The 72089-nt window shown below is 45.2% G+C and overlaps 1 long non-coding RNA gene across 1 annotated transcript; it reads left to right on the top strand.

Moving 5' to 3' along the window:
* The first annotated feature begins 20723 nt into the window (after positions 1-20723).
* On the top strand, positions 20724-39641 carry LOC141160992 (uncharacterized). The gene is made up of 3 exons (XR_012250607.1): positions 20724-20846; positions 20995-21151; positions 39120-39641. It is a non-coding gene; the product is annotated as an uncharacterized lncRNA (long non-coding RNA).
* Positions 39642-72089: the final 32448 nt, after the last annotated feature.

The raw sequence follows: 72089 nt of genomic DNA, 5'->3' as shown, positions 1-72089 counted from the left end.
TTTTGGTGAAATGGACACCTTGCTTTCTTCAAAGACTACACCCGGTTACGGACATGCCGTGACCACCTTTATGTGTTTCTTCTTATTGTACTATTATTGTTGTTATATCTTGTTATGTTTTTTCTAAAATATGTTTAGTCCCGGAGTACTAAATTTCACTAGGGGGGAATGTGGCACCCCAGGGGTCTGGTTTTCCACAGTAATGTAATGTTATGTCTGAGAGCAGGTGGGAGGTCCTTTGGTCAGGGATCCTGTGCATGCCACACCTCCTGCCCAGTCTTGGGAGGGGAAGAACTTCCCCTGTATAAACCCTGGGCTGAGGCAGGGTTAGTCAGTCAAGGAGAGTAGAGACAAGAAACAGCAGAAGCAATACTACTACGAGTCAGGGGCTGGCAGCTGCAGAGCTCGCCCTGACTGAGAAGCTTTCTTACCGGACTCGGCGTCCGAGGCTGTGGGGACTAACTCTTACCCAGCAGCAGAAGCCGACCGGCAGGGGATTTCAGGTCCTCAGGCCCAGAAACCCGAAGGCACGGTCACACGCGTAGGACCAGCACCGCCATCGTGGAGCGGAAGCCATTAGAAGGCCCCGAGTCACCGGCCATACGGGTGAGCACCACACGGTACACTCAGGGACGTGGGCTACTTATATCCGCTTCTAGCAAGGTAGCCAGAAGAGTACAGTCAGTTTGGGAGGCCTACAACTCCGCCTGGCCAGGGGAGATCCCATCTGCTCAAGGACTGACCAGGCCCCGTTCACTAGCAAGTACTCCGGGAGGGTCTATCGTTGTTACCAGTAAAGACCCTGAATTACACCGCACCGTCTCTGAGTGGTTCCTGCTACCCCCATCATCCACATCTGCTGCCCTGAGGCCATACCCCTCCCGTTGGGGGTTATACCATCTATGCTGCACCATCCATCCACCGGCCTCAGCGGACTGTCCTGCAGCGGCAGCTCCATAGCTGCATTCAACGGGTGGCGTAGTCGTCCTACATCTACCGCTGTTACATCGCCGCTCAGTTTGACTCCCTGGGCACGGACCGGGTCACCGCCACGAGACTACAACCCTCAAGAGATCCGGCTCCGGGTAAGCTCCCGCGTGCGCGACGCAGGCCCAGGGGCGCGTCACAAGTATATGAGGGGACAGTACAAAGACCTTTCTACTGATCTTTTTACTCTGAGGCCTGAGACGGGGACAAGGGGGCATCTTCTACGTCTGGAGGAATGAAGGTTTAATCATAATCACAGACGGGGATTCTTTACTGTAAGAGCAGTGAGACTATGGAGCTCTCTGCCGCATGATGTTGTAATGAGTGATTCACTGTTAAAATTTAAGAAGGGCATGGATGCCTTTCTTGAAAAGTATAAAATTACAGGTTATAAATACTAGATTCCTTGATAGGGCGTTGATCCAGGGAACTAGTCTGATTGTCGTATGGAGTCGGGAAGAAATTTTTTTCCCCAATGTGGAGCTTAGTGTTTGCCACATGGTTTTTTTTTGCCTTCCTCTGGATCAACAAGTTAGGCTATGGGTTGAACAAGATGGACTTAGTCTTCCTTCAACCCTAAAAAAAACTATGTAAAACTATGTTACTATGTTTTCAGTGGGGTTCTGGTTCAAGTTTGGGTGAAGTTCTGGTATCAGAAACTAATTTTGGAATTAAGTTTGGGTAAAGTACCAGACCCCAAACTTCCACAGCTCCGCTCATCCCTAATCTTAACACTATATCTGAACTCTTGCACAAAAAAGTATCAGAAAATAGCTCCATATGGTAAGATTTCTGAGGTCTTAACTTTCCCTCTATCCTTCAAGGATTCTTTGATCTCCATTGAAGCTGTAATAATATTATGCTGTAAAGGTAATTGCCCTGTAATGACAAAGTTATAAGTAGTAATTGTCCAGATAAGAAGATTAACTTCTATCTGATAGGGTGTTAGTAATACGTAAACTAGGACGTTGAGCTTTAATTTGGGCGAGTGATACTTTTACCATAACCTTTAAATCATTATCCAATCACTTAACAATGGAGTGTTTAATGACCTTATCTATTATCCCTACAAAGGTTTTACGTTGCTAAGAAGTCAAGGTTAGCCAAACGTGGCTGCATTCAAGAAAAATTCCACTTTCCTGTATATCTAGAAGTAGATAGTTTTTGGGTCATGGATGTATTTGCACTGTTGATGGTGCAGATAGTCCCGTTAGATCATGTACCTTTGCAGGAAGCCGAAACGTATTGAGGCTAATTTGAGTTAGATAATGGCTTCCTTCGTCTTTTATTTACAGTTCAAGCTCTTACATGAGGTCAGATAGCTGCAAATCTAGACTGCAAGGTGTAAAGGGAATTTATCATTTTCATGGTGGAACATATGAGAGTGATCACTCTGGGCTTTACTGCACAGTGTTATGTCTACATCTAGGACGGTCCCTAAGGGGTTGACGCATGAAACATATGTTTTATTTTTCGTGTTTCAAGTGAATAGGAGATAATGCGCAGTACCTGTCAGCGACCACTAAAAAATATATGGCGCTGCTGTGTTCGGCCTCTTTCATTGTGTTGAACTATGGGGGTGCTGGTCGCCCAACTATATCATATTGTTGACCTTTCCTATGGATAAATCAACAAATATTTAGTTTTTGACAAGCAATTTAAGTAAAGATAACTTCACTTCCAATGGGCCAATTTTCTGGCTGAAATTGGAAAATACTTTTCTGATATGGCCAAGGTTGAATTTTTTTGTATTTAGTCTGGATTGATTATTTTCACAGCCATTTATCCTTTGAATAATGGAATTGATTGGCAGCTGGCATCCTCTTGTTCTGCATTGTTGGCTTATGTTCCGTTCTGATCCCGACTGGTTGTTGACTATGTTTTTTCCTCAACTGACTAGTCTAGGCCCATCAATAAGACTGAGACATTTATTACTGGAAATAGCTCACTCTACTGACTTACAACCAATAAACATTTGAGTCTTAAGCCCCCGTCTCACATAGCGATATCGCTAGCGATATCGCTGCTGAGTCACGGTTTTGGTGACTCACCAGCGACCTCACCAGCGATGTCGCTGTGTGTGACACTTTGCAACGATCAGGCCCCAGCTGTGAGGTCATTGATCGTTGCAAAGTGTCCTGGACCATTTTTTGGTCGTTGGCCTCCCGCTGGCCGGCACACATCGCTGTGTGTGACCAGCGGGACCAACGATCTGGCTGGTAACTATGGTAAACATTGGGTTACTAGGGGCACGCGCGCACTTAGTAACCCGCTGTTTACCATGGATACCACTCTGCTACGGTGCACGGAGGCTCCCGCGCACCGTAGCAGAGTGGTATCCGTGGTAAACAGCGGGTTACTAGGGGCACACGCGCACTTAGTAACCCGATGTTTACCATAGTTACCAGCCTGCTCCTGCTTGCAGCAGGCTGGTAACGGGAGCAGGACATCGTGGAACGATTCTTTCCACGATATCGCTGCTCCCCTGATCGCTGGTGAGCCTGCCTGTTTGACAGCTCACCAGCGATGTATTAGCGATGCAGCAACGATCCCTGACAGGTCGTATCGTTGTCGGGATCGCTGCTGCATCGCTTAGTGTGACGGGGCCCTTAGGGGCAACAGAGTACCCAGAACAAGCCAAAGTTGTAAAAAGGCAGCCTATTTGATGAAGTGTGCAATCAGGCTTAATCCATTCTTATCTTTATGGTAACTGAGAAATTATAACCAAGACCTCTACTAACCTACCTAAGCTTGACATTTCCATCTCAGTGAGTTGTGTTACCACAACTACCAGGCAGCTCATGGATGTTATTGTTCCACTCAGATCTGTCCCTTTAATTTACTTGCACTTACCATTTCTACCTCAAAAACATCTCCAGATCCTGCCTTTTGTTGATTCCCTTAATTCTCATTTTGAATACTGTAAATCCCTCCTGATTGGTCATCTTCTTTCCAAACTCTCCTGTGCCAATTTATTCTGAAGGCAGCAGCCAGGCTCATCTCTCTGTTCCACCACTACATCAATTGTTCTACACTGTTCCAGTAACTACACTAGTTACCCATCCACTATATAAAACAAGTTAATCTTAGCACTCTATCCTCTTCCCTCATTTCTGTCTATCACCTACTAATGCTTTATATTCTGTTGATAATCTACTTCTTCTATAATCCAAACCTTCAGCTCCCATTTCCAAAATTGTGGCACCAATTCTTTTCTTAATTTGATTTCCATCTCCTTATCACATTAGTGCTCAGAACTAGTGATGATCGAGTGTGCCTCATTAACCTTTTCGGCAAGCATGCTCTGGTGCTCGCCGAGTATTTTGGCGTGCTCGGCATTTCATTAACCCCTTTCCAGCCCAAGGCGTACTAATACGTATCTGTGCCCTGGGCCTTATGGTCCTGATACGTATTGGTATGCCCTGTCGATTTCGCCCGCACACAAGCGGTGCAGGCGAGATCGCCGCCGAGTGTCAGCTGATTGTCACAGTGAAAGTCCCATAGGAGGACAATGTGAAAAAGTAATAAAAATGGCAGAAAGTGAAAAAAAAAATATATATATATATATATATATATATATATATATAAATAATCTTATGGAAAAAAAAATTAACCAATAAAAGTACACATATTTGGTATCGCTGCTTCCGGAACAACCTGACCTATAAAACTGTCCCTCTAGTTAACCCCTTTAGTGAACAAGGTAAAAAAAAAACGAAAAAACTAAACATAAAACGATGTTTTATCATCATGCTGCCAAACAAAAAATGGAATAAAACGCGATCAAAAAGTCAAATGTAAATTCAAATGGTACCGCTGAAAACATCATCTTGTCCCGCAAAAAACAAGCTGCCATACAGCTCCAACGGCCAAAAAATAAAAAAGTTATAGCTCTCAGAATAAAGCGATGCAAAAACAATAATTTTTTCTAGAAAATAGTTTTTATTGTGTAAAAGCGCCAAAATATAAAAAAAATATATAAATGTAGTACCGATGTAAACTTACTGACCCAAAGAATAAAGCTACCTAATCAATTTTACCACACGCAGAACGGCATAAAAAAAAAGCCCCCAAAAAACAATTCCGGAATTGTTGGTTTTTGTTTATTCTGCCTTCTAAAAATCAGAATAGAAAAAAAATGTCACGTGACCGAAAATGGTACCAATAGAAACATCAACTTTTCCTGCAAAAAACAAGCTGTCACATGACTCTGTGGGCCAAAATATGGAAAAATTATAGCTCTTAAAATATGGCCATGTAAAAACTAGTCTTTGTAAAAAAATGCGTCTTTTAGTGTGTGACAGCTGTCAATCATAAAAGCCCGATATGAATCTGGCATCGCTGTAATTGCACCGACCCGAAAAATAAAGACGTCTAATCACTTATACCGCACGAGGAACGGCATAAAAAATAAACTTTAGGGTTAGGGTTGTGCTAGGGTTAGGGTTGGGGTTGGGCTAGGGTTAGGGTTGGGCTAGGGTTAGGGTTGTGCCAGGGTTAGGCTAGGGTTAGGCTAAGGTTAGGGTTATGCTAGGGTTAGAGTTGGGCAAGGGTTGGGCTAGGGTTAGGGTTGGGCTTGGGATTTTTTCAGAAGTAAAGAAAAAAAAATGACGACGATAACTAATATTGAGCGCAAGTGCTCGCTACTTGAGTTTGCATCGGGTGCTTGGGTATGCACCGAGTATAGCGGGTGCTCGAATGACATGCTCGAGTCTCCGGCCCAAATATTTTGCAGCTGTTATACAGCCAAAAAAACCTTGCAGGGATTGCCTGCCATGCACGAGCGATCCCCGCATGTTTTTTTTGGGTGTCTAATAACCATGAAACATGCGGGGCAGGGACTCGAGCATGTCACTTGAGCACCCGCGATACTTGGTGCATACCCGAGCACCTGATGCAAACTCAAATAGTGAGCACTTGCACTCAAGACTAATGACAACTTATTCAATATGATGACTTAATGTTATCAAATTCTGTGTCGTACCTCTGGGTTCAAAATGTTCACTATACCCCTTGATAAAATCCTTGAGGGGTATAGTTTCCAAAATGGAGTCACTGGGGGGAGGGAGGGTGGTTTCCACTATTTAGGCACATCAGGGACTCCCCAAATGCAACATGGCGTCCGCTAATTATTCAAGCAAATTTTACATTCAAAAAGTTAAATAGCGCTCCTTTCGAACCCTGCCGTGCGCCCAAACAGTGGTTTTCCCCCACATATGGGGTATCAGCTTACTCAGGAGAAATTGCACAACAAATTGCATGGTGCAATTTCTCCTGTTACCCTTATGAAAAAGCAAAATTGGGGGCTGAAAAAACATTTTGTTGAAAAAATGTGAAAATTATATTTTTACGGTTCAATGTGTTAGGAGGGCGGTTGCAAACAACTTTAATTTAATGGAACGCAACCGACCCCGAGGTCCGCAATGCAGCCTGGAGGACTGCTGCCGAACACTTTCCGGGTGGAAAGGAAAGCGACAACTTAAATATTAAACCCTTCCGTGTTTCTCCACACAGGAACGGGTGTTACGGGTCCGGGTGGTGGAACCTCTGTGCGAGGTGCAAGGAGGGACCCAGAGGGGCGTGACTAAGTATCCACCCGAACCGACCCTAGTCGTATGGCAGCTAACGACACCGTGACCAGGGAGGATCTGGGCTGAGGGACCAGGTGATACTCTGGGGACGACCTTGCAAGAGAGCAGGTGGCTCCCATGGGTCAGAGGGCTGGGACTGACCGGTATGGTGGATGGACACGGCAAGCAGACGGAAGTCTCTGGTAGCTGACAGGAGGTCACAGTTCGAGAAAGCAGGGCAAGTAGCAGTCTTTAGGTTTACCAGGAAGGTGGTCACAGCAAGTGACGGCAGGGTCTCCAGGCAGGCTGGCAGAAAGCAAGCAGGTGCTCCCAGGTGAGCGGGCTGACGGACACAGCAGGTAACAGGCAGGTAACTGGTGGACGCTCCCAGGTGAGCAGGCAGACAGACGAGACAGGTAACTGGCAGGTAACTGGTGGACGCTCCCAGGTGAGCGGTCTGACAGACGAGACAGGTAACAGGCAGGTAACTGGTGGACGCTCCCAGGTGAGCGGTCTGACAGACGGGGCAGGCGGATGTTCCCAGGTGAGCGGGCAGATAGCCAAGGCAGGTAACAGATGGATAACAGGCTGGCAGGCAGGACATGAAGTCAGGCTAGCTGCGGAACCTGAGGGCTGAAGCACAGGTAAGACACAGTGCAAACAACTTTGCTCGGGCACCTCCATTTTGGAGGAGGTGCCTTAAATGTGGGAAGTCCTCTGGCCATTGGCCGGGGACTCTTTAGGAAGACGCGCGCTGTCCCTTTAAGGGGGGGGGAGTGCACGCGCCCTAAGCACTCTGCTGGAGGAGGAATGCGCACCGGCCACAGCAGGGAACCGAGCGCAGGGAGAAGCCGCGCCAGGAGCTGGGGGGCGGGAGAGACTGTGTCCCTGTCTGATATGGGGCAGGGACGCCGCTGCGCTGACAGAGACAGGAACGCTGGAGGGGCCCACGCGAGGGGCGCAGAGGTGAGAGGGACGGTGTCCCTGCCTAGCAGAAGGCAGGGACGCCGATGCTACAACGGGTATAGCGGTACGCTCTATCTCCATTAGCTGCACGAGAGATAGGCAGAGGAAAACTATCTGTAGTCGTGTTACAGCACAGGGACTACAGTGGCGGCGCTAGGATGCGTGTGTGACTACGCCAACGGGTACACGTGCCCCCAGCCGGCGTGCTACCGGACTGAAGGGTTCAACTCCACGTGACGGATAGGCATTAGCCGTGCACAGGACGTCTGCAGGCTGCTCGGGGTGATAGGCGACCCCTTTGGCTGAGCCAGGCTGCTAGACGAAGCTACCTGCCTCTATGGAGCTAACCTGCCTCTTTGGAGCAAACCTGCCTAAGCGACCTGTGCTAATGAGCCGAGCGATCTCTGGCATCGGCAGGTCACGGAGTGAACAGCTAGGGAGCACGTGGAACAGAGTTGTCCACACAACGGCATCACTTGCTCAAATGATCAGAGCGCACTACCATGTTTGTGGGCGGGCCTTTTAAAGACTAAGCCCTGCCCACCGACGTGCCATTGGTGACGTTAACCGTGGACCAATCAGGCGGTGCCAGGTCACCGGATCAGGTGGGTGCCAACCCACCAATCATGATCCGCCAGGTCACGGACATGCTCAGTGCGGCAAATCTTGGACTTAGATTCCACAAGCCCTGTCTCCCTCTGCACCCCAGGCTTAACATTGCTAGGCACAACTACCTGGGAGATAAACAGTGCTCGCGGACAAGTTAGGTGTTGAGGCTGATGGTGATGCTGAGTAGCAACAGCCCTGGCTGGACTGAAATGGGAGACTACAAAAGGTCCTGGACCCATTTCAAATCCAGCACCAGACCAACACCTAACACAATGTTATAAACTTCTGTGAAGCACCTGGGAGTTCAGGGTGCTCACCACACATCTAGATAAGTTCCCTAAGGGGTCTAGTTTCCAAAATGGTGTCACTTGTGGGTGGTTTCCACTGTTTAGGCACATCAGGGGCTCCGCAAACGCAACATGGTGTCCGCTAATTATTCAAGCAAATTTTACATTCAAAAAGTCAAACAGCACTCCTTCCCTTCCGAACCCTGCCGTGCGCCCAAACAGTGATTTTCCCCAACATATGGGGTATAGGCTTTCTCAGGAGAAATTGCACAACAAAATTGCATGGTGCAATTTTTCCTGTTACCCTTGTGAAAATGCAAAATTGGGGGCTGAAGAACATTTTTGTTGGAAAAATGTGAAAATTTTATTTTTACGGATCAATGTTATAAACTTCTGTGAAGCACCTGGGGGTTCAAGGTGCTCACCACACATCTAGATAAGTTCCATGGGGGGTCTAGTTTCCAAAATGATGTCACTTGTGGGGGGTTTCCACTGTTTAGGCACATCAGGGGCTTGTCAAACGCAACATGGTGTCCACTAATTATTCAAGCAAATTTTACATTCAAAAAGTCAAATGGCGCTCCTTCCCTTCCAAGCCCTGCCGTGCGCCCCAAACAGTGTTTTTTCCTCACATATGGGTATCTGCGTGCTCAGAGAAAATTGCACAACCAATTTTGGGGTCCATTTTTTCCTGTTACCCCTGTGAAAACAAAAAAATTTGGGTCTAAAGTAACATTTTTGTGAAAAAAGTTAATTGTTCATTTTTTTTCTTCCACATTACAAAAATTCCTGTGAAGAACCTGAAGGGTTAATAAACTTCTTGAATGTGGTTTTGAGAACCTTGAGGGATGCAGTTTTTAGAATGGTGTCACCTTTGGGTATTTTCTGTCATAAAGGCCCCTCAAAGTCACATCAAATATGATGTTGTCTCTAAAAAAATGGTTTTGTAAATTTTGTTGTAAAAATGAGAAATCGCTGGTCAACTTTTAACCCTTATAGCTCCCTACTAAAAAAAAAATTTTGGTTCCAAAATTGTGCTGATGTAAAGTAGACATGTGGGAAATGTTATTTATTAACTATTTTGTGTAACATATCTCTCTGATTTAAGGGCATAAAAATGTAAATTTTGAAAATTGTGAAATTTTCTACATTTTTGCCAAATTTCCGATTTTTTCACAAATAAACACAAGTGATATCGAAGAAATTTTACCACAATCATGAAGTACAATATGTCATGAAAAAACAGTCTCAGAATCAGCGGGATCCATTTGAAGCGTTCCAGAGTAATTACCTCATAAAGTGACAGTGGTCAGAATTGTAAAAATTGGCCTGGTCATTAACTTGCAAACCACCCTCGGGGGTAAAGGGGTTAATTATCTTCGCGCCTGCAAGTGTCACGGCTGTTAGACAGCTGTGACACATGCAGAGTTAGCCTGGCGAACAGCCGTGACACTTACAGGCGCGGCGACAATGAATGAAATGCCGAGCACTCCAAAATACTCGGCGAGCGCGAGGTAATGAGGCATAATCGATCATCACTACTCAGAACCTAATCCTTTAATTGAACACTATCCCTCATACTTGTTGCACCCAGATGCTCTTGTGAGCAGGTCCTTCACTTCTCTTTTTCGAACTGTTAATCACTTTTTAATATAAAATACCTAATTTTGTTTGTACATGTACCGTCTAAATTTAACGTGCTGTGGAATATGTTGGAACTCTACAAATAAAGATATTATTATACCGTTTACTGAACTTTAAAAAGATCAACCTTTCCAGATCTGTAGAAGAATTGAATTGACTACCAAACCTGTCCGAAAAGAAATCCACTGGTATCCTTGGATTATACAGGCTCGTGAGTGGTTAACACAGACTCCTCCTGCTTAGTTTTAGAAAGCCCCACGTTACTATATGTTTTCTTTCTTTTAACAAGATTGAAGGAGCCAAGGCAAGTTCATCTCTCATTGAGCGCCTCCTGCCAGTTCTTCCTCGGTGGACTAGTTCCTTCTTGTTGCAAGCGGAGGTTTTGTTTTCTGCTGTTCTACCTGAACATTCCCCTTATAATTTTGTCTTGATTCTTTTATTCTCTTTGATGGCTAGCTCAAACTTTACTCAAAGTGTTGGAAAATATGTAAGATCCTTGTTTGACCCTCTACAGCTGCGGAAAACTCTTTTATAGTAGGGATTTTTTTTTTCAATATACTCTATTGATAAAGCCGGGTTTGTTTAAAATTCTCTGCTCATCCATCAAGATTTTAATCTGCGTTCTGAGCGGCATTCCATCGACGACTGCTACGTGAGCTTCATCTATGTTAAGCCACGAGGCAATATGATACATAAACTTATAAGTGTTTTCTCTGTGGCTATTGTGCCGCTGTCATTCGACTTTATTAACTCATAGTAAAGGTAGGGATTTGTATAAGGCAGTTGCCAACTATTTGACAAGATCTTATTAGTTAGACGCCGCCTGCAGATGTTAATCCAGATTATCATACAGCCCAAGTAAAAAGCCTTCTTCATCGCAATTGGGAGTTTTCATCAAGAATGATTTTCAGTCTATGGTTATAAGCAAGCATGTTACCGCTCACTGACAGCAAAAAAAAATGTGGGGTGAACCGAGACACAATGGAGAGGACTCATCAAACAGTTTGAGCTGGAAATCTGGAAAAAAATTGAAATGTTGCAACATTTTTCCACATCTCAAAGTTGTGCAAAAATTTGGCGACTTTCTCCATTCTTCATGCCGTCCTACACGGCCAAGCGTAGTTTGACATATTCATCATCATGGCATAAATTATGATAAAATTGTATTCGAACCAATGTTGGAACACATGTCTTCTTATTTATAGATGAGACTGTTTAGATTTGAGAGTCCTCAGTGGTTGATACCTTCTAATGGCTAACTGAAAAGATGGTAACAAATTGCAAGCTTTCGAGACTACTCAGGTCTCTTCATCAGGCATAGTATGAAGAGACCTGAGTAGTCTCGAAAGTTTGCAATTTGTTACCATCTTTTCAGTTAGCCATTAGAAGGTATCAACCACTGAGGACTCTCAAATCTAAATATTTTTCTATCTACTGACTAACACGGTACAAGAATATATATTTTCCCTAGATGAGACTGAAGACGGGCTCTTTGACTGTCAACCAGCACTTCTTCCCTTTCATTTTAGCAATCAATGGGGGTCTTAGCACACAGATCCCCACTGATAAAGACTTCTGACATGTCGAAAAGTTTTCTGAAAGTTCAGTTACTCTTTAAGCGTCTTCAAGACTATAGCCAGAATCATGAATGTATTCATTGTGGTATTAAACTCCAAAAGCAGGAAAATCTGAATCTGATCCCTTATCACTTGGCAGCCACATCTTGTGCTGCAGCAAGTAAGTGAGTTTACTTAAACAGAAAAACATTTAATAGTCCTAGTGATAGAATCACATGATATCATTTCAATTTGCACAGGTGGTGATTTGGATCCGGCTTGGAGTGTGATAATGTTCTGTTGGCTTTCTTGGCTCGCTTGCAATCTTCGCATTAACATTTTGGCTTCTTATCGATAAAAGCTCGGTTAATCTATTCGAAATGATTAATTTAAGATTTTTCTTTATCTGTCATGTTAATATTTATTTAGACTTTCTCAAAGGTGGGCCGAAACTCAAATTTTGCAATGCAATCAATATTATCATTAACTTTTCATAGTGCTATATTTTTTAGTATATTCATAGACATAAATGAGATCTACAGAGGCGTTTTACAAGAACAGAAGAAGGCAGGAAATAGCATTATAGTCTGATATTTTGTTTAAAATCTTATTTTTGACTTTCCTGCTGGCGGTCCCCTACCATTGCGCTAATCCTGAAATTTTTCATTGGCAAAACTCAGGCAATGCAATGCACAGTTCTAAATCCTGATTTTTTAATGACTTTTCCAAGAGTCACAAACTCTGCGAAACAAATGCAGAATATGAGAAAAAAACTTTCTAAGAAGAGAAGGAAATAGGTAAAGCAACAAACAAAACAGGGGAAACGTAGAAGGAAAAAATATTTGGTTGGCTATAAAGAGAGACATCAAGTAAAAGAGTTAAGAGGAATCAGTCAGCAGGTTTTTGTCATGATGTAGGGGCAGAGACCCTGATTACAGATGTGTCACTTACTAGGCTGTATTTTGCTGTTTCAATACAATCAGTGTTTTATCAGCTGGAGATTATCACTAGAGGACTAGTCGTCTCGTGTCTCCTGATCCAACCACATCCTCACCACTGATTGGCAGATTTCTGTCAATACCTAATGTACACAGAAAGCAGCCAATCAGTGGTGTGGGCGGGGTTATATACGGCTCAACATTCCGAGCTCTGCTAGATCTGCAGCTGAGAAAACTGTAAATTCTATCAAAACTGCTGAAACCAGTAAATTAAGTGACACATCAGTGGAATCAACGTCTCTGTCCATACATTATGCTGTTGTCAGATGGGATAGCAAAAACTTTTCAAATTATAGACAGAGTGTCTATAGACCTACATCAAGAGAGGTTGTGAACTCTGGAGGAAACAGAAAAGAAAATAATTAATGGCGTAGAAAGAAGAGAGTCGGCACCCAAGGATTGAAAACAAATGTGTCCCTATTTTGGTGGCAAGTTCTCAGTCCCTTTACTTGTCAACAAAAGCAGTTCCTAAAAAAAATAGAGTTCCTGTGCAGGTTCTTGCCAGCCTGTAGCAAAGAGAATAGAATCAACCAGGGCTTTACCTCCTTCTTTTAAAAAGTCCCATATACCACTTGCTGACATGTTCAGAAAATTGCACTGTGCCAGCTCAATAGGAACAGAAGAAAATTGTTTCAGTTCTGAAGACAAATTCAAGGCAAATAAAGAAAATCAAGCCGATTTCTGAAATAACATAAAATGGAAAAATGAAGGAGACTTTGGAAAACTATGATGAAAATGAAGAAATTATTAGGCTCAGAAAGAAAGAGGTAGAATTGTATATTAGGGTCAAGAGTGTTATTAGCTGAGGAATGAAATAAATGAAGGAAAATGGTTTCATAGAGTTGACAGTAATTAGGTCATTGGCACTGTTGCTGTCTCTGTAGTGTACAGGGCGGAAATAAGATTGAAAGGAGCCCAGAATTTACTGGTAGGAAGGAAAGGTGTAAGGTTACTGAATTTCCAATGTTCAAACCATTTAGAGATGTGGGACAGTGAGGACACAATGGTCCATGGAACTAGTTAAAGGCTGTGCAAGGAGGTAGAGGAAGGGAAAGATGGCCTTCAACATGAGAAGGGGAACGAAAGACTGTAATTATGAGAACAAATTTAACAGATGATTAAGGTTACTAAATTTCCAATGTTCAAACTATTTAGAGATGTGGGACAGTGAGGACGGTGAGGACACAATGGTCCATGGAACTGAAGGATGTGCAAGGAGGTAGAGGAAGGGAAAGATGGCCTTCAATATGAGAAGGGGAACGAAATACTGTAATTATGAGAACAAATTTAACAGATGATTAAGGTTACTAAATTTCCAATGTTCAAACTATTTAGAGATGTGGGACAGTGAGGACGGTGAGGACACAATGGTCCATGGAACTGAAGGATGTGCAAGGAGGTAGAGGAAGGGAAAGATGGCCTTCAATATGAGAAGGGGAACGAAATACTGTAATTATGAGAAAGCATTTTACAGATGATTAAGGTTACTGAATTTCCAATGTTCAAACAATTTAGAGATGTGGGACAGTAATGACAGTGAGGACACATTGGTTCATGGAACTAAAGGATGTGCAAGGAGGTAGAGGAAGGGAAAGATGGCCTTCAATATGAGAAGGGGAACAAAAGACTGTAATTATGAAAAAAAAGTTAACAGATAATTACGGTTTCTGAATTTCTAATGTTCAAACCATTTAGAGATGTGGAACAGTGAGGACAGTGAGGACACAATGGTCCATGGAACTAGTTAAGGGCTGTGCAAGGAGGAAGAGCAAGGGGAAGATGGCCTTCAAAATGAGAAGGGGAACGAAAGACTGTAATTATGAGAAAAAATTTAACAGATGATTTGCAAAACAAACAAACAAAAAAAAACACCCTAACTTCATGCAATAATTTAACTGCATTTAGTCTTGTAATATAAGTGATCCATACAAAATAGTTGTCCCAATACACAATAGCACCCATTTATAATACAGACGACAATTCTGTCCAAGACGTTTTGCAGAAAAATTAAGTGGATAGGCTATAAGATGTTGATTTTAACGATTCACTTTTAATGGGATTTTCTAATAGGATGAAGTTATCACCTATCCATTGGATAGGTGACAACTTCTAAATAGGTGGAAGTTCAACTGCTGGGATCCCACCAATCGCCTTAAATGGATCAGCTGTTCAGCATGTGTACAGTCTCTCCATACTAAGGCTTGGGTCACACCAGCATATATCCTCTCATCCGAGAGAATCAGGACGATTATGAAAATCACACTCTGATCAAGCTCTGATCAGAGTTTGATTATAGTGTGATACAATTCTCTCTCGGATGAGGAGAAGATGGAGAAAAAAATTTCTTCATCTTCTCCATTCTGTCAGTCCGTGAAAATCGGACTGCACTCTGATGTCTGATGCTTTCCACGGACTCATTGACTTGCATGGCCAAGTACGATCTGATAATCAGATCCAAGTGTGGCAAACTGCGATTTTTTCCTTGGACTGCCTGAATCCGAGGAAAATAATGGACAAATGCACGGCCCCATCGACTAAAATTGCTTGGAGTGCGATCTGATGTTTTGGTCGGATCACACTCAGACCAAAAAGTGGTGTTGGGTGGAGTGCCGGAGTCCTTACCCTTGCTCTCGCTCTCTAGGGCACTAACTGCAATAAACTTCTACCTACGCGAATACTGCTTTAAATACCTACCTGCTATACTAGTTGCTTGTGAACAGTGTTAGACTGTGGTGCCAAGGGCCCACCATTAACCAACTCCAGGGCCCCACTTTTCAACTACATGCAAATTTTCCTCAATCACAAATTTACATAACGGCGATCTGGGCAGATAGCTAAATGAATAAGATGTTGCCTTTGTCTGCACATAGTGGTTCAAGTGTATAGTGCCAAGTACTGTTCATATAAGAAGGGGGTGGCCCACTGGAGGATTCTCCTGTTCTCCTGTGGGCCAGTCCAAGCCTGCATTTGTGCTACGCTACTTTTGTTGTCATAGATATATAGATAGATAGATAAAAAATACATAAAATTTACATATTTCGGATTTGTAAAACTAAAGTTTTGAAAAAGGTATAATAAAAACTTTGAAAAGTTAAAAGGAAGCGACATTTTGTCAAGTGATCTAATTGTTTTTAATTTCTATCCGATACTGAAAGTCCCTCATTTCTAAATAATGAGTCTAATGTTTAGGATCTCAGCCTGAACTTTTCTGACTTTGGAAAAAATGTGACTTAACATAAAAGTCTTTTGATGAGTATTTCTGCAGCCATAGGAGTTTTTGATACAATGATGAAAAGGCCATTCAGAACGTAGACTTGAACTGAATACAGCATGACACCAACAGAAAGCTGAAGAACTTGGCAGCGTAAAGAAACTATTAGCCTTTCTAGTGACCAAGGTCAGTGTGAACAAGTTGTTAGAGAAATAGCACTGTAAATAATAAAAAAAGTGAAATGTGTTAGAACCGGGCTTGTAAAACCAGCAGACCTTGACCTTGTCTAGTCTTCCATTTTGTCCTTCACTCTTCACAATTCAAGTACCACACTAAATCTTTTCTTAGAGCAAGACGTTCCGAGAATGAGATCCATCATTCTACAACTGTAATGAGTCTGTGATTTTGGTCCTTCCATCATCAATGTAAAAATGACTGCATGAAGTTAGTGCAAACTAAAGCCAATAATCTGTGCCTACTAAAAAGTTAGTTTGTATACCATCGTGTAGAAAATAAATTATCCTTTAAATCTAGCAGATGATTATTTAAAATTTATTTTTAGATGGAATATATAATTCAACAATATAAATATCATAAATTTGAATACCGTATAATTCAATGCTATGTAAGTGTATCATATAATAATAATAATAATAATAATAATAATCTATAATATAATCGGGGATGTGTGTCTCTGACTGAAGCCTTTATAGACTGCGCATGCGTGACGCGCAGTCTGGCCCCAGACAGAAGCAGGCATCCAGCCGTTACAGGTAAGAGGAGTGTATGGCGCCGGAGATCGCAGTATGCGTAGACACTGAACACATACCGCGATCTCTGGTGCCATACTAACCTGACCGGGAGGAGTGTTGCCGCGGCGCCTCTCTTCGCCAGAGACCGGGGCAGGAGTGAAGGTGTCGGATCGGCGCATGCGCATAGCGCTATCCAGCGACATTTTACTGAAGACACATTTGCAGTGTGTCTTCAGCAAAATGGCGCCGGACAGCGCGGTGCTCCGGCGCTGCACTCCTCCCCCGGCCTCCGGCTGAACAGGACGCAGCAGCGCTGGAGCACAGAGAAGAAAGGTGAGCATAAGTGTTTATTTTTTTGTATGTGTGCAGCGTGAAAGGGATGAGGGGGCCACACATACCAGGATTGTGGGGTGAGGGGACCACACATACCAGGATTGGTGGGTGAGGGGACCATGCATACCAGGATTGGGGGGTGAGGGGACCATGCATACCAGGATTGGGGGGTGAGGGGACCATGCATACCAGGATTGGGGGGTGAGGGGTGCCATACATACCAGGATTGGGGAGTGAGGGCTACCACACATACCAGGATTGGGGGGTGAGGGGTACCATAAATACCAGGATTGGGGTGTGAGGGGTACCATACCAGGATTGGGGGGTGATGGGTACTATACATACCAGGATTGGGGGGTGAGGGGTACCACAAATACCAGGATGGGAGGTGAGGGGACCATGCATACCAAGATTGGGGTGTGAGGGGTACCACACATACCTGGATTGGGGGTTGAGGGGACCATGCATACCAGGATGAGGGGTGCCACGCATACCAGGAATGGGGATGAGGGGTGCCATGCATTCCAGGATTTGGGATGAGGGGTGCCATGCATACCAGGATTGGTGATGAGGGGTGCCATGCATACCAGGATAGGATGGTGGAGACAGGATGGGGGCAGCGCAAATACCAGGAGGGGTGCAGCACATACTAGCAGGAGAGACCATATACCAATAAAAATGCTCGCCACCCGGGCGTAGAATGGGTTCAATAGCTAGTAAATAATAATAATAATAATAATAATAATATAATGCATGTCAATGCAATACTATAATATAATGCATTTAATTACTAGCTCTTCTGTCATGGGGCATGGTAAATCTGGATTATAATATTGCCTATATTTAGATTTTAAAGGATAACTCTGGGAATTGAAAAAATTATGAATTAATGGAAATTTCAATATAAATAAACTCCTAAACACCTGTCAATAGCAAATCATAATAATTTTGTCTATGAAAGTAATCACTATAGAATTAAAATGACCACCGTCTTCTTACACGGACAAAAAACTATCCTAGAATATTGCAATAGGTGCCTGTGCAATACAAAGCTCTGCCATCATATTGTGTAGAAAGGTGCTCACAGTAGATATTCTGATGTAATACTGGAGATACCAGGGGTGCTGAGGTAAGAAGAGGCTGCTCACACTGCTGTCCACCCTATCTATATGATCTAATACAGGATATATGAGGGATTCTGAGGTAAGAAGAGACTGTTCACACTGCTGTTCACACTGTCTACCTGATCTAATACTGGAGATACCAAAGGCACTGAGGTAAGAATAGGCTGCTCACACTGCTGTCTACCCTGTCTATCTGATGTAATACTGGAGATACCAGAGGTGCTGAGGTTAATAGAGACTGCTCAAACTGCTGTGCACCCTGTCTATCTGATCTAATACTGGAGATACCAGAGGTGCTGAGGTAAGAAGAGAATGCTCACACTACTGTCTACCCTGTATATCTGATCTAATACTGGAGATACCAGAGGTGCTGAGGTAAGAAGAGGCTGCTCACACTGCTCTCCACCCTGTCTATATGATCTAATACTGGAGATAAGAGGGGTGCTAAGATAAGAAGAGGCTGCTCACACTGCTGCCTACCATGTATATCCGATCTTACATTTTAGATAGCAGGAGTGCTGAGAAAAGAAGAAGCTGCTCACACTGCTTTCCACTCTGTATATCTAATCTAATATTGGAGATACGAGAAGTGCTGAGGTAAGAAGAGGCCACTTACACCGCTGTCCACCCAGTCTATCTGATCTAATACTAGATCAGATAGACAGGGGTGCTAAAGTAAGAATAGGCTGCTCGCACTCCTGTGCACCCTGTCTATCTGATCTAGTACTTGAAATACCAGGGATGCTGAGTGAAGAAAAGGCTACTCACACTGCTGTCCACCCTGTCTATATGATCTAATACAGGATATATGAGGGATTCTGAGGTAAGAAGAGGCTGCTCACACAGCTGTGCATCCTGTCTATCTGACCTAATAATAGAGATAACAGGTTTGCTGAGGTAAGAAGAGGCTGCTCACACTTCTGTCCACCCTTTATATCTGATCTAATAATGGAGTTTTGCATTAAGAAGAGATTAATTATACTGCTGTCACCCTGTCTATCTGATTTAATACTGGATATAGCAGGGGTGCACCTTTCTCTCCCTAAAATGCAGTCTCACATCTAAAATCAGGCAAAGAAACTGCAGCATTATTCCAGATCGTATAACATGGAGTCCAGACTTTAAATTAACATACAGTTTACATATTATCAGCAGCATATCCCTTGATTTCATAGAGTGATATGCTGCTGACCAAGATGATTTTAGGCCCCACTTAAAGAGAATCTGTCACCAAGTTTTTGCCACTGAATCAGAGAGCAGCATGATGTAGAGACAGAGACACTGATTCCAGCGATGTGCCACTTAATGGGCTGTTTGCGGTCATTTTGATAAAATCTCTGGTTTAATCAGCCGGAGATTATCACTAGAGGACTAGTAAGCCTGCTGCCATGCAGTCCTCCATATTGATGAGCTCTGTATAACCCCGCCTCCACCACTGATTGGCAGATTTCTGCCTATGCACAGAGTACACAGGAAACTTAAAATAAATGGTGTGGCGGGGTTATACAGAGCTCAGCATTCAGAGAACTCCTAGATTTGCAACAGATATATCTGTGATTTTATCAAAACTGCAGCAAGCAGCCCAGTAACACATAATTGGAATCAGGGTTTCTACCCCTACATCTTGCTGCTTTCAGATGGGGTAGCAAAAACCTTGGTACAGATTCCATAAAATTATTCAATTAGTTAACGAATGGGACTTTTGCTTGTTCCTTGGCTAATCAGTGGCATGTTATCAAGGGCCTAATATCAGGAAAGAGTATTGGTATGAATACTTGTTTGACTGATTATTGGCCTTATGTCGCACACAGAAATGTAGAAGTAGAGATATTGCATCTTCCACTTCTTCCATTTTTACCATGCAGTATTTACTTTTTTATTCTAGACAGATTCTTAGAGGCTTGAGACAGTCGTTGAAAATTAAGGAATGTCTGAAGGTAGTCAGAGGAGGATCAGACATGTTGAAATCCATATGCCCATTCCTTTCCTCTTCATAATGGAAAACTCAATAGGGTTCAATACATAGTAGATTGCTGAGATTTTACAATACACCAATATTAAAGTGTATGAGCAGCTTAACACTCTTGAACAATTGGACAACTTGGCATAAGTTTCACTTATTTTCATGCATTGTGAACATCCATTGATTCTCATGTTGCATTTTTATGGACAAACACTGCGTTGCTCATCTTCACGCCACAAAACTCAGCCCTTTAAATGAATGCGTAAAAGTTCATTTTAGGCAATCTCTCGCATGACAGTTGCACTGACATCGCTCGTGGGCTGTAGGAAGGAATTCCTCACTGGTGCAGCTGTCTATATGAATTTTCTAGCACTAATTTACTTTGCTGGGGAAATTACAATTATTAAAACCCAGAAGGTCATGCTGTAGTTGGGGTTGGAAGCCATTCAAATATGCTTCAGGTTTGAAACTATTTTGTGTTTTATCCAAGTTGTGAGTTCATAACAATGGAATGGTTAATTTCACACTCTAGATAACATTTCTCCGGAAAGCAGTAAGGCATGTTGATAGAGAAAATATTAAAGGTCAAAAAAAAAAACGGAGAAAACGTTGCGAGTCATTAATCCAGATCATCTGAAATACAGCGCGGACTGTGAGATAATAATCACATTTGGACGTGCTTATCTTATCCCTGTGTAATCCATTTTATGCACTTTGTGTCTAGGATTATATCGGCAATTTACGAAGAATGATCTGAAATTGGAGTTGCGGCGATTAGCTACAGATGTATGTGCAGAGATGTATTAATTCGAGGTGAAACGCGTCATGCATTTACATTTGTAATAGGTAAGCATGAGTAAAAAAGGCGTCTTTTGCTCGAAATGTCACCATAGCTGTTTCCCTGGAGGATATACAGTAAATTGTATTGCATTTTTTTTGCAAATCTGATTATATGCTGGTATTTAGTAAAATTGCAGTGCATTGTCTTCTTAAGGCCACCAAAAGATAGTTTTCTCTACCGACTTCCCTACACACAAGAATGCTTGGCTCTGGTACTGAAATTCCAACAGCTGGATCCTACTTTCCCCGGACAGATGAAGAGTGAGGAGCCACCAAACACATTACACTGTCCGCCAATCTCTCCGATATTGGTGAGTTGGAACGTCTTTAGTGTAATGGTTATGAGAGCCTTAAGGTTCAAGACTAGTTTTGAGCGAGAGTGCTCGCCTAGTATTTTTGGCGTGCTCAGCATCTAGGTTTGATCAGCCATGGCTGCATGTGTCGCGCCTGTTAGACAGCTGTGAAACATGCAGGGATTGCCTAATAAACAGGCAATCTCTGCATGTGTCACAGCTGTCTAACAGCCACCACACATGCAGCCGCAGTGGATTAAATCTAGATACCAAGCACGCCGCAAATACTCGGCAAGCACCCGAGTGTGCTTGTTTAAAACATTAAGCAAGCACGCTCGCTCAACACTATCAAAAAATTGTCAATTTTCCATTTAACATTCAATCGGGGATTGTTAAGATGAGAAAACAAATTTTCTGCAATATTAGCACATTTTTATAGAATTTATCAGAGTTCCCAGCTAAGGACTCCCAAATATTACCTGGAATGGAGGGAGGCTGCAAACATTGTCTATCACTCCAGAGGATGTAATGTATATGTCTGCTCCACAAACAGGCTGATGTAATACTTAAAAAGGTTGTCCAGGCTTGTGGTTCAAGTCTGCAGTCTCTATAAGTGACTGTAGACTTGTGAATCTTCTCAGAGTGCACAGTGTGTGCTGTTAGGATTCTCCAGTACCAGCGCCAGGAGAGGGCAGTCATGTGATTGTTAGTACGTAATTTCCATACTTCCAGTGACATTCTGACTAGACGTGTGTGGCTTCACTCAATTGACTTGTATTAAGTGAGGCCGCACACGTCTAGTTGGCATGTGACCGAATGCATGCAAATCACACACTTGTGATGATGTGCCCACCTGCAGCAGGCGCTGGCACTAGAGAATCCTTGCAGTGTGCACACTGCACACACTGAGGATTCACAAGTCTACAGTCACTTAGAGTGACTGCAGACTTGAGCCCTAATGCTGGACAACCACTTTATTTCCTATGTGGTGGAGCTAGAGAGATATTGCACAAATCCTACGAGGTTCACTCATGGATTACTACTCATTGCACAAGGACACCCTGTCATCAGCATATAGTCAAGATTCATCAACGGTTACCCAACAAAAATTACAAATTTGGGGGTGACCATTTTAGTAAACCACATTAGTTAGAGCAGAGCGGTACGGTGGAGCATTGGGGTGCTGCACAAAGAACATTGGACAAATGGGAAGCACAACACATTAGTCAATCCCTACCCAATAAGAGGCCCCTGACCTTAATCCCCCGGACCCAGATCCATCTCCGCTGAGCCTCTTTTGCTATATAAACTGTGCATTATAGTTTTGTCCCAGTATAAAGTTTCAATAAAAGACCCTGGGAATGTGGAATGGTGGTGGGATCTGTGCTATTTGCCTGTTACATTAAACTCCTTCACAGGAGAGTAGCCATGACAGGTGTCTTTTCTTCTCTGATATCTAGAAGCACATATCCTTTAGCCTTGGCCTGACAGAACCTGTCAGATTCCCTGTACCAGTTCTTGTTGATGGTCACTAAAGAGTCCATGGGGATTAGAGTGTGATTACATTGAGATCTGCCCTGTCAAGAACACTGTGATTTTCCCATTGTCCGAGTTGCCTGGCAACTACAGAGTTTAGTTCTCTTCACTCTACTTTAGCAGATGTTATCATGTCGGTGTTATTTTCAGGCCCTCTCTATGTACTCTAATGCCTGCGCTCATGAATTAAAGTGCGCCAATGATCCCATACTGTGAATGGGTAAATTGCATTTGGATGATATGTCGACTCAGAAATCCACTCCACCTCCAACACTGCCTTTTCGAGCATATTTAAAGAAAAATCTGTCACCAGGTTTTTTCTACCCCACCTGATAGCAGCATAACATAGGGGTAAAGACCCTGATTCCAGGGATGTATCACTTACTGGGCTGCATGCTGCAGTTTTGATACAATCACAGTTTTCTCTGCTGCAGATCTATCACTTCTCTGAATGCTGAGCTCTGTATAACCCCGCCCACACTACTGATTGGCCGCTTTCTGTGTACACTGTGCATAATCAGAAGGCAGCCAATCAGTGGTGGCCGCAGAGTTATACACAGCTGAATATGAAGGACTACATGGCAGTAGGTTTACTAGTCCTCTAGTGATCATCTACTGCTGATAAAACAGTGATTTTCATCAAAGCTACAGCAAGTGGCCTAGTAAGTGAAATATTGCTGGAATCATGGTCTCTACCTCTACAATATGCTGCTCTCAGATTGATTAGATAGGAAAAATCTGGAGACAGATCCCTTTAATATGTTATATGCTACCTCTAAGGGCATATATTGCCACTGACTACAACAAAGGCTATGAAAGACTGTGTAGTTTCAGGGAGCTCCCCCTTGTGGTGGCTGCAGGGAGATAGAATGTTATTATTTAATGTACTTCTAGTATTGCCACCCTAGTCTTTTGGCCTGTTGTGCATCTTCACTTCCAGCTTTGGGCCACATAAGAAGCCCTAAACTACATTTTCTTATGATTGGTGGAGCAGCAGTTAGTCTGTTAGTTTCTTAGGAGACCCTACTGGATCACAAGCATGCACAGTTGACCAAACCTACTTACTATAAATCCATAAAGAACATTATGTGCCCAATTTGTTAAGACTGGTCTTAGTCTTAATGGAGGGGTGTGGTGGAATAAGAAATGCCTGATTCATCTTACAACTGCAACTGGCCTGTGCCTCCCCAGAAATCTTACTCTAGCCACAGACTGGAGTAAAATTTCTAGCACATGGTATGCCTTGTTACACTCATGTCCCAACCTGCTCCGCCCTCTTTAGCGAAGCTGGCCGGGACTGGAGTGGAAACACCATAAGAGGCTAAATTTTTGCGCAACTTCGAGTTGCCCAAAAAGTTTGCAACTTTACAAAGTGTTTTACACTAATGATACATCGTCCCAAAAATGCTTTGCCAACAAATGTTTACCAAGATATCAACAAGCTGAACTGTGCTTATTGTAGAAGGAACATGTTATAGAAGGTTTTATATATTTATTAATCAGTAAAAGCGTAACTAAACTTTTTTTTTTTTTTTAGTTTTCTTCCAGACATTGCAAAGTTATTAATTTATGTAACATACTTTATTACCTGATTTTGCTTACTTTTCTTCCAAACATTGTGCTACAGTGCCGTTTCAATGTCGACTCCATGTTGCTTTAGAAGCTGCTTTCAACTGCTGCTCAGACAAGAATCAATACACTATTTTCAAACAGTCCTCTGTCTGATTAGGGTGTGCAGAACTGAGAGGCTCAAACAATGAAAGCACTGTATACAGACTGTCTGGATAAAGTGCATCAATTTTTGCTAAGCAGCAGTTGAAAGGAGCTCCTAAAGGTGAATGCAATGGCCATGTGAAACAGCACTGCAGCATGGCATTTGAAAGAGAAAAAAGGAAAATAAGGTTATGGAGTATATTACAAAAATTCTTAACTTTTCAATGCCAGGAGGAGAATGAAGTTAAAAAAAAATCAGAGTTAGACTTTGCCTATTAATACAAGGTGTGTGACCTTTATTTAGGGGGTCTGTTATAGGTTCCTTGTATATAAAAGTGTACATAGGGAGTATGGCCTTTGTTTATTTTAGGTGGTCTGGTATTGCGTCTATATTTATTAAGGTGGTCTTTATTAAGGGGGTCTAGTCCTGAATAGTCATTAGTTTAGAGCAGCGTTTCCCAAACTCCAGCCCTCACTGCCCCCTACATGTCCTATTTTCAGGATTTCCATAGTGTTGCACAGGTGAAAGAATTCCTGATGCCTTGATGATACTTCCATCACCTGTTCAATACTAAGGAAATCTTGAAAACATGACCTGTTGGGGGGGGGGGGGGCCATGAGGGCTGGAGTTTGGGAAACAGTGGTTTAGAGAATTGTTTAGGGAGTTTGGTCTGATCTCTGTTTATGTTTAGGGAGTTGGAGGTGTCATTTGTATATTTGTATTAATTTTGGGACGTGTTTTCCTCTTTCTGCTTTCTCTTTTCAAATCTTTCTGATATATTCTGAAAAGTTAGCATGTATGCTCCCATTGGCTGTAATTATTGGGTGTGGCCTGTACTCATGGGCAGGGCTTATATACGATAAAAATGTTTTATGGCACCTCTAAAACCCTCCTGAAATGACTGTTAAAAAAAAAGTAGCTTCTGAGGCTCCATGCAAAATCTCTGCCAGGGCCCCCTTTAATATTTGCCATTTATAACATGCGGTAGAGGTCCCTTTAATGCACCAGGCCCCAGGTGCGACTACTACCTCTATAGCTACACTTATGTATATCATTATTAAATACCGATGAATGGAATAACCTGAAACCTTTAAAACATACACAAAAGTTTTTGAATCAGTGGAATTTTCTAGCTTATCACGTGAAGTTCCTCATTATTTTTCAGTCCATTGCGGGATTATCAGGCTTTCTGAATTATCACATTCCGGATTATTGTCCTTTGGTTTAGCAGACAACGATTTTAATTCAACATCAGGGGGAAACTTTTACAATTTTTTTTTTTTAAAAAAAGCTAGTAAATTTTGGAATTTGAAAGTAAAAGAACGAAGTGTGAAAAATGAACCGAGTGAAACAACACGCCGACAGCTCTTTGTTCAGCAATTTCCCCCAGTTACGGTTCTCTTTTAATATTTTCCATTTCTGTGTGGGTAGAGATAAAAATCTTTTGGCATGTGCCGAAATTTCTGTAAGTGAAAATTGATAGAAAAACTGCTTTTGTGCTCGAGCCTTTGAAAAATTCAATTTCCTATATGCATGTGACTACATCAAGATTTAGACAATAAATTAGGTGCTCTGGAGCCTTAATGATCCCGGCAATAAGTGAAGAAAGGAAAATATATGAAGGAACTAGTCCACGCTTCACAGACCCATCCATCATCTTGTCTCAAGACCTCACTGTCTTCTATCTGCAGAACTGGCTCCTGTTCAGAATAAAATCACACAAGCTTCAAAGAGGAGATGAAAAACAGAACCAAGGAGCGTACACAACTTTTGTTAAACTGCATTCACCTCCGAGAAACATGCCTCAAAGAAGGAGCCTAAGCCAGTAAGTGACTGTTTAGCATGGATCTGTCAAAGCCTTCTGAAGAATTGTGCAGCTGCGGCGCTTCATGCTTTCATGATATAATTTAGGAGGCAAGGACTTACGCACACAGGAGCAGAGAAAAATATGACTGATCTTGGAAAATGGCCCTAAGACCCCTAAAGTCTATTAACTCTGTGGGGTTTCTACTCACTTGGGTGCGTTGGGAGTCTGGCTTGTGGCAGACTTCACTCAGGACATGCAGTACGTCTTGTAGCAGTCACACATATATGCTGGGAACGCTGCCCGCATTCTCCACCAATTGTGGGGTTTCTACTCACTTGGGTGCATCGGAAGGCAGCTCATAATATACTATTAACTTTATATTTAGTTCCCATCGCACCTTGATGTTCTAAAGGAGGTTGACAGAAGTTGATGGGGCTTATCGGGTGGGCCAGTTTACATCATGTTTTCTCCTTTGTTAGAAGAGTACCACAAATACAAGCTCATCACATAAGACTGATTTTGGCATCAAGCATTTTGAAAAGTCTCAAAGGTTGTGCGAAAATGTTGCGATTTTTTGTCATTTTTACACCAGTTTTGGCAAGCTCCATCAAAATGGGCGGAATTGGAGCAGGACGGGGCAATATGAGTAATATTTGTGGCAAGGCACATGATGAAGGAATCAGGCATCTCTCACTCCAACGCACCCGCTAATCAAGACTGGTGTAAACAATACCAGTTTTGATGAATCAGCACCATAGTGTTCTACTGCTAGGATGCCTAGTGATCTGCTTTAATCTGTGTGGGAACCTGGCAGTGAGTGTTCACATTCCCTGCAGCACCCCAACAGGACAAATGAAGCATTGCACAATTCTTGTTGATACTGGTAGGTCATCTATGTAATGCACACATATACCATGTCCTCCACATGAGCCACACTGGATGAAGAACTCCCTTTATTAACTCAGAACTTAGCGTCATGGCTTAAACTTCTAACGGAAGGCATGACCCTATAATGAATCCGATTCAAATAGTCAAATTAACTTTAAAGGGTTCCAGTAAAGTTTGTTACATTTTGGATGGGAAACTGTAGATGAGGCTCTGTGTAGTAATGTGAACAGAGTCCAAACCAGACAACTTTTTTAAAGAGATATTCAGATGGTTTAATTGTATGGCTGTATATTGCTAAGATATGTCAAAACATTCTAATTGGTGGGTATCTAATGTCTGTTAGCCCATTGATCCACTGTGCAGGGAACGCACTGCCACCCACTGAGCAGAGAACTGCAACACAGCTCCATTCTAGTTCATGCTCTATTCTGTTTCTTCAGCATGACAATGTTGCAGATTTCAGCTTTCAGCAGAATCATCAGCGCTCATACATGGTGGGATAATAAACTGTTTTACTTGGGACATACCGCAGCAATATTCACCATCACAATATTATTATTATTATTTATTTTTAGAGCACCATTGATTCCATGGTTCTGTACATGAAAAGGGGTTACATGCAAAATACAAATATAATATGGTGAACAAACTAACAATGACAGACTGGTACAGAAAGAAGAGGACCCTGCCCTTGCGGCCTTACAGTCTACAGGATAACAGGGAAGGAGACAGTTTGTCGGGAGGGGGGTTGCGGCAGCTCCGGTGGTTGTGAGGTGGCAGCAGAGTCATTTCAGGCTGTACCTTTCTTGAAGAGATGGGTTTTCAAGTTCCATCTGAAAGCCCCGAAAGTGGTGGATAATAGAATATGTTGGGGCACAGAATTCCAGAGGATGGGGGGGATACTCAGGAGAAGTCTTGGAGGCGATTAGGTGACAAACGTACAAGTATGGAGGAGAAAAGGAGGTCTTGGGAGGATCGGCGGTTGCGTGTTGGAAGATATCGGGAGAAGAGTTCGAGATACATGGAGAAGACAGATTATGGACCGCCTTGTAAATCAGTGTTAGCGGTTTGAACTGGATATGTTTAGGAATTGGGAACAAATGAAGGGATTTGCAGAGGGAAGAAGCAGAGGAGTAGCGAGGAGAGAGGTGGATTAGTCAATCAGCAGAGTTAAGGATGGACTGGACAGGTGAGAGAAGGTTAGCAGGGAGGCCACAATATGAATGATTACAGAAGAAACTGACAAACATAAACCAGAGCGGTCATACATTACAGTCTACAGTATATGCACTAGGCAATAAACTAACAGTTAGCACAACTGCTCAACACAGTCCCTCCAACATAAGCCTGCAGCTGTTGCATACTCCAACACACAACATATATGTTAAGCTTTTTTACAGAAAACTGTAATATGCCATCCACTTAATTTACATTTATATCACATGGAGGCAGTAATAAAATAAGCACAGTAATCATTATACAGTTCATGTGTATAAAATAATAGTGATAGCTGCAATCTAAAGATGATGAGACATGGAACTGCCAGTTTGGGGTGTATCAATAAGTGCAGAGGTTCATACAGAGGCCAGCCAGTCACTAGAGTTATAGTCCAATATCATGATCCAAGCATAGATTATCTGTTCAGATGAGGCAAATGGATGCACGCTACAAATGACACGTGCGGTAAGGATGTCTCCTGCGAGGTATATATCTAACGATAATCTGGAAATGGTATCATTAATATAGAGCCAGTAGCACTGTGATAAATCAAGGCAGTAGTTAATTGTACAGTATAGAAAATATTACAAGGACCTTAAAGGGATATTCCAGTATGTAGGGGATGTTTGGTTTGAGGAAGATACTGAAATCATTATGATTACTAGAAGTGGTGACCAGTCATTTTATTCTTCCACAGCTCATTCTTCTGTATTACAAGAGAGTTTAATAGATTTGGATCGGGGTCTTTATCTCAAGGTGAATAATGACATTTGTGGCACCCTGCTGTTCACAGGTACCACAGGACCCATAAGGGTGAATGGACGGACTTCTCCACAAGAGGCCCTCACTATATACAAACACCTCCACCCTGTACCACCAGAGGGAGCCCTGTTAGGGATATATAAACTGGAGGGTGGAGTTAGGTAGTCAGAGTGTGCTGACGCTAGGAGAGCAGTGAAGACGCAGCACGCTGGCTGCTGTGCTTAGGCGAGCCAAGGCCTACAGCACGAGTTGAAGCATAAGGGGCCCCGAGTGTGGCCGGAGGCAAAGAGGAGGGGAGAGAGGAGTTGAGGGGGCAGAGGAGCATCATAGGCACAACCCATAGCGTAAACCGGGCGCCGGGTCGGCGCCTACAGGGTCCTTTACACCCAGTAGGGATTACCGGCATACCAGGAGGATTACAAGTCCCTGGTTGACCTGAAGCTAAACCCGTCAACAGGACTAGGAACCACGAAGGCCCCGGCATCCAGGGATAGTGGCTGCCAGAAAAAGGTCCTACTACCAAGCGACAGGTGAAGGAACAGCACGACACATAAGCTAGGCCCAGTTGCAGGCTGGCCAGGAGCTTAGAGAGAGGGAGACACGGACCACGAGGCCTTATACCCGCTCAATGGGGAGAAGTCCTGAAGTGCACCCTTCCTACCGAGTACCCTGGACTGTACCTGACATCCGCACCAGTAAAGGTATTGAAGCAAATCCCCTGACTCTGTCAGTTACTCCTGCTGCGCCATCCCGACTGCACTACAAGTCCCGCTCCACCTGTGGGGAGCTGTTCCATCCTAGCTGCCTATCAACTGCCTCAGAGCTCTGCAGCAGCAATGGTACAAATTACCAGAAACCACAGGTGGCGTCACGATCAAACTACAAATCCCATATAAACTATCCCCTTTTTGTTGACCGCCCTGGGCCACGGACCGGGCCAGCCACTGTGACATATTCCCCCTGAGCATCCATAGGCCCGGACACCGAGTACCCCACTGCCCTGGGGGCGCGTCACATTGATATATTCAGAGTCATAGCTTAAAGGGATTTTCCCACGAATAAAAGTTAATTTTAATCAATAGATCTTGGAATAATAATAACTTCCACAATTGGATGTGTTTAAATATAATGTTCCTGTGCTGAGATAATCTTATAAATGTGCCCCTGCTGTGTACTGTGTAATGGCTGTGTCTGACCATACAGCAACATGGTCTGATCATACCACATCTCCTGGGCAGGGAAGGACGCAAAATAATTTGCAGAAAATACAGCAGGCGATCACAAATTAATCTTTCTTAAAGTAAAACATTTTTTAAAAACATGCAGGGAAATGTTTTACCTCACAAAAAGAATCAGCTTTGATCCCGTACTGTCTGTATACTCTTTTCCTTCCTCCGATGCCCAGGAGATGTGGTATGATCAGACCATGTCCCTGTACGGTCAGACACAGCCATTACACAGTACACAGCAGGGGCACATTTATAAGATTATCTCAGCACAGGAACATTTTATTTAAACACATCTAATTGTGGAACTTATTATTCCAAGATCTATTGATTAAAATCAACTTTTGTTTGTGGGAAACCCCTTTAAAGCTTGGTAGCTACAATGCAAAGTCTGTAAAAAATGCCCCACAATTGTCTTACTGTTCTTATTGCCTAAGAGACATTTTGGCCCTTTCCAACTTCTACACACCCTAAAGGTAAAGAGTTATTCACAAAACAAACAACACCTATCCACAGCACCCCCACCGATCCTAAGAAATGGGCACTGAAATGCCAACCCACCGCTTTTAATTTTCTATGGAACCAACAGAGATCGCTGAATCGAGAATGAATGGAGGGGAGGCATACACACTCCATTCTTCAGGGGCATTCAAGAGCCCCATTCTCTGGATCAGTGGGTAACCCAGCAGTCAGAACCACACTGATCATTACCTGTGGGTAGGTAATAACTTTCAATGTCAGGAAAAACCTTTAAAAGGGCTTTCCACTACTTCGAAATCCCCTTCTAAATCTCAATGTTTTCTCCCAGGTAAAATAATACCACGTATGCTCATCTCCAGTGCTGGCGTCATTCCAGTGGTGTCGGCATTGGCTCTCCCGGAGCTTGCGCGACATAACAATGTCACGCAATACCTGCAGCCAATCAGTGTTGGCTTCACTCTGCCCTCCTACAGATGTAATTGACATTCAGAGTAAGTGAGAGAGAAGCCGCAGCTACGGATGTTTATTTGTCTGAAGGAGGGAAAAGTTAAGCCAGTGCTGATTGGCCGCAGTGATCGCGTAACAAAATAATGTCATGCGAGTCCTGAGAGAGCCAGAGGTGAGTATATGTCTTATAATTTTACTGGGAGGAAATGGATTCAGAAGGGGTTGTCCGAGTAGTAGACAACCTTTTTAAGCCACTTTTGCCAGGGAATTGAGGGGTGGGGAAGGCAGGCCTGACACTGCAGACTGCGGGTTCAGTGTGCCAGGGGCAAAAGTCAACAAGCTACTCTACTTAAGTAGGGTATATAGATATGGAACTATAGTCACAAGCTGAATGTTTGTCTTCCATAAGGGTAATCCTTGCTACCTGTGACAGAAGCGATCCCATGACAGTGTTTGCCAGGAGGAGCTTCTATGTTGTGGGATAAAAATTGTCATGAATGCCATCTTTATTCTTTTGACAGTCACAAAAAACTCAGTAAGATGCAGGCTGCTCCCAATGCATGGGAGGCCACAGGTCTCCAAACTTTTTTTAAATGCCATGGCAGCTACCATGGGGGTCGTCATATCTTACTCAGAAATCAGAATGACTAATCGTTTAAAGTATTTCGCATTGCATATAAGATAGATTAGCCAATCAGGAGTCTAGAAAACCTAGACGAAAAGCTTTGCGGCAATCGTGATGGTCACTATATTGGATGTAACCCACTACTATGGGCAGCACAGTGGCACACTGGTTAGCTTTGCAGCTCTGGGGTCCTGGGTTCAAGTCCCACCAAGGACAACATCTGCAAGGAGTTTGTATGTTCTCCCCGTGTTTACATGGGTTTCCTCCCACATACATACTGATAGGGAATCTAGATTGTGAGCCCCAATGGGGACAGTGGCCATAATGTCTGTGGAATTAATGGCACTATATAAGTGAGTAAAATAATAATAATAATAACCTACCGGACAGCAACTATAAAACAAGTTTGTAGCTAATTTAAAGAGGATTTCTGACGACTAGATATCAAAATTATTGCATAGGTTATAAAAATTATCAGATTTTGCTATAAAAAAAAAAAATCACACATACTTAGTTTGGCGCCACCTAGTGTTCTAAGTGTATTGCAAGCTGCATGTCCACATAATGAGCTGAGTGCTGGTGGACACATATGCTCATTCACTCTCACTACACCCTGTTCCCTACTTTATGATCCGCTATTCACTGTAGAGGAGCCAATAGAAATAGTTTGTTGAGAAAGTCATGGTATTATGGTCGTGAAGATGCTATCTGCAAGGAAAGCTGTAGCTGTAGCCTGAGGAGGAAGAGACTGAGATGAGAAGACTCTTTTTGCTGGAAAATTAAGAATGGATTGTATTGTCAGCTGCCAGAAGGGGAAGGAGACCAGTCCCCCAGGGGTGGAAGGAGACTGAACTGAAAAGATTATTTATGCAGGTAAACTGAAAAGGGATTGCATTGTCAGCTGCCAGAAGGGGAAGGAGACTAGGCTGAGAAAACGCATTATACATGGAAAGTAAGAAGGGATTGTAATGTCAGCTGCCAGAGGGTGAAGAGATTATGCTGAAAATGCTCCTTGTGCAGGGAAAGTAAGTAAGAATTTTAATGTCAGTTGCCAGAGGGGGAAGGATACTCAACTTTGCAGGGAAAATAAAAAGGGATGCTGCCAGAAAGAAAAATAGACTGATTCTATGCAGAGTCCACCTACAACAGCACTGTTTAGCAGTACCAATAGGAATAGAATAAAGCAAAAAATTATGAAAAAGTTTGGTTTTTTTGCAAGTTAAACAGCTATCTCCAGCTTTTTTCCCCCCTTAAGGGGAAATGCTTTGGAATATTATGAGAAATAATTTGCCCATGCAGCAGCTACGTAAGTGAGCATCTCTAACAGAGTCTGCTTTTTGCGGTTATTACAGGGAAAAGGCTGCATGTTTCCTTAAGTGATAATCTCCAATTACCGTATTATTCCAAGGAAGTATTTGTGCCAAGAAAGCTCCTTGCCCCATCCATGACTGACACTCCGCTTTTTTTTTTTTGCCTTGGAGTGATTATTACTAGTGCAAACAGTCTTAGAAAACTGTTTACACTTTGGTCTAACACTGTAAAATGAAGTCCTGCCCTAATCCCTGCTTCAAATAGCCCTGAGACATCTTGGGAGAAGTGCTGATCAACCACTAAGCCTTCAAGGACAATAGAGAATGTATTGATGTGTATTGATTGGGCAATCGTTCTATTGCTATGCAAAGAGCTCGGGAAAACTGAGGTCATCAGCTCAGAGAAATGTTTACAGGATAACCTGTTCCCAGTAAAATATTTCCTTTTTCTTAGCCAGGAAAGACAGATAATTTGAAGCCCAATAGCCCTGCTTTCTGTAGTATTCACTTTCTGCGTAGTAATGTCCTTGGATATGAAGTAGAATATTGTAATGTTGACTCTATTCATTTGATGTGGTTTGGAAAGTGCATTCAAAGTTTGAGAGGTTGTTTTTGTGATTTCGGTTCCCAAGAAACTATAATATTTTCCTGCTTGACCCCATTGATAATAGCCAGGCAACATGTGTTTTTCACCTTCAAATTACCCCACTTCAATTAAAACATAGACATACCTGAGAGAGTCCAAAGACCCCCTATACTGCATACCAAAACCCCAGCTTCATACCTGGCACAACTTAATATAAGACTTCGACAGGTTGAAATTTTCACTTGGTAGTAGACCAAGCTTGGCTTCTTGCAAGAACAAACTACTGTATTTCAATATACTTAAAGGCAGTGTCAGACTGAGGAACATTGTGCCCACCAGAGGATTTGATTCTGAGGGTCGACCTTTCTCCCCCCACTCAAGAGCCCCATAGCAGCTGCAAGGCTTGCACTATGAACTCTCCTGAAGGAGAAGCCAGGGCCCATCGAAGGATTCTCCAGTTCTCCAGTGGGCCCATCCAACCCTGCTTAAAGGGCTTTTGCCACTTTTGGAAAATGTCCCCCTATCCGACTACCTTTGAATGTTGCCACCGAAAAAATATACATTTTCCTCTTTTTCTTTCTTCATTGTGTCCTTCGAAACCAATGCGAATGCATGCGATTGTGGGTGGGCTGGTGGGTCGTATCACATGGCCTGTTTTCTTCTTAAATAGCCTAAAACCACTCCCCATGCTCCACATTATTGTAGTGAGGTAGAAGAAGATGTCGTGTCAACAAGGAGTTAATGTGAAGTGTGATATGATAATGTGTTATGTTATATGTTTGATAAAGACAGAGTGTTGTATTTTATCCTTATGGTGAGTTTTTGTCTCTGTTCTCCTGGAGGTTTTATCCTCAAGGCGGCCCCTGGGAATGGAGGAAGCCTGTCCACTCTAGGGGAACCATGACAAAGTATAGGGATCTAGGTTGCACCACTTAGGTTAGCATACAGTTAATACATTGGGACTAGCCCACTAGTTGGGAGGAGTTAGATCAGTTAAGAAGGGAAGCACTTCCTAGTTTAGTGGAGGAGTGTAGGACAGTCAAGTGTGTGAGTGGAGTTCTGATGAAGCGCTAGATAATACAGAGTTCAATGGGTACTAGGAAAGCAGATGCAGCAAAGGCGAAACAGTACTTTCAGTGCAAGCGGGAAGAATTGGCGCATTTAATGGATGTGCCATTTCTGGGGAGGCTGAGGTCTGCTATTTTTAGGCTGGGAAGGGGTCAATATCCATGACCACTTACCAGCCTATTAATATCAGCCCACAGCTGCCTGCTTTGCCTTAGCTGGTTATTAAAAATAGGGGGGACCGCACATCATTTTGTTTAGGGTCTCCCCTATTTTTAATAACCAGCTAAGGAAAATGATTATAAAGTTTTATGAGAACTGCAACTGTTGTTTCAGGAGAACTTGCTGTGGGATGTCTGTGTCTCCTCCCCTACCTTTCTCCATATAATTTTAAAAGCACCAACAGTCAGATCCTATCTCAGTATATATATTTTACACCTGAATTGAGAGTGAATGATCAGTCCAGGTGGAGAAAGAAGCAGATATCTCTTATGAGATATATTACAAAGTTGCTTATTTTCATGTGTACTATTGATTCACAAAATAAAAATTAAAACAAGGTTGAAGAGAACCTGCCATCGTGTTTTTGCTACTCCTTCTGACACCAGCATTATGTATTAGCAGAGACCCCGATTCCAGCGATGTATCACTTGCTGGGCTGCTTGCTGTAGTTTTGATAAAATCACTGTTTTATCTTCTGCTGATCTAGCAGCTCTCTGAATGCTGAGGTCTGCTGAGGCAGCTTTCTGTGTACACTGTGCATAGGTAGAAAGCTGTCTATCAGTGGTGGGGGTAGGGTTACACATAAATCATAAATATGGATGGCTACATGGCAGCAGGTTTACTAGTTACCTAGTGATAATCACCTGCTGATAAAACAGGGATTTTTTCAAAACTACAACAAGTAGCCCAGTAAGTGACACATTGCTGGAATTAGGGTCTCTGCCCCGACATCATGCTGCTCTCAGATTAGCTGGCATAAATCTTCTTATTGATTTTTTTAAGTACAAGGTATATTATTTTAAATAACGTATTATATTGAGATGAAAGGAACTTGTGGAATCCCCAATGTGACAATCACTCCGGCTCCTATGCGCTCAGCTCGCTTTGCATTACAATAAAGCAGAATAGATAAGTATGGTGTTTTCTGCAGCCAAGAGATGTTCACATCCTCCGACCTGTGTTTTGGCTGCTACAAGTGAAAATAAACTAGAAATTATTTTGAGAAGCAAAGACAATAGATAAGAATTAGTAACAGTTTCTATCCAGTTACACAGAATGCTAAAAATGTTATCTCCTACCCACACGTACCACCTCAAAGTCGTAGCCAATATGTCAAGCGGCTTTCCCATAATAGGTAATATTTTCATCAATATGGCCCAGTTTAAGACATATTAAGAAATGTAAGGGATATTTAAGGGATCTGCCCTTTTATCTCCCCTTTTTGCTCCAGGACATGGTTATTTTTCATTGTTTTACTTCTAAATTTACTCTGTGTTCATCATCCCTGGGGCCCAACCACTAGTGGTTTACTTCAGACAGACCTACAACAATACTAGATTCCTTGATAGGGCGTTGATCCAGGGAACTAGTCTGATTGTCGTATGGAGTCGAGAAGGAATATTTTTCCCCAATGTGGAGCTTAGTGTTTGCCACATGTTTTTTTTTTGCCTTCCTCTGGATGAACATGTTAGGCTATGGGTTGAACTAGATGGACTTAGTCTTCCTTCAACCTCAAAAACTATGTTACTATGTAATACCTCATACATCTGGTAACAATATCACTCTCCCTCCCAAACCCGCTACCATCACTGACTGACTGCAGTGGACATGTCCCTGAGTTAGGAGTTAGGAGGTAATCCATGGAGGTCGAGACCAGCGAGGGACCAGGAAGTGCCAGACTCAGATCAGCAGGGGATGAGTAAAGTGGGTATGGCTACTTTTGATATTTTATAACATTCTACAATGGTTTGAAAATCATTTTTACTGGCTGAACAATCCCTTTAAGACATTTTTTTATTTTGTATATTTAAAGAAAACTTGTCACCAGATCAAAACTGCCTAGTCTTTGCTCTTAATTAATTCCCGCTGCTCCCCTTCCTGAGTATTACATTTTTGTTTTTCACATTTGCTCTATGGTTCCAGAGATATTGGTCTTTTTAGTTAGTGCTAATTTTTATGGTCTTTACTAAAGACTCTTTACCAAGGGATGGTGCTCACAGGTAGAGATGAGCAGATCAATCCGGGGGACTCCGGTCTAGCGTCCACATCAATGGTATCTGGTGGTTAGATGGGAGAAACAGATGTCGTCGCATCAGCTCTGACAAGTCAAATGCCATGTTGAGGATGCCGGTAGGTAAAAGATTTGCTAGCTGCCAGGTAACACTGACCTGGACCTTGGAGCAGAGTCCCATGAATCGATCCGCTCATCTCTATTCACAAAGTAATAATCAAAACCAAGAAGAAACAAAATGAGCATATATCCTGCTGTAACTTAATAAGTAAAAAGCAATAGTGCATGTAAATAATATAGGGTACTTAGTAAACTGTTTTTGATATAAAAAAGCATAAAAGCCATTCCACCAGCGACACAGTGACCCTATTCGAGGAAGGTCCTACATTGTCTAATACTATAAACCTTACTGTATGTCAGAGTTGATGTCTGTGGGAAAAAGGGCAGACCAAGGACCGGGTCCTGAACTCAGGACACCACAGCCATGGGACACTATATATATATATATGTGTAATATCCAGCTCAAGGAGGGGAGGCTTTTATGCTTCTTTTAGCAAAAACAATTTACTAAGTACCCTATGCTATTTAAATGCAACTTTGCTTTTTATTTATTTAGTTACAGCAGGGTATATGTTCATTTTGTTTCTTTTAGGTCTTGTTTAGTTAGTGGCTAGTGTGAACATGCATTTATATGTAGCATGTATATCAACTTAAACTCAAGCTCACTTTGTGTTTTTTCACAAAATAATCTAAAGACATGCCCCCAAAGAATACTGTGAGCACCACTCAATTGGTAAAGACTATAAAAATTAGAACCAAATAAAAAGGCCCATATCTGTGGAACCATATAGCAGATTTAAAATAAAAATACAGCAGCATCCGAATAATCAGTGAAGCAGCGGGAATAAAATAAGAGTAAAAATTGGACACTTTTGACCTGATGATACATCATCTTTAAAGGGTTTATTTAGAAAATTTTACAATTTATTGTTCTTACTGCTGATAGTACTAAATACACTGTGTATAGATGCAAACTAAAAAAAATAGTGTGGAATAGGACTATTTGCCCAGTGTTCAACTTCCCCAAGTCTGACCTCTCTGTATGTGGGCATCTTTCTGTACTTCCTGTGTCCTGAACTGATATATTTCTAGGAAAAGTCTGGAACTCAAACCCTACATTGACCGAGCCTAACATGCAGACATCTGGATGGGATTTTTCCTGCAAATGCCACTCCAGTTTTCAGTGGTGTAGTGCGAATTGCCAAGTCTTGGGCAAGACAAGTATTTTATGCCCCCCTAACCTGTGGATCCATTAATACTACCTGTGTCCCTTCCACCAATCCTGTATTTGAACCACTTATTCCCCAAGCACATGTATTGTATTTTAAGAAAATACTAATGTAATTAAAGTAAAGCTAAGACCACATTTCCGTATATTCCGATTGTTCCCTTTAGAGAACCAAATGGAATTCATGTGCAAAAGTGTCCACTTGCATCGGTTATGCAATCCAAAGAGGAGGGGTCCCTTTGATTATTAAGAGGTCCGTTTGGGTTCTATTTCGTGCCTTTAGAACTGAAGTAACTATTGCTTGGTGAACATCGGACACTCACTGCTCCTGTTCTTTGCCAGTAGAAGTGGCGCCTGCTGGCCGCTCAGTGAAGATTCCCTAGGGACTAGTTCTGCCATCCTGGAGAGGTGAGGCAAAACTTTGTGACACCATAGAATTTTGCACCCTGGCAGTTGTCCCTCTTCCCACTTCTTTCCCTATCGTCGACCAAAAAATGTCAACTTAACTCTCACTTGGTTGCTCTCCATTCTAGCTCATAAGGAGTGTCCCAAGTGAGACCCCTATCTATAAGCCCTAACAGGAGTTGGTTTTATGAAACTTCTCATTCTTTTACTTTGATACCAATTATCATCAATTGAGGTTAAAAACATTTTTGAGATTTGGATTTAATATTTTTTTATACCATATAACTATTTTTTGCCTCTTTTTACATTTCTGATCAATGTATCTTATCATTGGGTGAACCATACTGGATGCAACTAATAAACGACTGACCCGTATCTTGTGTTGTCTTGTTTCAGACTCAACATAAAGGAGAGGCCTCATCAGGCACAATCTTAGAACATCGTACTCAGTTTACGTGGAAGATCAGGATTCATGTTTGTCTGCCGTATTTCAACTTTTTTGTAATGAAAATAATTCCTATCTGATAATCTGATGTCCAGCACAATGAGCTCAATAGATGTGGGTCATAAAAATCAGATAAAGGGAAATTCTCAAGAAAACTAGAAAACTGTGGCTGCAAAATTGACAGAAGCACAATGCAAAGCCCATACAAAAAAATCCAATTTCCTATATTTTCATATGGGTGGGAGTAAAGTGGCAAAAATTTTCAGCATAGTAGTATTTGCTATTTTTCAGCACCCCAAATTTTGCCAACCATTGCAATCTAAAGATGTCTTTAAAAATTTGGACCTCAAAAGCAGACAAAATTTGCACAATTTTTCTTGTTTCTGTACCATTTCCCCATATTTTACATATTTTTTCTTCCATACAGAACTGTTATGAGAATCATTTTTAATACGGCAGCATACTTTATAGCACAGCGTTTCTTAAGGTTTTGAATGTAGGGTCTATTCATATATGGTCCTGCACATTAAAACAATAATATGAGGACATGTTAAACACCTCAAAAAAAATTACATGTCCCCCTCAGGATTGAATAACTTAGAGTAAACCAGATACAATTTTATGTAGCTTATATAAATTTGTTCAGTTGATTTGTGATCAATAAAATTAATTCGGAATCGAAAGTGCCCCAAAAAGGCATTTTTTAAACTCAGAAATCTCTCTATACCCCAATACATAATAATGGAGGGTTGGGAAGGAGTTAGAAAATGCTAAAAGATAATCTTCACCTGTTTTAGGTCCACCCCCGCCCTGTCCTAGACCCGCCCCTGCCCTTTCTTAGGCTTGCCCCTTACCTAAACATCATATAGACTCAACATTTTTCCAGGATTTAGTGACGTAACTAGAAGCTCCTGGGACTGAATGCAAAAATTGTAAAAGGCCGCTATCCCTTGATAAATGTCGGACTGTTACCTCTGTAGTCCTATCACTACTCTTGTGCTAGGAATCCCCATAGTACACATTGACTCCTGAATAAAAAGTCATGCTAAATTAAGTTTAAAAAAATCAACATCTACTATATAATTGTCTTATCTCATCTGTCTGTCTGTCTGTCTGTCTGTCTGTCTGTCTATCTGTCTGTCTGTCTGTCTCTCTGTCCTGGAAATCCCGCGTCGCTCATTGGTCCGGCAGTGGCCAATCAGTGCCGCGGGATTTCAGAAAAAAGATGGCTACCGTTAGCGGCTCATCTGCGGGACGGAGCTCAGCGGCGTTGCAGCCGGGAGATGAGCGCCGGGAGGCGCTCATGTCCTGGCTGGTACCAGCAGAAGGACCCCGACCACCGGACCCATCTGCGGGACGGAGATGCAGCGCGGAGATGAGCGGCGCGAGGCGCTCATGTCCCGGCTAGTAGCAGCGGAAGGACCGCCGGCGTCGCTGACATCCATGCGGAAGGGAGGACCGGGGAGAGGCGCTGCGGGTCGGGATACTTCTGCTGCGAGCGCCCGCTCATGTCCCGGGTTCTCGCAGCGGAAGTAGCCGCACAGGCAGCGCCGCTCCCCGGTCCTCACCAAGACGATTCGATGATTGGTCGCGGTCTTCGGACCCGACCAATCATTGCTCTTAGCGCAAAAGTTAAATGCTGCGGTGCTGATTGGTCGTGGACGCTGCCCGCGACCAATCACCGATTTGGGCGCCAAATTTAAATATCGGCAGCGACCAATCAGCACAGAAGTGGTTAACTTTAGCCGCAAGATCAGTGATTGGTCGCGGGCCAAGACCGCGACCAATCACCGATTTGTGCGGCACATTTAAATAGCGCCCGCGACCAATTGGATGTCAGCGCCGCTCCCCGGTCCTCCCTTCACACCCTTGCCGCATGGATGTCAGCGGCGCTACCTGTGCGGATACCTCCGCTCCGAGAACCCGGGACATGAGCGGGCGCTCGCAGCAGAAGTATCCCGACCCGCAGCGCCGCTCCCCGGTCCTCCCTTCACACCCTAGCCGCTGATGTCCCCACAATATCCGCATGGTGTTACAAAGATCCGGACATTTGTGTTAAAAATCGCTGATTGGTCGCAGGCGCTGCCCGCGACCAATCACGATTTGGGCGCCAAATTTAAATATCGCCCGCGACCAATCAGCACAGCGGTGTTTAAATCTGGAGCCAAGATCGGTGATTGGTCGCGTCCGATATTTAAATTTGGAGCCCCAATCGGTGATTGGTCGCGGGCAGCGGCTGCGACCAATCAGCAGAGCGGTGTTTAACTTTAGCGCCAAGATCACTGATTGGTCGCGTGCGGAGAGCGCGACCAATCAGCGAATCGTATTAGTGAGGAGCGGGGAGCGGAATCGTATTAGTGAGGACCGGGGAGCGCCGCTGCCTGTGCGGCTACTTCCGCTGCGAGAAGCCGGGAGATGAGCGACTGCTAGCAGCAGAAGTATCCCGACCTGCAGCGCCGCTCCCCGGTCCTCCCTTCACACTCTAGCCGCTGATCTCCCCACAGTATCCGCATGGTGTTACAAAGGTCCGGACATTTGTGTTAAAAATTGCCGATTGGTCGCTGGCGCTGCGATACTTCTGCTGCGAGCAGTCGCTCATGTCCCGGGTTCTCGCAGTGGAAGTAGCCGCACAGGCAGCGGCGCTCCCCGGTCCTCACTAATACAATTCCGCTCCGCGCTCCTCACCAATACGATTCGCTGATTGGTCACGCTCTCCGCACGCGACCAATCAGTGATCTTGGCGCTAAAGTTAAACACCGCTCTGCTGATTGGTCGCGGCCGCTGCCCGCGACCAATCACCGATTTGGGCGCCACATTTAAATAGCGGCCGCGACCAATCACCGATCTTGCCGCCACATTTAAACACTGCTGTGCTAATTGGCCGCGGACGCCAGCCGCGACCAATCAGCGAGCTTGGCGTCAAATTTAAACAACGCTCTGCTGATTGGTCGCGGACGCCAGACGCGTCCAATCAGCGAGATTGGCGCCAAATTTAAACAACGCTCTGCTGATTGATCGCGGTCGCTGGCCGAGATCAATCAGCAGTATTGGCGCAAAATTTAAACAACGCTCTGCTGATTGGTCACGGCCGTCAGCCGCGACTAATCAGCGATTTGGGCGCCAAATTTAAACACCGCTCTGCTGATTAGTCGCTGCCGGCGACCAATCAGCGATTTTGACGCCAAATTTAAACCCCGCTCTGCATCGCTCTGCTGATTGGTCGCGGTCGCTGGCCGCGACCAATCAGCAGTATTGTCGCCAAATTTAAACACCTCTTTGCTGATTGGTCGCGGTCGCGACTAATCAGCGATTTTGGTGCCAAATTTAAACACGCTCTCCATTCCTCACTAACACAGTTCGCTGATTGGTCGCGGCCGCCGCCTGCGACCAAACAGTGATTTTGGCGCCAAATTTAAACACCGCTCTGCTAATTGGTCGAGGCCGGCGACTGCGACCAATCAGCAGAGCGTGGTTTAAATTTGGCCCCAAAGTCGCTGATTAGTCACGTCTGACGGCCGCGACCAATCAGCAGAGCATTGTTTAAATTTTGCGCCAAAATCGCTGATTGGTCGCGGCCGGCGGCCTCGACCAATCAGCGATTTTGGCGCCAAATTTAAACACCACTCTGCTGATCGGTCGCGGCCGGCGACCAATCAGCGATTTTGGTGCCAAATTTAAACCCCGCTCTGCATTGCTCTGCTGATTGGTCGTGGTCGGCGGCCGCGACCAATCAGCAGTATTGGCGCCAAATTTAAACACCGCTCTGCTGATTGGTCGCGACTAATCAGCGATTTTGGTGCCAAATTTAAACACGCTCTCCTGTCCTCACTAACACGGTTCGCAGATTGGTCGCGGCCGCCGCCCGCGACCAATCGCCGATATTGCGGCCAAATTTAAACACCGCTTTGCTGATTGGTCGCGGTTGCCTAACACGACCAATCAGCGATTTGGGCGCCAAATTTAAACGCCGCTCTGCTAATTGCGCCCCGTTGGCCGCATACCTATTCTAGAATACCCGATGCGTTCGAATCGGGCCACCATCTAGTTAGAAATATATGTTCTCCCATTTCTAAGGTCCATCACCATTTTCTTTTGAATTTTACCAAACCTAATTGTACAGCATTTTTAAAAAATGCGCATCTCCACCTAGTTTTCTTATGTTTTTGTATTGGTTTTCTATCCAGTAGAAAAGAGCGAAACTACAAATTTCCAGAACATTTATTATGCTCTGAGATTTTTCCAGATCCTGGAGAATAAAAGTAGGGTTCAAAATAAATACAGTAAATTTAATACCCACCTCTTCCCAGCCCACACCTGTCCCACCGCGTAACCCCCGCCAGCTCTGGTTGCTCTTCAGGGCTCTTCAGTGCCTCCGACACTGGCTAGGCCTCACAACGTCTTGTAGTGCATCACCCTGCGTTGTCATGACACTGAGGCCTAGTGTAAATTGTGAGGCCTAGACGCTTTGGAGACACCGAAGACCCTAGAAGAATGACCAGAGCCGGATGGAGCTGGACAGTAAGATGGGTGAAGACCAAAAGAGATAATAGTATTACATTTATTTTTTTTTACAACTTCCTGGCCCTAAAAGACTCATATTGTCATTTTGCTGGATTTGAGGGAAGTGAATAACAAAAAAATGGATTCTGGTAAATTAGAATTTTTTTGTGAAATTTGGGGCAAATTTGATTTGCTCATCTCTAAAATATTATTTTATTATTTTTATTATAATATTATAACATGTAACCTAAGAAAAAAAAATGTAACAAAATCTCCTATCAGAATGAAGCAAATGTGAACTCGTGTAAGCAGCTATGACTGCATAATGTACATACCAAAGAGTGCAGCAGCATACTTTGTGCACTACTATGTATGCAAACATTGAATATGTGTAATGTAAACTACATTGCTGCTATATAGAATACACTGGTAAAAATAAGGTACGGTAATTAGAAAAAATATATCTGTATATCAGAGGTGCTATGAATCTCTATAGGAGCCTTATTAAGGCTCTGTATAAAATGCAGTTGTAATACAAGTGTGTGCATGAAGCCATAATCCGGCCATATGCATTAAAGGGGATGTCCAGTCATAGACCACGTGCACATGTTGAGAATTAGGTCAGTATTTTACATTAGAATTTGTAAGCCAAAACCAGGAGTGGCTGAAAAATACAGAGGTGGTGACGTGTTTCTATTCTACTTTTCCTCCTATTGTTCCACTCCTGGTTTTTAGTTATCATAGAATCATAGAATGGTAGAGTTGGAAGGGACCTCCTGGGTCATCTGGTCCAACCCCCTGCTTAAAGCAGGATTCACTAAACCATCTCAGATAGATATCTGTCCAGCCTCTTTTTGAAGACGTCCATTGAAGGGGAACTCACCACCTCTCGTGGCAGCCTGTTCCACTCATTGATCACCCTAACTGTCAAAAAGTTTTTCCTAATATCTAATCTGTGTCTCCTCCCATTCGGTTTCATCCCATTGCTTCTAGTCTTTCCTTGTGCAAATGAGAATAAAGATGACCCTTCTACAATGTGACAGCCCTTGAGATATTTGTAGACAGCTATTAAGTCTCCTCTCAGTCTTCTTTTTTGCAAGCTAAACATTCCCAAATGCTGTAACCGTTCCTCATAGGAAATGGTTTACAGACCGGTCACCATTCTGGTCGCTCTTCTCTGAACTTGCTCCAGTTTGTCGATGTCTTTTTAAAATGTGGTGCCCAAAACTGGACGCAGTATTCCAGATGAGGTCTGACCAAAGAGGAGTAAAGTCCGATAATGACTTCACGTGATCTAGACTGTATGCTTCTGTTAATACATCCCAGAATTGTATTTGCCTCTTTTGCTGCCGCATCACACTGTTGACTCATGTTCAGTCTATGATCTATTAGTATACCTAAGTCTTTTCACATGTACTGTTGCTTAGCTCTATTCCTCCCATTTTGTATATGCTTTTTTCATTTTTATTGCCCAGATGTAGTACTTTGCATCTTTCCCTGTTAAAAACCATTCTGTTAGTTACTGCCCACAGCTCCAGTTTATTTAGGTCTTTTTGAATCCACTCTCTCTCTTCTCTAGTATTAGCTATCCCTCCTAGCTTTGTGTCATCAGCAAATTTAATCAGTTTACCCTCAATTCCTTCATCTAAATCATTGATAAAGATGTTGAACAATACAGGTCCCAGGACAGAGCCCTGTGGTACCCCACTTGAGACATTCATCCAACTGGATGTGAAGCCATTTACGACCACTCTTTGAGTCCGATCACTAAGCCAGTTATGAATCCACCTAACAGTTCCCTTGTCCATTCCATACTTGGTAATTTTTTCAATAAGGATGGTGTGAGATACTTTGTCAAATGCTTTGCTGAAGTCAAGGTATACTATATCTACAGCATTTCCCTGATCCACCCAGTCAGTGATTCTGTCATAGAAGGAAATTAAGTTAGTCTGACATGACTTGTTAGTTACAAACCCATGCTGACTCTGGTTAATCACTTCATTCTTATCCAGGTACTTACATACATGTTGTTTAATAATTTGTTCAAAGATCTTTCCTGGTATAGAAGTCAGACGCACCGGCCTATAGTTCCCTGGGTCTACCTTCTTCCCCTTTTTGAAGATAGGAACAACATTTGCTCTTCTCCAGTCTTCTGGGACTTCTCCTGTTCTCCAAGAATTTTCAAAGATTATGGAGAGTAGTTCTAAAATTTCTTCTACGATCTCCTTTAGTACTCTGGGGTGTAATTCATCTGGACCTGGAGACTTGAACTCATTTATATTAGCTAAATATTCCCTCACAATCTCTCTGTTTACAGATAACTTGGATTCTTCTATTCCTTTAATAGGACAGTGAAGATCAGTTGATGTTACATTTTCTTTCTGAGAGAAAACAGATGCAAAATAGGAATTAAAAAGTTCGGCCTTCTCAACATCCTTTCTTACCATTTCACCATTTTCATCCTGTAAAAATCCTATAGCATCTTTGACTTTTCTTTTACTTTTGACATACCCCCAAAATCCTTTTTTATTGCTTTTGACATCTCTTGCAAGCCTTAATTCATTGTCAGCTTTTGCTAACCTGACACGTGCCCTACAGGTTCTGCAGACTGCATTATAATCTTCTTTAGATATGCCTCCCTCTTTCCATTTGATAAACATTTCTTTCTTTCTTTTTAGCGTGTGTTTAAGTTCTGTGTTCATCCATCCTGGTTTCCTTAAATGCTTCCCATTCTTCCTACTTTTCGGGATTGTTAACGATTGTGCTTTGAGAATCTCATTTTTAAAAATTTCCCATCCTGCCTCGACATTTTTGTCCTTAAAGACATCCAGCCATTGGATCTCTCCTATTCTCTTTCTGAGTCGCTTAAAATCTGCCTTTCTGAAATCTAACCTTGAAGTTTGAGTCTTCACATGTCTTCCTCCTCTAGTTATCCAAAATTCTATAATAGCATGATCGCTGCCTCCTAGGGTTCCAGCCACTTTTACCTCCTCAACCATTTCCTGCCTGTTTATAAGGATTAGATCCAAAGTAGCAGATCCCCTTGTTTTCTCCCCTACCTTTTGGAACATAAAGTTGTCAGCAAGAGAGGATAAGAATTTGCTTGACCTGTTAGTTTTACTTGAGAGAGATTCCCAACAAATGTCTGGATAGTTGAAATCTCCCATGACCACTATGTCTTATTTTTTGGAGAACTTGGTCATTTGATACATAAAGAGCTCATCCATATCTTCAGTTTGCCCAGGTGGCCTGTAGTAAATGCCTACAATGGTGTCCTTTCCGTTGTTCTCTCCTTGTATTCTTACCCAAACAGTTTCCACAGTACTCCCAGTCTCTGAAGCTTCAATCTCTGTGCAGATATACGCTTTTCTAACATACAATGCGACACCTCCTCCTCGTTTATCAAGTCTGTTTCTTGCAAATAAGTTGTATCCTTTTAGCCTTGTATTCCAATCATGTGTATCGACCCACCAAGTTTCAGTGATTCCAATGACATCATATTCCTTTTCCTGCGTTAGTAGTTCCAATTCTCCTTGTTTGTTGCCCATGCTTTGTGTATTTGTATAAAAACATTTTAGTTTGTGATTGGTTTCTCTTCCTTCCATATTTTTATTATTTAGATTTTTTTGTCTTTGTTCTTCTTTTCCACTTCCAGTAGCAGAGATCTCAATAGTATTTTTCAGCTGTATAGCTTTTTCTGGCCTTTTGCTTCCCTTCCCACATTGTTCTAGTTTAAAGCTCTCCTGATGAGTGTAGCAAGGCGACTTCCAAATACATGTTTTCCAGTCTTCGTAAGGTGCACCCTATCTCTAGCAAGTAGTCCATCATATAGGTAATTCATTCCGTGATCCAGAAATCCAAATCCTTGTTGACGGCACCATCGACGTAGCCAGTTGTTCACCTGTAGAATCTTATTCCACCTCATTGTTCCATGGCCATCCACTGGGAGGATGGATGAGAAGACCACCTGCACTCCCAATTCTTTCACTTTCTTGCTAAGTCTTCAAAGTCACTGCAGATGGTTTCCAGGTCCTTTCTTGCGGTGTCATTTGTCCCCACATGTATTAGCAGGAATGGGTAGTGATCTGTAGGTCTGAAGAGTCTTGATATCCTGTCAGACACATCTTTAATTTTTGCTCCTGGAAGACAGCACATTTCTCTTGAGGTTATGTCTGGTCTGCAGATAGTGGCCTCTGTTCCTTTCAACAGGGAATCCCCCATGACCACCACTCTCCGTTTTTTCTTCACAACATTTTTCTTTCTCCATCCAGGAGAATTCTGAGGGCTTAAAGGTTATTCATTGTATTCAAAATCTTATCTTGCTGTATTTCTTCATGGTTCTCTTGCGTGAGAGCCTGGTACTGGTTCCTGAGCAGTATAGGTGCTGACTGCCTCTCGATCCTCCTGCTTCTCTGGGTCACATGCTTCCATTCCTCTGTTTCGTCAGGTGCAGTTCGAATTTCTTCTCTTTCTGTATCATGAAGAGATAACTCTGCTCTGTCTAAGAACTCTTCACCTTCCTTAATGATTTTCAAGGTAGTTAATTTTCCTCCAACAGGGACACAAGCTTGCATTTCTGGCATGTGAAGTTTGGCTTTTCCACTGGCAAGTCTGTGAACATGTAGCAGGATATGCAGCTCACCAAATGGCTCCTGGACTCTTCCATGTACTTATTGTTGATATGTTATGAAAACAGTGAAAAACGCTCCAAAATTCGCACGCCTATCAGCGCGCGGTTCACCGATGTCCTCCTTTCAGCTCCAACGACCAAAATCCAGTGTTCTTTGAGCTTGCAGAGACTCTTCACTTATCCCAAAATGCAGTGAGACTGTGCAAATTGTCTCCTCAGGACTCCTCCCCTGGTTCACCGATGTCCTCCTTTCAGCTCCAACGGCCAAAATCCAGTGTTCTTTGAGCTTGCGGAGACTCTTCACTTATCCCAAAATGCAGTGAGACTGTGCATATTGTCTCCTCAGGACTCCTCCCCTGGTTCACCGATGTCCTCCTTTCAGCTCCAACGGCCAAAATCCAGTGTTCTTTGAGCTTGCGGAGACTCTTCACTTATCCCAAAATGCAGTGAGAATATGCAAATTGTCTCCTAGGACTCCTCCCCAGTTTACAAATACTGATGTAAAAAACTCACTAAATATTCAATGTGTGGATGTGGCCTTAGGATTCAGACAGACAGCTGTAGTTCTCGTGTGAGGATCGCATTGCAGTGCATGCACTTGTGAGGGGTGCAGGGTGGTAGTTGTGGCGAGTGGCTGCTGCTGTGCTCCCACACCCTGACTCCCCACAAATAAAAGATAATGTCCAGTCTGCCTAGTGGTCTGAGTGTAGTGCACAACACTCATGGTTTCCCTGGAGGTTCCCATCAGCTTCAGGATTCCAGATACTGTAAGCAAACAATTATTTCCAGACTACGTTCTTTTTCAAACAGTTCAACTTTACTTAACTTTTTCCATAGTTCATTTCTGGTCACAGATACAGCATTTTGAGACACAACTAATACAGTCTCAGTTCCCTTCTCTGTCCCTTGCTTCTCTAACTCTTCATTCACCAGGTATATCTCACCCGGTACCACAGCTCCTTGGAACACAGTCCTACTCTCCACAGGTGCATCCCTGTCCGTTTTGCCTTCCTTGGGAGTAATGAAGGCTGGCTCCTCCAGTTCTTCTCCAGGCTGTAGGCCCCGGACATTTTGGGAATTTTTCTAAGAGTTTATCGCTTTCTTATTCCTCATGCTGCCCCTTCTCTTTTCCTTTTCCTGCTGCATCTCCACTGACCTTCAGCCCCTAGGGCCCTGAACTCTCTTTTATTCTCGAGTGCTCCTCCAGCTCAAACATTACAAACAATACTACACTAATCCCCTGTCTGAACCATACAGGAAGTGCTAGAGCTCTTTATAGCTTTTGCTCCTCTCACTCAGGAAAGTCCCAAGCAAAGCTAAGATACCCATCATTAAAGCACCTCCCTATCCTAAACCTCTAATTCATACTTAACTCTATCATATCCCTATTCTTTCTCTATATCATTTTGTCATAATGCAATTTAGCACACATTTATAGTGATAAGCGAGCATGCTCGCTACTGCTCGGTGCTCGCCCGAGCATCTCACTGCTCGAGATGCTCGGCGCTCGCCGAGTATTTCCGGGTTGCTCGGGCGGGAACTCAGGTCCCCTCCCTGCATGTTTGGCGCTCTTTAGAGAGCCAATGAACATGCAGGGATTGCCTGCCATGCACTGTAATGCCGAAGCCATGTTGGTTGTGGGCATTACAGTGATTGGCTGGTTGCACAGCGTCATCAGATCTATATCAGACCTGGCGCCGCCATGCTCGTCACAGCCACTCAGGATCAGACAGTGTAGGGAGAGCTGCTGCTGCGTCAGGGACAGATTTGATCGTGTATTAGGTAGTGTAGGGAGAAAAACCGTACATTACACATATCCATCTTAACAAACAGTCCTTCTGAGGACTATTCCATTTGCAGAGATATCAGGCAGGCAGGGTGCATAGGCAGGCAGTGTATATAGTAGACTGCAGTGCACATAGCACAAGAGGCTCCATTCCAGTTCTGCCTTCTGCTGTTGTTAAATATTTCTATACAAAGGCCCAGGTCTCAGGGGCCAGGAATGCTTTTCTTTGGATCTTAATCCTCATTATTTGCTTCAAAAGCAATCCAGAGAACACTGTTTTTCTGCGCCATTTGCTTGTTGGCACTGCAGAATACAGCCAGGTCCTTTCCATATTACAGCTCTAGAAATGCAGCTATTTAAAACTGTGTTTTCTCCGTCAAACGGATCACATATACGTTGTCAGAAAATACTGCCATTTCTAGGCTCCATTAAATATTTCCTTTAGTGTGTCAGTGAAGTAATTCACCGCAGTTTGCTTTTCAAACTACTTACCTACAGGCCAGGTATTTAAAACTCTGTTTTCTCCATCACACGGATCACATATACGTTGTCAGAAAATATTGCCATTTCTGGCCTCCATTAAAAATTTCTTTCAGTGTGTCAGTGAAGCAATTCACAGCAGTTTTCTGGTCAAACTACTTACCTACAGGTCAGGTAATTAAAACTCTATTTTCTCCATCACACGGATCACATATAAGTTTGCTCCAAACTCAGTTATTTGTAGTGAGCGTGGAAGATACTGTCCTCCATTTAAAATGGGCAAGGCACGTGGCAAGGGACGGGGAACTGGACATGATGGTAATGGTGCATGCAGAGGCCGAGGACAAGGTCGTGGGCAAGCCGAAATTGTGCCACAACAAACACCCACATCTTCTCGCCCGACCTTCCTGTCCCAATTTCTAGGGGACCGCAGCACACCACTATTGAACCCAGAGCAGTGTCAAAAGGTTGTTGGTTGGATAGCGGATAATGCTTCCAGTCCCTTAGCCACCACCACCACCACCCTGTCTTCCACACGGTCAAGTCTCAGTAGCCGTGAGTCTGGACCGCATATTCCTCACCTTGATCCTCCTTCCTCCCACCATGCCGAGTACCCAGAGACAACTGTTCCCACACTTGGACACTCTGAAGAGCTGTTCACTTTTCCATTTATAGATTCGGGCCTCTCGCCCGGTCCACTTGAAGCGGGGCAAGAGGAGATCGCGTGTAGCGATGCCCAAATATTTGAGCAGCCACAGTCACACGAAGGTGACGGTGGGAAAGTGTCACAAGAGGTGGACAATGATGAGACACAATTGCCAGAAAGTCAGGAGGAGGACCAGGCTGCGGAAGTGGAAGACGAGGTGGTGGATGATATAGTAACTGACCCAACCTGGCAGGAGGATATGCAGGGCGAGGACAGCAGCACACAGGGGGAGGGAGGCAGAGCACCCCAACAGGCAGGAAGAAGCAGTGTGGTGGCCGCAGACAGAAGGCAGGCAACCGTTCCCCGTAACACCAACACGAAGGAAGTTGCCAGCACAACTGTTAGGTCTTCCCGAGTCTGGTTATTTTATAAAGACTCTGCCGATAACCCCAAAAAGGCCATTTGCACCACCTGCCAGGCCAGCATCAGAAGGGATGGCAAAATGACCAGCCTGACCACCACCAGCAGCATGATCAGGCACACGGCAGCAAAGCACCCGACTTTGTGCGCCGAACCCCAGGGTCCAGGAACAGTGTCTGCGGGTGGCACCATTGCTTCTTCCGCTGTTGTGCATGCAAATCAATTCCCTGTCCATGGTGCATGAAAAGAAGCCTCCTGCCCTGCACCCGTTGTTGCACAATCTCAAGTAGCAGCAGCAGGAAGCATGTCCTTGTCCCAGCGCAGCGTTCAGTTGTCCATACCCCAGTCCTTGGAACGCAAGCGCAAATATGCAGCCAAAGCCCCACAGGCCACACTTCTAAATTCTCACATTTCACGACTGCTTGCGCTCTAAATGTTGCCTTTTAGGCTCGTGGAGACGGAAGCATTCCGCAACCTGATGGCGGCGGCCGTCCCTCGGTACTCGGTCCCCAGCCGCCACTGTTTCTCCCGGTGTGCCATCCCCGCATTACACAAGCACGTGTCCCAAAACATTAGCCGTGCGCTCAACAACGCAGTTACCGGTAAAGTCCACCTAACCATGGACACGTGGACAAGTGCTTGTGGGCAGGGATGGTACATCTTGCTGAAGGCACACTGGGTTAACATAATGGAAGCCGGGACCCAGTCGGACCTTGGGACGGAACACGTCCTCCCGCCGCCAAGGATTGCGGGCCCTAGGTCAATCAGGGTTGCCCCCACGGTCTACAGCTCCTGCACCTCATCCTACTCAGCCTCCTCCTGCTCTTCAGCCTCCATCTCCGAAATGACCACATCAGTCACAAGCTGGAAGCACTGCAGCACTGCCTCGGCCAAGCGGCAACAGGTTGTGCTGAAGCTAATATGCTCAGCTGAAAAACCGCACAATGCTGAAGAGTTGTGGACAGCTCTGAAAGAGCAGGCAGATCTGTGGCTCACACCGCTGAACCTACAGCCAGGAATGGTCGTGTGCGACAATGGCCGGAACCTGGTGGCGGCTCTCAGGCGAGGCGAGCTCACACACGTACCATGCCTGGCCCATGTGCTTAACCTCGTGGTTCAGCGGTTTCTCAAATCCTACCCATAGCTGTCGGATCTGCTTGTTAAAGTACGCCGCCTGTGTGCCCATTTTAGAAAGTCAGCTATGTTATGATCTGCTACCAAAGCTAAGGAAAGAGAGGAGATCTGTCCCTACTATCAGACTCAGCTGAATCCCTACGATGTAACAGGGAACCTGATCCTGCGATCAGACCTGCTAAAGTCCTAATCTAGTCTGTACGAAGACCTATAGATGTGGGGAGGGAATCCCTACAAGTACTAAGGACTGGGAGGAATATGGGACACCTCCTAACAGAAATAGTAGCAGACAGACGAACAAACAAAATAGATAGAACATAGAGGTCAGTAGACCAAGCAAACTAACAGAGTTAGATACAGAGCACAGGCTAGCTAGAAAGTAGATATACAATGAAGTCCAGCAAAGCCAGAAGGGCGGAGCAGGACTAAATAGGCCAACAAGGTCATGTGACCAGCAAAGGAAAAAAAACCTAACAGCAAGGTTCTAACAGTACCCCCCCTTCTAAGAGGATCCTCCGGATCCCCTAGGACCAGGCTTATCAGGAAATCTCCTGTGAAACGCTCTGATAAGTCTGGACGCAGAAACATCATCTGACCTCACCCAAGAGTTATCCTCGGGTCCGAAACCTTTCCAGGCCACAAGATACTGCAAACTACCTCTATACCGTCTAGAGTCAAGGATGCGAGAAATTTCATATTCCCCGTCCTCCACCACCGGAGGAACAGAGGCAGAGGCGTCACCATCCGACACAACAGCTTTTTTTAACAGAGAGACATGAAAGACCGGATTAATTCTCCAGGAGGTAGGAACCTCCAACCTAACAGCAGATTGGTTGACAACCTGAAGCACCTTAAAGGGCCCTACAAACTTGGGACCCAATTTCTTAGAAGGAATCCTCAACCGCAGATTCCTAGAGGACAACCAAACCATGTCACCAACAGCGAACAAAACCTCCTGTCGTTTCCTATCAAAGTAGTCTTTAGATTTTCTGTTGGCCTCCTGAAGATTACCACGCACATCCATCCAAACTCTTTCCAAATCACCGGAAAAATTCTCCTCCTCAGGCACGGCAGATCCCAACTTGGAGAACGACCCAAACGACGGATGTCTCCCAGAACAACAAAAAAAAGGCGAACAACCAGCAGAAGAAGATGTATGATTGTTCAGAGCAAATTCGGCAAGTGGCAGAAACTCAGACCACCCCTCTTGATTGTCTGCCACAAAACAACGCAAGAACTGCTCAACATCCTGGTTTTTCCTTTCTGTCTGGCCATTAGATTCAGGATGATATCCGGACGAAAACGACAAATGAATTCCCAACCTGTCACAAAAGGCACGCCAAAAACGAGCCACGAACTGAGGACCCCTATCAGAAACAATGTCAGTAGGAACGCCATGAAGTCTGACAATTTCCTTGACAAAGGCCTTAGCGAGAGTTTTAGCGCAGGGCAGTTTGACGAAGGGAACCAAGTGACACATCTTGCTAAAATGGTCCACGACCACCCAGATGACAGTAAAACCCTCAGAGGGGGGAAGGTCAGTTATAAAGTCCATAGCCAAATGTGTCCAAGGAGCACTGGGGACCTCCAAAGGACAAAGCAACCCCGCAGCAGGAGTATGTGAGGACTTAGATCTAGCACATATAGTACATTGGCGCACCCACTTAATGACTTCCTTCTGACATCCAGGCCACCAAAAACTGCGACCCACCAGTCTCTTGGTCTCAGAGATTCCGGGATGACCTGCCAACCGAGATTCGTGACACTCAACAAACAAATCTCTCCTAAAGGTCTCAGGCACAAACAACCTCCCATGAGGAGTGTTAGATGGGGCATTCTCCTGAGCTTTAAGAATCTCATCTTCCAAAACGGAGTCTAAAGCAGCTATCACAACACCTTCTTGTAAAATGTTTTCCTCTTTCTCAGCACCGACTATGGGAGAAAAACTGCGAGACAAGGCATCCGCCTTAACATTCTTAGTACCAGGGATGTAAGTAACGGAGAAATTAAACCGCGAGAAAAACAGTGCCCACCTAGCCTGACGGGCATTCAGGCGCTTGGCAGCATCAAGATATATCAGATTTTTATGATCCGTAAGAACCTGAACGGGAAATTCCGCACCTTCCAAGAAGTGGCGCCAGTGTTCAAATGCGAGTTTAATAGCCAATAATTCCCGATTACCAATATCGTAACTCAATTCAGTCTCCGAAAATTTTTTTGAAAAAAAGGCACAGGGATGTAATCCATCCCCGTTATCCTGAGACAATACTGCGCCAACCCCCACAGAGGAAGCATCAACCTCAACCAAAAACGGCCTAGTAACATCAGGCTGCATAAGGATGGGAGCAGAGGTGAACCTCTCCTTGAGATACACAAAAGCTTCAATGGCCTCAGAAGACCACTGAACCGCATCAGCACCTTTCCTGGTGAGATCAGTCAGAGGTTTGACAATACTAGAAAAATTTTTTATGAACTTTCTATAGTAATTGGCGAAACCCAAAAACCTCTGTATCGATTTCAAACCAATAGGCCTAGGCCATTCCTGCACAGCCTGAACCTTAACCGGATCCATCTCAAAACCTTTGCTGGAGATAATGTAGCCCAAAAAACTAATTCTCTGTACAGCGAACTCACATTTCTCCAGCTTAGCAAAAAGCGAATTGTCCATTAATAACTGTAATACCTCACGCACGCTCCGCCAATGAGACTCCAGATCTGGCGAAAAAATCAAAATGTCATCCAAATACACAACCACATTTTTACCGATCAAAGGTCTAAGGATGTCATTAATCAGATTCTGAAAAAATGCAGGAGCATTAGTAAGACCAAAAGGCATAACCAGATTCTCAAAATGACCCACAGGAGTGTTAAAAGCAGTCTTCCATTCATCACCCTCCTTCATGCGCAACAGATTGTATGCCCCCTTAAGGTCAATTTTAGAGAACCACTTGGCCCCCAATAACTGGTTAAACAGATCAGGAATCAATGGCAGTGGGTAAGGATTGCGTACCGTAATTTTGTTAATCTCACGAAAATCCAGACAAGGACGTAAACCGCCGTCCTTTTTTTTTACAAAAAAAAATCCAACCGCCACAGGAGACTTAGAGGGCCTAATGTGACCGGCGGCCAAACTTGTCTGTATGTATTCCTCCAAAGCCTTCCTCTCAGGAATAGTAAGGTTAAATAAACGACTCTTAGGAAGAGTCGCTCCAGGGACAAATTCAATAGAACAATCATAGTCTCTATGGGGAGGCAAAACCTGCGATTCCTTCTCAGAAAAAACTCTCCAAAAATCCTGAATAGGAACAGGCAATTCTCCCCTATCCAAAGCTGCAATACGCCCGTTACAACACTTGTCATAAGATTTATGGCTCCAGGATTTAATTTCACTGGTAGACCAATCCAGTACAGGATTGTGAAATTTTAACCAGGGCAAACCCAATATTACTGGAGAAGGCAAGTTATTCAACACTACCAAATCCAATTTCTCATGGTGAACACCATTAATAGTGAGAGGAAATTCACTGACCTTGAGAGTAATATTCTTCAAAGGGGAGCCATCCACAGAAACCACAGCAATGGGGGATGACAAAGGTTCAGGTTTTAAATTGAGTTTTTCCACGAATCCCCCATCAATTACATTCAGTGTAGACCCGCAATCAACAAACACCCGAAATTCCATTAATTTTTCCTGAGCAATCGTGGAAGCAGCTAAAAATATACCCTTGGAATTTAAGCAGGCAATACGGGCGTGACTGACCATTTTTTTTTCTTTCTTCATACGAAGCTCACAGCCTTTAATCAAATGACCAGATTTTCCGCAATAGAAACACAAGCCTTGCGAAAAACGACGGTCTTTTTCTTGAGAGCGAGGTGCCACCGATCCAATCTCCATCGGTTCACCACTGTTAGTACACACATTATCATAACCAGAAACTGACATAGCAGAGGATTTGCTCTCATTAACCCTAGCACGCAGTCTTCTATCCACCCGTATAGCTAATTGCATAGCCTGTTGCAAATCCTCAGGTGTAGGATAAGCAATTAGCAGGTCTTTAACCCTTTCACTGAGCCCAGCAAGAAATAGACTTTTCAGAGCAGAATCGTTCCACCCTGTTTGAGTGGACCAACGACGAAAATGTGTACAATATTTTTCCACATTACCCGATCCTTGTTTTAGACGTCTCAACTCAGTCTCAGCTGATGCGACACGGTCAGGATCATCATATAATAGTCCCAAAGCAGAAAAAAAACTATCCACTGATCTGAAGCATGAATCACTAGGTTGCAAAGAAAAGGCCCACTCCTGAGGCTCTTTGCGCAAAAGTGACATTATGAACCCTACGCGCTGGGATTCATCCCCAGAGGACTTGGGTCTCAAACGAAAATACAATAAGCAAGCATTTTTAAATGAAAAAAATTCTCGGTGTTCACCAAAAAACAAATCCGGCAAACATACCTTAGGCTCCAAGAAATGTGCTCCAGGACAGTTACTCACGTGCTGACGGAGCTCGGCCACCTCCAGAGAGAGTCCCTGCAGGCGGTGAGCCAAATCCTGAACCGACACCATGATGGAACAGAAAAATCTTTCCTTAGAGAATTTGCTGGCTGGACTTACTGTTATGATCTGCTACCAAAGCTAAGGAAAGAGAGGAGATCTGTCCCTACTATCAGACTCAGCTGAATCCCTACGATGTAACAGGGAACCTGATCCTGCGATCAGACCTGCTAAAGTCCTAATCTAGTCTGTACGAAGACCTATAGATGTGGGGAGGGAATCCCTACAAGTACTAAGGACTGGGAGGAATATGGGACACCTCCTAACAGAAATAGTAGCAGACAGACGAACAAACAAAATAGATAGAACATAGAGGTCAGTAGACCAAGCAAACTAACAGAGTTAGATACAGAGCACAGGCTAGCTAGAAAGTAGATATACAATGAAGTCCAGCAAAGCCAGAAGGGCGGAGCAGGACTAAATAGGCCAACAAGGTCATGTGACCAGCAAAGGAAAAAAAACCTAACAGCAAGGTTCTAACAAGCTACAGCTTCCGCCACCCATGCAGTGTTTCAGCAGCATTCGAAGCTTCCGGTTCACAGACTGGTGTGTGATGTCCCCACGCATTGGAACTCTACACTGCAGATGTTGGGAAGGATTTGTGAGCAGAAGAGGGCAATTGTTGAGTACCAGCATCAACAAGGCCGTCAGTATTCAGTTCAGACTCCACACATAACACCTCAGAAGTGGAAATGGATGTCAGACATATGTACTATCCTCCAAAACTTTGAGGACTCCACCAAGATGGTGAGCGGCGATGACGCCATAATTAACATCACCATCCCGCTTCTCGGTCTTCTGAAATGCTCTCTGCTCACAATCAAAGAGGATAAATTGCAGACGGAGCACGATGAGATGGAGCAAGGAACCATACAGGGTGATTACACACAGCCAAGCCTCATCTCATCCCAACGTGGATTGGGTGACAATGAGGAAGAGGAGGAGGAAGGACAGGAGCTAGTTTCATGCACTATAGACGGTACTACCTGCACAGCTGTCATACCATCTGTTCAGCATGGATGGCCAGAGGACAGAGAGGAGGAGGAGGAGAGCATGGTCAGTCATCCACTTGGTGAGGACACGGAAGTCTTGCCTGTTAGTAGTCTGGCACGCATGGCTGAGTTTATGTTATGCTGCCTTGCCCATGACCCTTGCGTTCTCAAAATTTTGGGTGACAGTCATTACTGGTTGGTGACACTTCTAGACCCACACTACAAGGAGAACTTTCTCTCTCATATTCCTGAGTCGGACAGGTCTACAAAAATGGGGTTGTACCAGAAGGCCTTTGTTGCGGAACTATTAAAGAAATTCCCATCTAAAAATGCTGGCGGCAGAGGGCACACTTCATAGGACAACCAAGGAGTGCAGGTGAGAGAGACACAACTTCAATCCAGCAGAGGCAGGGGAACACTGTCAAAGTTCTGGGAGAGTTTTTTCAGACCCTCCCATCGCACAGGCCCTGAGGCGCGGGGTACTCTCACAAGGAGTGCAAAGTTTGGGAAGATGCTGAGGGAGTACCTTGCCGACCGTACCAACGTCCTCCGTGATTCCGCTGTGCCTTATAATTATTGGGTATCCAAGCTGGATACGTGGAATGAACTGGCTCTCTATGCCTTGGAGGTCCTGGCCTGCCCTGCCGCCAGCGTTTTATCAGAGCGGGTTTTTAGTGCCACTGGTGAAATTAAAACTGATAAGCGCATCCGCCTGTCAACTGAAAATGCTGACAGGCTGACTCATCTAAAAATGAACAAGGGCTGGATTGGGCCAGACTTCTCAACACCACCGAATGATTGCAGCGTAACATAGACTCAATTCCTGTGTCTTTTCTTGGGAGGTGTATTCCCAATCACCTTTTCACACCCACACATGGGTATATGCTTCCTGATTTTGTCTATTTGCTCGTGTCCTCCTCCTTCTCCTCATCCTCAACCACCATATCACCAGGGTGACCGTGGTCCGTGATGCAACACCCACATAATTTTTTTAAAGGGTGTTTATGATGCCCGTAAAAAAAATTGTTTATACGGTATGTTCCTGTATACCCCCAAGGGGTAAATGTTTTTCAGCCCATATTCTTAGTGCATGGACATTACAAGTATAGGAGGCCCGCTCCTTTCTAATGGGAACATTTTTTTATGAGCCCCTCCTCCACGTCTCTTCCAAGGGTCATTGAAGTGCCTCCAAATTTTTGGCAGCCCTTGCATTCACTGCATAGGCCAACACTATGGGAGACTCTCGCCTTTCTAATGGGAATTTGTCGTTACTGTGGCCCTGCTCTATGTGTCTTTAATTTCTTAGTGGGGTTTTTCCTAAATTTGGTCAGCCGTTGGACTCACTGCATACTCTATAACTGTATAGCAGACCCTCTCCTTTCTAATGGGAATTTGTTGTTACTGTGGCCCTGCTCTGTGTGTCTTTAAATTCTAAGTGTGGTTTTTCCTAAAATTGGTCAGCCGTTGGACTCACTGCACACCCTATAACTGTATAGCAGACTCTCTCCTTTCTAATGGGAGCATGTCGTATCTTGTTATTGTGGCCCTGCTTCGTGTGTCTTTAAATTCTTAGTGGGGTTTTTCCTAAAATTGGTCAGCCGTTGGACTCACTGCATACTCTATAACTGTATAGCAGACCCTCTCCTTTCTAATGGGAACATGTCGTACCTTGTTACTGTGACCCTGCTCTATGTGTCTATAAATTCTTGGTGGGGTTTTTCCTAAAATTGTTCAGCCGTTGGACTCACTGCATACTCTATAACTGTATAGCAGACTCTCTCCTTTCTAAATGGAATTTGTCATTACTGTGGCCCTGCTCTATGTGTCTTTAAATTCTTAGTGGGGTTTTTCCCAAATTTTGGCAGCCCTTGCAGTCACAGCATGGGCATTATCACCTGCTCCTTTATAATGGGAACAATTTTTTTACTGAGACCCTCCTCTATGTCTCTTCAAAGGGGTATTGTGTTGTGTCCAAATTTTTGGCAGCCCTTGCAGTCACTGGATACGCAATAACAGTATAGGAGACCCACTTGTTAATAATGGGAGCAACAAAGCATAGCCGGCTGATGGCTCTCTAACAATAGCGAGGGCCGACTGCTGGCCTTTTAAGAATAGTAAGGGCCATCTGATGGCCCTATAAAAATAGGATTTATGACTTTCAGAGTCCCTCCATCATAAAAAAACAGGATGTGTCTGATGATGTGTCACACACCACATTGCCAGATGAGGTTGTAAAATGTTAAAATGACATTTCCCGGTGAATGCATTTATCTTAAAAAATAGCGTAAAAAAAACAAAACAATAAGATCTTTCTTTAGTATAAAAAACAGCGTCACCAATTTAACCTCAATGTAATCACATTGTTCAGCTCATGCACCTCCTCCTCCATCTCCGAAATGACCACATCAGTCAAAAGCTGACAGCACTGCAGCACTGCCTTGGCCAAGCGGCAACAGGCTGTGCTGAAGATAACATGCTTAATGCTTAATTGACAAACCACCCAGCGCTGCAGAGTTATTGAAAGCTGTAACACAGCAGCCTGATCTGTGGCTCTCACCGCTGAACATACAGCCAAGCATGGTTGTGTGTGACAATGGACGGAACCTGTTGACGAAGAAATGACAGCCGGGGTAGATACGGTTTCCCTCTATGCCAGTCCTTTCACCGAGCTAAAGAATATGGCTGTGGTGAAATACAACTCCCACTGAGAAGCTGTTTCAGATTGAAAAACATTGTGCCCACCAGAGGATTTGATTCTGAGGGATAACCTTTCTCACCCGCTCAAGAGCCCCATAGCAGCAGCAAAGTTAGCGCTATCATTAACTCTCCTGAGGTAGAAGCCAAGGCACAGCAGGGACCGTTCAACCCTGCCGAGAAGCAGTCCTTGCTAAGAAAAGTGTGTGGGAAGGTTCCTGGACACTCTATTTTTACTGAGGAGGAAAGACATGCAAACATGGGATGAACATACAAAGTCCTTGCAGATGTTGTCCTTGCTGTGATTTGAACCCAGGATCCCAGCGCTGCAAGGCTTCAGTGCTAACCACTGATCCAATGTGCTGTCGTTCACCCTCTAATATCTAACAGGCTGTAGAAACTTGCACCTACTGCCACTCTATCTTCAGCTCCTTTGTGGGAAAATGTATTTGGGCAGCCACTCAGTCTACCAAATAAAATTCCTGAGAAGGAAATTGGGGATGGTTTCACTACTGCCACTGGGGGCAGTGCTAATACCATGGCATTGTACTATAGTTTGCTGGAAATATTCCAGGCTGGTAGGAGGCAAGCAAATTCCCACAGAAAAGTACCAGCAGTAATGTTCAGGGCACATTTCAAGTGCAAGCAGCTTTAGAGAACTTTCTGGGAGAAATGACACGCAGGGTAGATACGGTTTCCCTCTATGCCAGTCCTTTCACCGAGCTAAATACAACTCTCAGCTAAAAAAGTTGTGGACTGGCTCCGTACCGTCCCTGTCCACATTCACCTGTCCACGTGTTTGTGGTTAGGCGGTCCTTCCCAGTAAGTGCACTGGGGAGTGCATGGGTAATGTTGTGGGACCCATGTTTGTGGAAGGCGGAGGCGATACCGGGAAATATAGTGGCGGCTGGGGACCGAGTATGGACACCCAGCCGCCGCCGGCATGAAGTTGTGAAAAGCTTCCACCTCCATGAGCCTAAAAGGCCACATTTCAAGTGCAAGCAGCTGTCAAAAATTTGGCAGTATAGTATTGCCGCCTGTGGGTGGGTGGGTGGCTGGCTGCATACTTGGGAATGGGGTAGGGACAACTGGACGCTGCACTGGGACAAGGATGTGGACGGTGATTGTTGCACGTCTGCAATGACAGGTGCATGGCGGGAGGCATCTTCGCATGCGCCAAGGATCACTTATGATGGGCACACTTTTAGGCAGTGACCTGGGAGTCAGAAATGCTTCTAGAGGTCTTCCCCATGCTGTTCCCATGTCTTTTCAGCACTGTATGCATGTGTCTGATGATGTGTCACACACCACATGGCCAGATAAGGTTGTAAAATGTTAAAATGACATTTCCTGGTGAATGCAATTGTCTTGGATGAAAGCAATGCAAAAGTGCAAAAATGCATCAAAAACGCTACGTGTGAACATAGCCTAAGTTGTGAAGGAGTATTTTTGTTTTTGGTTATTTATTTTGCCTTATATACAAGTCATTATCCTGGAAAGGATGTTCCTTAACATATTTCCCAGCAAAATCCATTTTGGATTCGTTTTTGTATGTTTTATTGTGAGTCCGTAAAAGTGGCGTTATACTCTGACCACGTTGTTGACAGCAGTGACCTGGGAGTCAGAAATGCTTCCAGGGATCTTCCCCATGCTGTTCCCATGTCACTTGAGCACTGTTCCCATCGATTTGGGCAATTTTTAGGCCCTCTGCAGACCGCCGGGGGGAGCCGCGTGAAAAATGCTCAAGTTTCCCATAGACTTACATTGGGCTCGTTACTCGGTTCGAGCACCCAAGTATTCCAATTTGCTCGACCCGAGCAACGAGTACCCGAGCATTTTAGTGCTCGCTCATCACTACACTTTTTCATTACTCTTACTACAAAGCATACATTATATGTTACACTGCACCTGTTTTATCAGGGAGCAATGCAGAGTGTGCGCAGGTATTCACACACCCTTACAGACAGGTCCGGCACCTCTCCTGACCTGAGCGTGACAGCGTGATGTATTTCTATGCAGCTGTCACACTCAATGCAATCCTCGCTCGAGAAATACGGCTGTCTGTCTGCCCCCTTAAACTACAAGTCTACAGTCACTCTATGTAACTGCAGACTTGTGAAATCTTACATTGTGCACACTGCATTCTGTGAGGATTCTCTGGTGCTGGCAGCGGGAACGGTTGTCATGTGACTGCAAGTATGCAATTTGCATGCTTCTCGACACATTGTGACAAGACTGTTTCTGGCCTTTCTCAATACACTTGTGTGGCGCCCCTGCGGGTTCAGTCACCACAGAGGTACTGCATCTTACCCAGAGGTGTGGTATCTCACTCTCAGGTAAGGAAGGAGTACTGCCCGGGACCCTAACACCTGCATCCAACACTACACTACTCCAGACCAGCAGGAGGGGCAAGTTGCGTCGCTTCCCCGCTGAGCCCTGTCCCTGGCTGGAGTGGGGGGAACCAAGGTAGGGGGAATCATGTAGTGGGTGTGGGTGGAGGAAGAAGATCAGGGGAGGACTTGTTAGGAAGTGATATTGATGCGCCCCCTGGGCCGTGAGGTACTCGGCAGCCGGGCCTCTGGTTGCCGGGGGGTATCACGGTGGCTGGCCCGGTCCGTGACCCAGGGCGGTCATTAAAAAGGTGGAGATATAGGGGATTTGGAAAGTTTGTGACGCCACCTCTAGAATGCTGCTAAGGGGAGCCGCCGCTGCGGAGCAGTCCTCTGGAGCTGGTGTTACGGCAGCAGGGGTGGTGTGGCTCTCCACAGGTAGAGCTAGCTCCAGCGCAGCGTGGGGTGTAATGGATGGTGGTGCAGGGGAGAGACGGCAGGACGGTCCCGGAGGAAAGACGAACACTCACACGGGGGTAAGCTTTAGTACCTTTACTGGTGATGCTGCAGGCACGGTCCAGGGTACTCCAGGTGAAGGGCGCAATTTTGGACTCTCCCCAATGAGTGGGTATAGGGCCTCCTGATCCGTTGCTTTATTCTCTAAGCTTCTGACCTGCCTGGAGCTAGGCCTAGCTTGGTTACTGTCTCTCTTTGCACATGCTAACCTGGTGGTAAGGCCTTCTCTTTGGAGATCACCCTCCCTGGACACTGGGACCTCCGTGACTGCTAGCCCTGGTACTGTAATCAGCGTTTGGTGAACCTGGGACCTGTAGTCCTCCAGGGGTTCCAGTGGTTCCTACTGGGTGTAATGGGTCCCTGTAGGCACGGACCTGGTGTCCGGTATATATATCAGGGTGAGCCTGGTATGCTCCTCTGCCCCCTAGCTACTTCTTCCTTCTCCTCTCACCTTCGGCCCACTCAAGGCCCTCACTAGGCCTTCACACGTGCTGTAGGCTTTGGCTCGCCTAAGCACTGCAGCCAGCGTGCTGCTCTCTTCACTGCTCTCTGAGCATCAGCGCGCTCTCTGCTCAACTCTGAGCTCTGTTCCTCTCTGTCTCTAAGCAGGAACTAATCTCTAACGGGCTCCCTCTGCTGGTCTGAGGTGGTAGGGTGGAGGTGTGTGAATGTAGTGAGGGCCTCTTGTGGAGAAGTCCATCCATGCACCCTTCTGGGTTCTGTGGCACCAATGCGCAGCAGGGCGCCACAATATAAATAGAGAAGCCATCTTGAAAGTTGAGATCAGTCTGAGAGGAGAAGTAGAGGGAGCAGGAGCTCTGTAGGAGCTCTGGTCTGGCAGAGGACCTAGCCAGAGAGGCCCAAGACTGGAGAGAGAGAGAGGAGCAGGAAAGGCTCCAGGAACGTGGAAGGGACCCCAGGGGTACGGGAAGTGCTGGAGGCCATCCGTTTGCCTGAATCTACCAGGAGATGGAGGGGTCAGGTCGCACAGAGGGGACTGGTCCCTAAACTAGCAGAGTTCTTTAAGCCTCAACTAGGAAACCGGAGGCTGCAGTATTTCAGGTACTGCAGTCACAAGCCACATCTATCTCACCAAGAAGGTGGCCATAGAGGACCCAGGGGACAGAGAAGACGTCGCTCGGCAAGGTCCGTGGTCACTGGATTGGGACACTAGGTGTGAGGTGCAGAGGGAACACACAGAAGGGGGACCCGTTACGTACACCGGAGAGACCTGGGAGTTTGCTGAACCCCTCCCTGAGTAAGCACAGGACGCCGTGGGAAGTTACTCTGGTACTGGTAACTGGAAGTCTAAGAAAACCGTGAGTAAACCCTGAGGACAGCACCTTACTGTCTCTGTGATCATTATCTGTGCCATCCTCTGCACTACACCATAGCAGCAACATCTACACTGCCCTGGAGCTAAGCTCTACCTGTGGAGAGCTGAACCAACTGTGCTGCATTCACACCAGCTCCAGAGGACCTGCTCTGCAGCGGCGGCTCCCTTTAGCCGCATACCACAGGTGGCGTCACAAACTGTATTTAAAAACTATAAATCCCCTGTAAATAATATTCCCCTTTTTATTGACCGCCCTGGGTCACGGACCGGGTCACCGCCACTGTGACATCTCCCCTAGCAACGACCGGCCCGGCACCGAGTACCCCACGGCCGAGGGGGCGCGTCACTTGCATTAAGCGAGGCTGCACTCATCTAGTTGGAATTTGTCCGACCACATAATTGTGGTTGTGGCGCCCCTGAGGGTTCGACTGCCACAGGGATGCTGCACTTCTTTATTGGAGTGTAGTGTTCCTCCTCTGAGGTAAGACCAGTGTGATAGTCGTGACCCAACCTTTGCATCCAACACCACATTTCTCCACCAGAGGGAGCTAATATGCACTAGGTGCTGCTCCCCTGGTTACAGGGAGACTGGGGAACCAAGAGTTAGGGGAACCAGTTAGTGGGTGAGGGTGGAGAACTTACAAGTTAGTTACACTTTAGATTTCATATTTAATACAAAGCCATCTTTGATCTTGGTCCTTTCTGCTAGTCTTCGGCTGTTCTCTGTGCTGTCAAGTACTGTGTGTAAATGTGACCTCCCTCCTGGAGCGCAGATCCTGTGTGGGCCTGCGCCGGCAAGGGACAGAGCCCTCGTACCCTGGCCTTGGGACGAGTGGTAGGTTCTAGACCAGGAATGTCTCAACCCGGCCAAGGACCAGGATCAAGAAGGCCTGGAGCTTAACAGTGTGGCTCCACAGCAAATGGATCCCAGGCAGGATGCAGACGGAGCAGTGTACGCCACCTGTCCTCGCCAACCTGATATATTCAGAGGGACTCCGGCTGCAAGAGGGGTACCGGCCCCCGACACCCGACCTTGCTACTCTACATCCTGGACGGGAAAGCCCGGTAGGCCCAGAGGATCCCACCGGGTATCGGATGGAGCGGAGCTGCCACCCGTGCCCTTGTTCTGAGAGTTCAGAGGGAGACCCGGCCTATTTGCACACACACGGACAGGAAAGGAATCGGTCTCTAGTTCAGGAACACTCTGCTGTAGGGTCCCGACTGAATGCTGGACTTACTCGGAGATTCTCCGACCCCCGTCTCTGGTGAGCGCAGGACTCCGCGGGGAGCAGGGAGTCGCCTTCCTTTGCCAGCTATGTGAGTAAAGCCTTGGAAGTTCACCCCTATGGCCTCCGGACTGTTATTTCTGCGCCACACCGCGGGACACGGCATCCGTTTCTCCTCTACTGCTACCCCCTCCATCCTGTCCCTTTGCCCTGAGGCCTTGCTCTGCCTGTGGGGAGTAGTAATAACTTTGACCGCCATAACATTATGCCTTAGCGGACTGCAGCGGCGCTGGTGGCCCCTCACCAGGCACCACAGGCGGCATAGTCGTTAATTAGCCACTCAACCCGGATAAGCCCTCACCATCTCCTTTTAATGTGACGGCCCTGAGCACGGGTCGGGTCCGGGCCACGGCTGCATCCCATCTCTCCATCACAGGACCCGACTCCGAGTCCCCAAACACCCAGGGTTAACTTAAAGGGCTTACACCGGAGACTGGACGTCACATCTATATATATAATTGTCTTATCCCGTCTGTCTGTCTGTCTGTTTATCTGTCTGTCTGTCCAGGAAATCCCGCGTCGCTCATTGGTCCGGCAGCCGCCAATCAGCGCTGCGGGATTTCTGAAAAAAGATGGCGGCCGTTAGCGACTCATCTGCGGGACGGAGCTCAGCGGCGATGCAGCCGGGAGATGAGTGCCGCGAGGTGCTCATCTCCCGGCCGGTAACAGCAGAAGGACCCCGACCGCCGGACCCATCTGCGGGACGGAGATGCAGCCGGGAGATGAGCGGCGCGAGGCTCTCATCTCCCGGCCGGTAGCAGCAGAAGGACCGCCGGCGTCGCTGACCTCCATGCGGAAGGGAGGACCGGGGAGCGGCGCTGCGGGTCGGGATACTTCTGCTGCGAGCGCCCGCTCATGTCCCGGGTTCTCGCAGCCGAAGTAGCCGCACAGGCAGCCGCTCCCCGGTCCTCACCAAGACGATTCGATGATTGGTCGCAGTCTTCGGACCCGACCAATAACTGATTTTAGCGCAAAAGTTAAATACCGCTGTGCTGATTGGTCGCGGACGCTGCATGCGACCAATCACCGATTTGGGCGCCACATTTAAATATCGGCCGCGACCAATCAGCACAGCGGTGTTTAAATGTGGAATCAAGATCGGTGATTGGTCGCGGCCGATATTTAAATTTGGCGCACAAATCGGTGATTGGTCGCAGGCCAAGACCGCGACCAATCACCGATTTGTGCGGCACATTTAAATAGCGGCCGCGACCAATTGGATGTCAGCACCGCTCCCCGGTCCTCCCTTCACACCCTAGCCGCATGGATGTCAGCGGCGCTGCCTGTGCGGATACTTCTGCTGCGAGAACCAGGGACATGAGCGGGCGCTCGCAGCAGAAGTATCCCGACCCGCAGCGCCGCTCCCCGTTCCTCCCTTCACACCCTAACCACTGATGTCCCCACAGTATCCGCATGGTGTTACAAAGGTCCGGACATTTGTGTTAAAAATCGCTGATTAGTCGCGGCGCTGCCCGCGACCAATCACCGATTTGGGCGCCAAATTTAAATATTGGCCGCGACCAATCAGCACAGTAGTGGTTAACTTTAGCCGCAAGATCAGTGATTGGTCGCGGGCCAAGACCGCGACCAATCACCGATTTGTGCGGCACATTTAAATAGCGGCCGCGACCAATTGGATGTCAGCGCTGCTCCCCGGTCCTCCCTTCACACCCTTGCCGCAGGGATGTCAGCGGCGCTGCCTGTGCGGATACTTCCGCTGCGAGAACCCGGGACATGAGCGGGCGCTGGCAGCAGAAGTATCCCGACCCGCAGCGCCGCTCCCCGGTCCTCCCTTCACACCCTAGCCGCTGATGTCCCCACAGTATCCGCATGGTGTTACAAAGATCCGGACATTTGTGTTAAAAATCGCTGATTGGTCGATGGCGGTGCCCGCGACCAATCACCGATTTGGGCGCCAAATTTAAATATCGGCCGCGACCAATCACCGATCTTGGCTCCACATTTAAACACCGCTGTACTGATTGGTCGCGGACGCTATTTAAATGTGGCGCCCAAATCGGCGATTGGTCGCGGCCAGCGGCCGCGACCAATCAGCAGAGCGGTGTTTAACTTTAGCGCCAAGACCACTGATTGGTCGCGTGCGGAGAGCGCGACCAATCAGCGAATCGTATTGGTGAGGAGAGGGGAGCGGAATCGTATTAGTGAGGACCGGGGAGCGCCACTGCCTGTGCGGATACTTCCACTGTGAGAAGCCTGGAGATGAGCGACTGCTCGCAGCAGAAGTATCCCGACCCGCAGCGCCGCTCCCCGGTCCTCCCTTCACACCCTAGCCGCTGATGTCCCCACAGTATCCGCATAGTGTTACAAAGATCGGGACATTTGTGTTAAAAATCGCTGATTGGTCGATGGCGCTGCCCGCGACCAATCACCGATTTGGGCGCCAAATTTAAATATCGGCCACGACCAATCACCGATCTTGGCTCCACATTTAAACACCGCTGTACTGATTGGTCGCGGACGCTATTTAAATGTGGCGCCAAAATCGGTGATTGGTCACGCCCAGCGTCGGCGACCAATCAGCACAGCGGTGTTTAAATGTGGAGCCAAGATCGGTGATTGGTCGCGGCCGATATTTAAATTTGACGCCCAAATCGGTGATTGGTCGCGGGCAGCGCCAGCGACCAATCAGCGATTTTTAACAGAAATGTCCGGATCTTTGTAACACCATGCGGATACTGTGGGGAGATCAGCGGCTAGGGTGTGAAGGGAAGACCGGGGAGCGGCGCTGCGGGTCGGGATACTTCTGCTGCGAGCAGTCGCTCATGTCCCGGGTTCTCGCAGCGGAAGTAGCCGCACAGGCAGCGGGGCTCCCCGGTCCTCACTAATACGATTCCGCTCCCCGCTCCTCACCAATACGATTCGCTGATTGGTCACGCTCTCCGCACGCGACCAATCAGTGATCTTGGCGCTGAAGTTAAACACCGCTCTGCTGATTGGTCGCGGCCGCTGCCCGCGACCAATCACCGATTTGGGCGCCACATTTAAATAGCGGCCACGACCAATCACCGATCTTGCCGCCACATTTAAACACTGCTGTGCTAATTGGTCGCGGACGCCAGCCGCGACCAATCAGCGAGCTTGGCGCCAAATTTAAACAACGCTCTGCTGATTGTTCGCTGATGCCAGACGCGACCAATCAGCGAGCTTGGCGCCAAATTTAAACAACGCTTTGCTGATTGATCGCGGTCGCTGGCCGAGATCAATCAGCAGTATTGGCGCAAAATTTAAACAACGCTCTGCTGATTGGTCGCGGCCGTCAGCCGCGACTAATCAGCGATTTTGGCGCCAAATTTAAACCCCGCTCTGCATCGCTCTGCTGATTGGTCGCGGTCGCCGGCCGCGACCAATCAGCAGTATTGTAGCCAAATTTAAACATCTCTTTGCTGATTGGTCGCGGTCGCGACTAATCAGCGATTTTGGTGCCAAATTTAAACACGCTCTCCATTCCTTACTAACACGGTTCGCTGATTGGTCGCGGCCGCCGCCCGCGACCAATCAGCAAGATTGGCGCCAAATTTAAACAACGCTCTGCTGATTGGTCGAGGCCGGCGACCGCGACCAATCAGCAGAGCGATGCAGAGTGGGGTTTAAATTTGGCCCCAAAGTCGCTGGTTAGTCGCGTCTGACGGCCGCGACCAATCAGCAGAGCGTTGTTTAAATTTTGCGCCAAAATCGCTGATTGGTCGCGGCCGGTGGCCTCGACCAATCAGCGATTTTGGCGCCAAATTTAAACACCGCTCTGCTGATCGGTCGCGGCCGGCGACCAATCAGCGATTTTGGTGCCAAATTTAAACCCCGCTCTGTATCGCTCTGCTGATTGGTCGCGGTCGGCGGCCGCGACCAATCAGCAGTATTGGCGCCAAATTTAAACACCGCTCTGCTGATTGGTCGCGACTAATCAGCGATTTTGGTGCCAAATTTAAACACGCTCTCCAGTCCTCACTAACTCGGTTCGCAGATTGGTCGTGGCCGCCGCCCGCGACCAATCACCGATATTGCCGCCAAATTTAAACACCGCTTTGCTGATTGGTCGCGGTTGCCTAACGCGACCAATCAGCGATTTGGGCGCCAAATTTAAACGCCGCTCTGCTAATTGCGCCCCGTCGGCCGCATACCTATTCTAGAATACCCGATGCGTTCGAATCGGGCCACCATCTAGTGGTCACATAACTGCCACTACTGGAGACGGCACCGGAGAATCCTGACAGTGCATAGAGTGCGTGATGTGAGTATTCACAAGTCTGCAGTCACATAGAATTTAAGACCCCCATAGACATTAAACTAACATCGGTCAAACTTGCCGATACTGATGGGTTCGGCTGACAGTTCAATGTGTATGAAGGTCGCTCGATTGTCCCCCAACATACAGTGATTGGAAGGATCCGGCTTGTCCAATTTCGGACTGCCAATCCTTTTATTCTCTAAGAGATAATCCGCCACCAGAGACATTTGGGCAGCGACTTTCTCAAAGAGAACACAGGAGCTCGGCAGAGAAAACTCTCGTGTATGGGAGAGTTGGGGGAGACAACCCATATGAACAAGCGGCCAGACGATTATTTGGCCAACTACTATCTAAGGTTATGGGGGGTTATCTCTCTGGTCTCCTCAATGTAAAGGAATTGAACGCTCTTTTGTCCTCTATGAGAGAATTCCAACTACTTGATCCTTACGTCCTCCAACAACATCTTTAGGAGACCACCATAGACAACAGATGTTTGGAAGATGCCACCAAAAGAGGAGGTCCACCTGACTTTTATCTGACATGTATGGGGGTCTTTACTCTGCTCCTCATATAAATTTTGGACTCAGAGTTAAATCAATAAAAATGTCTTAATTACAAATAGATACTCAGATCCAAAAACCTTTGGAGCTGTAAGTTTTTTTGGGTTGATAATGGTGCGTCGCTATATTTTCTGAGAAATCCATGACAAATATACTACATATAATTATATCATGGAGATCTATCCGGCTTTGCTGTAGGCATGATCTCCTAATGCAAACGTAGGATTTAAGATACAGCCCGCCATCAGGAACATTTCTGTCAGCGTGGCTTTTCTTCTCTTGAAGTCTCCAGGACACAATACATGAGTGAACTTCCCTTTTGTACAGTTATGTAGAGCAGCTCATTCCAGCCATATTAGCCAAGAATTTAAAGTAAAAGGAAAACCGAGTTAAACGATCACCTGGGCAAACATAATCCCATGTCAAGTGATTTACAAGACAGCGCTGACATAGAGACTACTGAACCAGCAGGGAATTTTGCTAAGCTCACAGGGTTGATAACAATATTGTAACTTGAGACCTTTTTTTTTTTTTTCCAAAATCAAATAAAAATATTTTTGGGGGTTCCTTGGTTACAATGGGCAACAGCTATAACAGATGGAAGCAATAAGCTGGCTGCAGAACGTCTTAGCGTAGACATGTGAAGGGTTAGGCAGTATAAGCAAGTGTAAAACGGCCTTCGTATAGGTTGGTACCAATACCAACCTATTACTGTACGTTGGTAATGCTGTTTAGAATGGAAAGTGTACATAGCTATCAAGGGATTTGGAAAGATTATTTTTTGGGGTCAACTTTACTAATATTTAATTC

The sequence above is a fragment of the Phyllobates terribilis genome, unplaced genomic scaffold (assembly GCF_046119375.1).
Source record: "Phyllobates terribilis strain yellow unplaced genomic scaffold, ASM4611937v1 Scaffold_9__5_contigs__length_417890890, whole genome shotgun sequence".
Lineage (NCBI taxonomy): Eukaryota > Metazoa > Chordata > Amphibia > Anura > Dendrobatidae > Phyllobates > Phyllobates terribilis.
Note: the sequence above shows the minus strand (reverse complement) of the source record. Positions and strands in the feature narration are given on the sequence as shown.